This window comes from Hibiscus syriacus, unplaced genomic scaffold (assembly GCF_006381635.1).
Source record: "Hibiscus syriacus cultivar Baekdansim isolate YM2019G1 unplaced genomic scaffold, ASM638163v2 tig00111022_pilon, whole genome shotgun sequence".
Classification (NCBI taxonomy): Eukaryota; Viridiplantae; Streptophyta; class Magnoliopsida; order Malvales; family Malvaceae; genus Hibiscus; species Hibiscus syriacus.
Window position 1 is genome coordinate 2,912,147 of NW_024062956.1, and position 55,108 is coordinate 2,967,254.

The following is a 55,108-nucleotide window of genomic DNA, read 5'->3' on the forward strand; positions in this document are numbered from 1 at the left end:
TTCTACTATTTCTTGTATTAGTTTTCTTCTTCTTCTTTTTTACTGCCGAAAACATGTTTTTCCGAAAATATTATACTATAAAATTATGAAGCAGAAAATATAGAACGGTAGCATCTAGTTATTTGGCTGTGAAGTTTTACCTCACATTTAAATAAAATTTTCAATTCACTTTGATCACATTCTTCTAAAAATCCAATAATTATAACTCTTTGAAAGTAAAATTTAAATTTCATAACCGCATAATTAAAAATCCCGGTTCACTTTTAAATTTAAATCTATAATCCTATCCTCAATAAAAAAAATGTCTTCTCTGTTTATTAGAGTTTCACGTTTTCTGTTCTGAATTTTTCTTTACTAGTCTGATGAATTTCGTTTTAATTTAATATTGACTTTTGAAAATTTAATTCAAATAAAATAAGGATTAGACTACTAAGCAAGTTATATCCAAACAAGACAAGGATCTTATCTATCTTCTTTAATAACGTTTGGGCAAGATTTTTTTTTTTTTGATTGTGGGTCCAGGTGCCCCTCATGCTTAGGATCAGTTGCGGTGACTGCACACTTTGAAAATTGTATATCTTTACATAATTTAAATACTTTCTTATTTTTATTTATCATTCAGTTTTCCGTTTTTTTAAATTTTAATATAAATTCTTAAGTTCATACGTTTAACATAAATTCACGTATCTGTTTTTGTATACAACTAAATAATTCACCATTAACACAGGCGTGCCTTCGTATAGTTCAAATAAACAACCAACCGCACCCAATCTTTAGTTAATAGGTAATTGTCAGAGGTGCAATTATTTTAAAAAAATGAGTTCATCTACAACAACTACTTCCACTTAGTTTCATAAAGCTAGGGTGGGTAATGTTCATACGGAAGAGTACTAAATGTAAATCAACCCTCTAACGACATATCTTATTTCGTTATTTGTGGATTCATGAAATAGTTTCAATGATAAAAAAAATATTATTCTTCTTAAATAATTCAGCTTCAAACAATTTACATTTGTAACGTGTGTGACATCAGTAGATTAAAAAAATTCTAGACATATATTATCATTGTTTTTTCTTTGAAGATTTCTACATTTTGAACCATATATCTAAATTTTACCATTACTCTGAAACTAGGTAATCTTTTTTCCTTGATTTTGGTTTCAGTGTCCAACTCGAAATAAAATAATCATGAATAGAAGTAAAATTTTATGTTAAGGGCGTAAACTTATAAAATTTTAAGGTGAAACATATTTGTAAAATTTTAAGATGAGACGTAATTATAAAATTTCAAGAGGATAAAAATAGATTTCAACAAAAAATACAAATAAAATATCTAAAATATATATGAATTAAAATTTTAAAAGGACGCCTGCTCATATCCTCTCTTTTGGTCCATCCTAATGATAAGCAATATTTTTTCACTCTACTTTTTATATTCCTCTGAGATGCCATTTATTTGAAGGGTCATAAATTCTGGAGGGCTATTGAATATGTTTTGGCACGAAGCTTAAATATGCATAGACAAATCGTGAAACTAACAACACTTGTAGTGAATTACTCCCAAAGTTAATGCATCTTAATAAATGCCCACATTTCCATACATCAATTGTTTAAAATTTCATATTTATTTGATGCATTGTCCACGACCTACAATATTAATGAACAAACTAAAAAAAATATTAGAAGAACTATAAATAGTTATTATTTTCAAAAAATATAATACAGGTTTCATATTCTAACAGCATCTAGAAGGTTTAGTGGTTTACATGACTATTTGAAAAGCGGTACATTTAATGTATATACTCGTTAATCATACCTTCCCTCAAAATTTAAATTAACATATATTTTAAATATATTTTTTTATATTTTCAATTGATAATTTATTTTAATCCCTTTTAAAATTTTAATTCATCATCTCTAACATAAATCTTACGTCCTTTCCTACTCATCAAGAAAATTTTGATTCAAGTAAATGTTTTCATAATTAGATATTATTAACTATTATCTTAAGGATTATTATATATAATAAATTTTCATCTTATACTATATTATAAGAGATTTGTATACAACAACGATGATGATCGAAAGGAAATAAGATAATGCAATGCGGTTAAACAAAGTAAGGTGGCGTTTGGTTCGCTGGAATGTTTCTGAGGGAATTGAAATATGTGAAGGAATTGTAATCTGTCAGGAATTGGAATCCAATTCCATATCCTGTTTGGTTGGCAGGAAATTGAATTAGAATTCAATTCCATATTTGTTTGGTTCGCAAACATGTCAGATGAAATTGATTTCAGTAATGTAAAATGACAGGAGTACCCTTGTTGTTTTTTGCTTAATTTTAGTTTGTTTTATAAATTACATGTAGTAATATATTATAAAAATTTTTAAAAAAATTAAATTTTAATTTTATTGATTGATTATTCATTTCAATAAATTATAAAAAGCATGCTAATAAACATCATAAGTTAAAATCATCCCAATTAGGGATGATAATGGGTCGGGTTTTTGGTCCACCCGACCCGACCCGAGAACAAGGGAACCTCCATCCGAGACCCGACCCGACCAAAATAAAGTTTCACCCGACCCAACCCGAATATATGAATTAGAAACCCGACTCGACCGGAAATAATAAAAAAATTATTTTTATTCAATAAAAATAGTGACTTAATTGAAAATATATATATATATAGGGGTATTATTGTAATTATTCCTAAATATATAAGGTAAAATTATATATTTTTTGGGTTGGGTCGGGTCGGGTATTTTTCACCCTAAACCCGAACCAAATATCACACTTAAAAAAACTGACCCGACCCGACCAAAATAAAGTTTCACCCGACCCGACCCGAATATATGAATTAGAAATCCGACCAGACCTGACCCGAAATAATAAAAAAATTATTTTTATTCAATAAAAATAGTGACTTAATTGAAAAAAAATATATATAGAGGGGTATTATTATAATTATTCCTAAATATATAAGGTAAAATTATATATATTTCTGGGTCAGGTATTTTTCACCCTAAACCCGAACTCGACCCGACCCGACCTGACCAAAAAAAAGTTTCACCCGACCCGAATATATGAATTAGAAACCTGACCCGACCCGAAATAATAAAAAAATATTTTTATTCAATATATGAATAAGTTACCAAAAGATTGATGAGGGTAGTATGGTCAAATTTCAATTCTGTCCAACAAGGGAATTGAATTCCATCATAGAATAGAGGGAATTCACTTTCCCTCATTTGATGGAAATTTGAAACCATGAGGGATTCCAATTCCCTTGGAAAACTTGAACCAAACATGGGAAAGTGGTGGAATTAGATTTCAATTCCCCCTAATTTCAAGGGATTCATGCGAACCAAACGTCACCTAATAGTATGAACGAATTAATGTTTCTTGCAAGGCGGTGCATGTATAGAGCGTAGAGATTGGAAAGATGGAAGAGAAATGATGAATTTTGAGGAGTTAAATACAGAGAATGAACAGAAAGACTGATCAAAATAGATGTCTTGCTGTCAAACGATGTTAGGCCCACGATTAATCGGCCACATCAATTTTTTGTCATCTACAATAACAGCTGTTAACGTTGAGTGATCGATTTGTTATAAATCGAAAATATTAATGATAGAAACGTTAGTTTTGAAACAGCAATAAGAGGAAAAAAACTTACTCAAATATAAATGACAATGTATGTAGTTTACACTTAAATATTACTACCACGTATCAAACATTTGGGTTCGAAGTGTCGGCTTCTCTTACAAAATTTAATGTAATCGATTGCTTATGGGAACCACAGGGTTGGTGAATTCTCTGACAAACAACATTACAAGGATTGGTATATTAATGGGTACTGTAATAAACAAAACCAACAAAAGCATTTGCTGATTTGCCTATTTTCTTTAATATTTATTACTGTTTCTTAAATAGAAGAGCTGTTTAAAACTGGATTAAATGCTCCTAGGTCCCTCCCATTTATTATTTCTGTTGATAGACTATAGATCATAAAGAGACAATTCAGTCCCTAAACTATTAGGAATTAAGCAAATGAAGACGACTGAAGATGGTTATAGTTGCACGAATCAAGTAACCTCAATGGTTAAAGGGATGATTGATGTTTTCAGAAGTCAAGAGTTCGAGCACGACGTCAGCAAGGGTGTTTGAGCATTTATTGTCAAATGATTAAGAGTCTTTCGAACAGATATTACCTTGTAGTAACACAAATAGTTTTCCGGAACAATTCAGTACCATAAGATAATACTGGTCCAAGAAAGTAGTCCCTATTGTAGGGTGGTGGGAAAGTAAAGAAAGAAGCGGAATAATTTGGGGCATTTGAATCAACACATATTCGGTTTGATTGGTGTAATAAAAGAAGCTCACGGGCATTTTCACCTACTCACGGGCCTATTCAAGACCCTCTTCACCACTTAGCCGCTCTCTTTAAAAACCCTTTCAAAAACCTCCTTAATGCACAACCAAATAATTCCTAAAAACAACAACAATGTCTTCCACTATATTTTGCACCATTTTCATCTGTCTCCTCTTGATGTTTTCTTGTTCTATGAATGTCACAACGGCCGCTCGCAACATCCCGTCGAGTGTTCCGAGCACGATGATGCCTATGTCGATCGATTACGTGAAGACGAACCCTCAAGTACTGATCCATAACAAGCACGAGGTTTTCAATAAGAAGGAACTATTCAAGGGTTGCATGCCCAAAGGGGCTAATCATTCATCAGCTCCAAGCCGATATGTTAACTATCAAACACTTGGTTCTTCATGTGCTACTAATAAACCACACACTGAAAAACCTTGAGGATATGCCTTCTCTTTTTCTTCTTTTCTTTGTGTGATTTGAGGTGAATGTGATGTTCATGTTTGTATAATCATAGTTGAACCATATATGTTAATTCTTTTTCTATCTTGACAAGGATCCTTCACCTTCAATGTTATATTATATGATGTTAATTTTTTTAACTTATACTTTGAATTAGAACCTATTGAGTGATCAAGTGGTAAAAAAAATATTATTTTTCTTAAAATATCCAGGTTCGAGCAGTTACGTTTTAAGGTATATATGTATTGTTATATATCAATTTTTTTAAATAAACACTATGATGTAATCCCCTCAAATATTAATAAATGTATGTTTTGGATTGAAAACTTAAGATTCTGTATGTAGGTCAGCAAAATAGAATTGACACTCATTTGAATGTTCTTTAACCATAAATATATTCATAAAATAATATTGATACCTTTAAACATAAATTGACACTAATTTAAAATATTATTCATTTTTATCCACTTTTTTTAAAAAAATCTTTATATAATTTCTAAATTTGACACCTTAAAATATATATACATTTTAAATTTGACACCTAAAATAAATTTCTAGCTCCACCCTTGCATTTAAGTACTTTATTTGATCAATTTTTAAAATCAAATATATTATTCTCTCTAGAGGACTCGAGTTCGAGTAATTACGTTTATGAGCATTCTCAAGTGACTAAAATATTTATAAACTTATACTATTTTATAGTGTTGGTACAAGTGGTTGAGATTTAGAAATTTGAGCTTGTAAGACCAAGTTTGAATCCTATCACCATCATTCTTGATGGACAATCTATAAATCCCAATAGAATTTTAGGTATACGCTGGACCTAGCCACCCCTCACCTAATTTTTTTCTTATATATATATATATATATAACATTACACATACCAAGCCCGAAGCATATATGAATAAACAAAATAAAAATTCAACCCAACTCATTTTCAATCTATTTGTAGTATTTAAAAACGAAACAAACCCTCATAAAATTACAATTAATTAACCGAACATAATTTTTAAATATGTTGATATATATTATTTTAAAATATGGGGTCATATTCAATATTGACTCATATATCATGTGATCCGTGCTATCATTAAAATATGAGTCATAAATCATGTGTCTTTTACGTAAATCTTTTAAATTCAGTGTTATTGTGTATAAATAATGTTTTAATTATCAATATTTAATGCTAATGTGTACATTATATTTTAACCTCATGCTTAAAACCATTAACAATAATATTATTATGAATACTAAATAAAATATATTTAAAAGTAATTATAATCATGTTTATAGCATGTATATTTTAGATTGTATAAACAGGAGACAGGTTCTTTCATGGTGCCATATTTATTGGATTCTGTTCAGGTAACTATGTTTTAAATAATCATAAATGGAATTGATTTTTCCTTTTGCAATTCTCATGTTTTATATCCCAAGTGTTATGTTTTTTTAATCTTCATTTTTGTGGAAGTAATAAGGTCCCAAACATTGTTGTGGAGATCTGACCTCTAAGGATCCTTCAAATACTTGTAAAGACTTTAAAAAAACTAATCATGTCATGTCAGTGCAGGATAAGGGTATATATTCGACACGGATATGGTTAGACTTTTCCTGAAAATTTTCATATATTTGGAGGTCATATCCTCATTCATGTGTTGGACATGAGCGTTGTTATGGACACATTAAGAAAAATAAAGAATTGGAGCAATACACGCCTGAAGAGCCATTGTTCCAGATTTTTCTTGGCTCATATTGTTAACTCTTTTTTTTCTGTCAAAATCAACAATGCAACTGGTCCTGCTTGTGAATATGAAGTATCCCAGTGGGAACTAAAAAAATATTGATAATGCAGTGCCTTCTAATGAGGAACCCGAAATGGATGATAAAACTGTTCCCGATGAATTGATTCCAAAAGGTGGGACGATTACACTTAATTCCGGGAGGAGAGCAGTAAGCCTCAGAGTCACTAACAGTGGAGATAAGCCGGTTCAGGTGTTGCAAACTCTCTTCTTTTATTCATATTTTTTTTCTTGTTTAGAGTTTGATCAATTCCACACCAGTTTCAGTTCAGTCTATATTATTAGGATTTGAGTGCAAGTGTCAGATAGGGATAATGGTTAGGTTTTTCTATATTAATAGGATGTAAGCGTGTGTTAGGTCTTGATATGATTAGATTTTTCTAAGTTTTTCTGGAGAATCCCTGGAGGTCATATTCCGTATCCATATGTTGAAAATGAGCATTTCAAGAAGAATGTTGGGTGCCAACAGCATAGCTTTCGGTACCACTATATCTATGTGTACGTAGCTATGTAACTTGGACACGTGTGTGAGTGTTGGATACGAGTATGTGCATGTTCATATTTTTTTCCAAGAGTTTTCCATTTATTTGGAGGATCTTATCTTCATATCCTTATCCGAAAATGTGTCTGACATGTGTTGGACACGGTCTTAGTAACATAGGGACAGAGAATTGACCTACAATATAACTAACCAATAAACTTCGGTTAATTTTTTCCAAGGAAGAATTGAAAGATCTCTGTGCTAACCCTTTAACATTTTTTTTTCAGGTAGGAAGCCATTATCACTTTATCGAGGTAAACCCTGACTTGGATTTCGATCGAAGTAAAGCATTAGGCATGCGGCTAAATATACCAGCGGGAACAGCTTAAAGATTTGAGGTCGAGCGAGCATTTTAACCTTCATCTGTTGATAAGCTTGTTGTTTGATCATTGATTAAGTCAATTAACTGTTATTCATTGATCATGTTGTGGGTGTTGGTTATGTATATGTGTCGACACAGGTACGTTCAGTATTTACTATGTTTTTCCATATATTTAGAGCTAGTGACCATTGAATATATATATTCACACTGAAGTTGATTTAATCTATGAATGTATATGTTCGAATGCTAGTTGCTAAGTCAATCCGATTACTTGATTACTTCTTTTCTTGCATAATATAATCATTAGCTGCTTGTTATTGCATTTGACAATCCTAGGCTGAGAGTATTTCACTGAACACACACATGAATATTTTCTCTTGTTAGATTCATTCAATCATTTCCCTCAAAATGTAGAGAAGTGAATTTAACTAAACTTGCCCAGGAACGCATTTTTCCATCTTGAATAAAAGCAATAAATATTCATACTGATAAGGCTAGACCATCCAATTGTGTGGCTGTTCTTCCTTTAATATCGCCCTTTGATAATTTGCTTGAAGTCTAGGTTTGGTTAATATTCGATTTTTCTATTTAAACACTCTTGAAAGATGAATAAGGTTGGTCATTTGATTGTTTCTATCAGGATGGTATGATTTTTGATAAATTGGAGGGTGCAGATCCTTCCAGTCTCGCCAAAAAAGTTGCCAAGGTTACTGGGTTTATTAACCCTGGAGAAGCTGCTGCTCCTGCTAGTCTTGGGATGGCTGCCGGCCCCACCATCCTTGAGACGGTCCAAGATTTGGCAAAGGTAAATGGTTCATCCCTGACAGGAAATCAAGTGCAAACTGGTCTCGACGACAAACTTAAAAAATGCTTACATCCTTTTCTTTTCCTTGATTTCTTTTTTTTTTTCTCGAGTGATGATTGCAGAGTTGAAGAAGTCGTTGCACGCTGTGTTCTCACAATTCGGAAAGATACTGGATGTGTTAGCATTGAAGACACGGAAACACAAAGGTCAAGATTGGGTTATTTTCGAGGATGTTAGCTCCGCTACCAATGCTCTTAGGCGAATGCAGGGCTTTCCCTTTTATGACAAGGAGATGGTATATGTATTTTTGCATTTGGTTCCATGTTTCTGTCATTGATGGAGACTGCAACAAGTTTCCAAGCTCCGCTTTTAATTTGTCAAAATTGTTTTTCCTTGTTTCTGTCTATGAATTATTATTAAATTCTATATGTTTTAACATTTGTTGCGGATACTAATCAGATTACGTAAGTATGAATCAAATGACTAAATTTAATATATAAAGAGATAGTATTAATTGTACTTTTTTCAGTTACACAAGCATCAAATATAATGCAATTGTCACTACCAAACAATAACACAACTGGTTGTGAAGCTAGACCCTAGGTTGGATCAATCTCAAAGGAACTATAATCCAAGAGATTAGCATATCATTAATGCTTAATTCTACTCGACTATACTCTCTCCAATTCAGTATTATGTTTAACCAGTTGGTCACTCAAATCCTTTCTCCATCCTTGGATCAGACTCTCCTGATTCTTGATGATCTCGGACTTCATTTTCAATTCTTCCACTGTTGCTATCTCCTGTTAGAACAAGAAACAAGTTAAATTGAGCTGCTTTGGAGTGGCTTAATCATACACCGCAATCATCTACAATAAAAGTTGTTGGGTTTACTTTTCTGAGCATTTCAGCTTTGGTTGGTTGATCCTCACGTTGCAAGCCAAGGAAGTATAACTGAAACTTCTTAGCAGCCTCCATGAAATCTCTAGCATGCCTGTCCACATCAACTATGGCAATTGCAAATAAAAACACCATTTTAGAACACAAGGATTTGATCCAAAAAGCTTATATTAACTAAATTTATCTGAACTTTTTTGGGTACTACGTTAGTAAGTTAATGCATTCATTTAAGTACATCTATCTGATTCTGAACAATGATAAAATATGGAACCAAGCATCAGAATAAGAACAAATATCAAAAGACTACCACAGAAGGAACATGGCATATCATCTTTATATATATATATATATATGAAGAAAAAGAAATGGAAATGCTTTGGAAATTAAGGAGAGGGTGAGAACTACTAACTCTGATGAGAAGGGTGGGGAGAACGGTCAATAGCTTGAAGCTTCCTTGAGGGCAAACATGGCAACAAAGTCGTCTCAAACTCAACCACAATGTAAACATTAATATATTTTTAATATATTTTTATCATAAATTATATAAAATTTAATATTAATTAAAATAAAAATAATACATGATATATTTAAATACTCAAGTAATATATTATCAACATATATAATTTTTATATAAATAATTTTTATTTAAATATTTAAAATTTTACTTGTTAAAAATATAAAAAAAAGACAATTTGGTAAAATATACATTCTAGTAATCTTTTATTCCTTCAACCAAATACGGTAATCTTACATTCCTACCAAACTAACCAAACACAGTAATGTAATATTCTCAGTAATTCTATTCCCTGATAATCTTTTATTCCCGATGCTAATCTTACATTCCGTAAACCAAACACACCCTTAATGATATATCTTAAATAAATAAAAATAAAAATAATTAAATATTATATTTTTAAAATTTAAAATAAAATAATGTATAAAATTTAAACGAAAACGATCAATCACTTAGTTTACCCAAAACTAAATGTAAAAGATGATCGGAAGCGCAACTTATTGTACAGTTTTGGTTTTGGAAGACATCTTAAAGATTCGGATGGTGAAAATCTTTTTATCATTGAAGAATCATATATTAAAAAGTAACCCTATTTAATGGTTAAACACAGACATGTGATATGTGATCATTATGATCGGGAAATGAACGTCGGCGACAGTATAAAATAAAAGCTACGATCGTTTTTTTCCCTTTACTTGCAGGTACACTGTCTTCATTATTTGGGTAAACAATACTGTGGTCCCTTTCATCATCATTTGGCTGTGAATTTTATATTTTTCTCTAACATCTAATGGTTGCGTTTCTTCCACTCTAAGTTGATCGTAATTTAGCGTTTTTATTTTAGATTTTTTGGTAATTTTCAGCACCAACCCTCTTCCATCAGCATCTGGTCAAAACTCTACTCAGAAAACTCAGACAAATCTTAGAACTGAACAGAAGAGAAGCATAATCAGATCAAGAATCAATGAAGACAACTTAGATTCCTTGTTCCACCCAGATTCAAAGCTTTTCAGTTCTAAGTTCCAACACTAAAAGTACCTACTTTCAGACATCCTCGCCTCGCCTCTCCTGTCTTGTCTTTCACAATGAACAAAGGCAGCTACACCACCACTAACAATAGCATCAAAAAGCTAAAGCTAGCCACAAATTCCAGAAACCCCATTTCAGTACACTTTTTACCAATCTTAATAATCCTGGTTTTCACCATCCTTCCCCGTTCTGCCCTCAAAATAGCACCCCCTTTGCCCATTTTACCCATCCCTTCAGCACCTCAGCTCGAATGGCAACTCTCTTCGATGGCACTCTTTCTGCACTTTGGACCCAACACCTTCACTGACTCAGAGTGGGGAACGGGTCATGTCAACCCGTCTGTATTCAACCCTACCCAACTTAACGCTTCTCAGTGGGTACATGTGGCCAAGGAAGCTGGGTTTTCAAGGGTGATTCTCACTGCAAAGCACCATGATGGCTTCTGCTTGTGGCCAACTGAATACACGGATTACTCTGTGAAGGCCAGTCCTTGGAGAAATGGGTATGGCGATGTTGTTGGTGAGTTGGCCTCGGCCGCTAAGGAAGCTACTGTTGCTTTGGGGCTTTATTTGTCTCCATGGGATAGGCATGAGTATTGCTATGGGAAGACTCTGGAATACAATGAATTCTATATCGGGCAGATGACTGAGTTGTTGACTAGGTAACTCATTGAATCTTCTCTTGTTTGCTTATCTTAATCGTGAATTCTATATGGGATGACTTTACCATTATCTTTGCCTTCTTTGGTTCTTCTTTTAAGGTAATTGTTCTCTCTGATTATGTTCATATGAAGTATGTTTGCTTGTGCAACTGATTGGTTTTGTAACTGTTGTACTGCCTTATCTTTCAGCTTTTTTACTTGAACTGAATTCTACTTTTCCTACCAAATATATGCTACATTAGCTGATGGTGTAGATTAAATTTCAATTTAGTTGGACCTTGCTTTTTCTTTCACATTTCAAGATTTCTTGTTGAATTTTGTCATTCTAGTAACTATGGCAGTGCGTGAATCCTTTTTTTCATACTTCTGTTCTGCTATCTTAGGTTTTCTGAATTGAGAAGGGAGTAATATTATATTTCCGGTTTCGAATTTAAGCAGGTATGGAGATATCAAGGAAGTATGGTTGGATGGTGCCAAAGGAGAGGGGGAAAAGGATATGGAATATTACTTCGATACATGGTTTAGTCTCATTCATCAGCTCCAACCAGGGGCTGTCATCTTCTCTGATGCAGGTCCTGACACCAGGTGGATTGGCGATGAGGCTGGTGTTGCCGGTTCTACTTGTTGGTCTATTTTCAATCGAAGCAATGCTGCTATTGGTGGAACTGATCCTCAGTAAGCATATATTTTCGTTTTATAGTTTAGGCCTTTTGTCCCGAAAATGCCTCGTGATTGTGTCATTGCCAACAACAAATTCTCCATGAAATCTATGAAGTCAGGGCCTGCTTGCTTTGGATCATCACAAGCAATTTTCTTTTGGAACCAGACTAGTACCTCTAGACTCTATTGTTATAACATTATATTTTATTTTCTAACAGATACTCCCAAGGAGGAGACCCTCATGGTCACGACTGGGTACCTGCTGAGTGTGATGTCTCAATCAGGCCGGGTTGGTTTTGGCATGCATCTCAAGTGCCAAAGTCGGCATTGAAGCTTCTTGACATATACTACAAATCAGCTGGTCGAAATTGTCTTTTGTTGCTAAATGTGCCCCCAAATTCTTCCGGTCTTATTTCTGATGAAGATATACAAGTACTCCAAGAATTCAAGGAACTTCGGAGGTCTATATTCTCCAATAATCTGGCCGATAATGGTCTCCTAAATGCCAGCAGTATACGAGGGGGCAATGGTAACTCTCAGTTCAGTCCGTATAATGTCCTTGAAGAAGGTATTGGCACTTATTGGGCTCCTGAGGAGGATCAATGTGATTGGGTCTTATATTTGGACCTTCGAGAAACAGTATCTTTTAATGTTTTACAAGTTCAAGAGCCGATTCACATGGGACAACGTATCATAAAGTTCCACCTTGAGATCCTGAGTAGAGGTAGATGGAAGAATGTGATTAATGGCACAACAGTGGGATATAAAAGGTTGCTGCAATTCCCTACAGTTCAATCTCGGTACTTGAAGTTTGTCATTGACAAGTCTCGAGCTAATCCTCTTATTTCTTTTCTGGGGATCCATGTGGATCAATTTTCGATTCTGAGCCATGCATCTAATACAACCTCACAAACATATATCGATGGCAGTCAAGTCCTTCAGCAATATCCATACAACCATTCCCAAACGGTCCCAGTACAGTACATGTAATTTCAAGCTGCAATTGTCGTACGGGTGAGTGTTCAAAACACATTAAAATTTATTGCTGCATAGCTTGGGGCATCTTCAAAATGCCAAATATACAATAAGTTGGTAGTACTGCATTTGTGTATGATTGTTAATATTATTATCTTTATTCATATGGAACATAGTTTCTCCTGCGTTGAGTCTTAACATTTATGCTGAACTGAAACATAGGTGTTGCTGCAAGGGTCTGGTACTATATTTCACAACCTTAATGTCCATCTTTACTTGTTTTTGCTTTTATTCATCCGTCTTATTTCTGTTCAACGAGCCACAATCGAATATTGGGATTTAGAGTTCATTAAGGAGTAATTGCATGATATAGGGCGGAATGAAAAAGAATTGGATCCATTTTATTACACTGTAGTCTTTGGTTTCTTGGATGATTGTATAAGCCACAAAGGGGTGTACTATTGAAACAATGATGAACTTAGAAAATCACAATATATGTTTAGAATGTGCAAAGAGCAAATTGTGGGTTCATTACTTGGGAGCGACTTTATCCGCTGCCTTGGACGAGGTTAGTTTCCCCTGCATCCAGTTCTGCAGCATCTGTAATGAAGCTTTTGGTTGATCCATTGGAACCATGTGACCAGCATTATGTACCTGCATCATTTGTTTGGTTGAAGGTAAAAAACTAAATGACATGAGAACAGTTTATAAGCATTAAAAATGGCAGAAAGAAGCATGCAGATGCAGCCTGGTTGAACCTTGAGGAAACTGAGAGGACCATGGCTTTTCAGTTGTCCAGCTTGAACACCATCAACTACAAATGGAACTGTGGGAGTTGCCCCAAACTCTTTCTGCCCCGACCATGCCATAGCATGAACCCAGTTTGAATTGCCTGCCCCAAGTGAGTTATAGCAGACTGAATATTGTACTATATTTCTTCAAATTTTAGATGAAGAGTCTCACCAATCCAGTTGCATATAAGGTCATACTCTCCTGCATATACAAGCACCATGATACCATCCTCAAGAAGAGCAGGTATGCCAACTTCAAAATTCCTCATCCAGTCCGTAATCATGGCGTCGTATACTGTAGTGCTGCATGACACGAAATCTATGTTTCCGACCCCTAAGGCATCCCGAACCGATTTCAGATTGAGGAACGTCTCTACTGCTGAGAAATCATAGCACAAATCTCCTTCGCACTGCTTTCTAATGTCATAGAACTGTACACCATCATAAATTCCACAACTCAGAATTGTGTTTGAATTACTTCTGCAATCATATAACAAGGGTAGATATGTTATCTTACATTTAAATTACCAACGATACTCATGATCTGATTAAATAAACCAGTGCAAACTTCATAAGAATCCACACAAGCATCTCCACCTTTAGAATCTGCAATGGCAGTTAACACCAATGATATCAAATCACAAAAAGAAGTGCATAGATGTTGATTTCAATCTTTTAGTGGTGAGAGCAAGAAATACCACAGGTTCTGGTTGCCTGCACGCATGAAGGGACCAACTTTTTGATACTGACATAATCAGAATGTGTAATTATGCTTGTGTTCAAAGCATATTCTGGGTATGCTTGATACTGGATTTCAGGATTTGTTAGCCCATTTCCAATGGCAAAACCCTGTTCAAACATTCAAAAATTAATTCTCAATCAAATGGAATGGATGAAGTTAAAGAGATAAGTACCTTCAGATTGACATGAATTCCCTCTTTTGCTTTGTTTCCCTGGTGAACTCGGACAGCGAATGCCGGAACATAGTGCCCAGCATACGATTCTCCGGTTATGTAAAAGTCATTCTCAACATACTCAGGATGCTGCTTGAAAAATTCCTGAAAGTACATACAAGACAGTTTAGCTTCTCTTTGTATGGAAAGGAATGTCAGATGATAAGTAAGAAACAGACCTGCAAGAAGTCATATAAATCGTTGCTGACACCGGTTTCGTTGTGGCGAATGTCGTTTTCGTCTGTCGTATAACTGAAACCAGTTCCGGTGGGCTGATCAACAAACAAAATGTTTGATGCCTTGTCCCAACCATAGTCATTCCATACAAGTGACAAGTTTTTGGAAAGATGGAAAGGACCATTTTCATAGAATAATGCCAATTCACTGCTGCATCCTGGACCTCCGGTCAACCAAATCACCACAGGGTCCTTTTTGCTGTTCCGTGATTCGAAGAAAAAGTAAAACATCCTGTCATAAGGCATTTTTAAAGCAAAGTATGTCAATAAATTCCATGTGTAGGTGCAAGTCATTTTAATAGTTTCACATGCCAAAACATCATTTGAAACCAACATTAGTGCATTCGTCGGCATTAAATATAATGCATGATTGGAACTAGGTTTATGAAGTCAACTGAATCTGGAACTTTAGATCTAAACTTTTTTATAATTGCTTCTTCTTCATTTATCAGAGAAACGTTCACATTTAGGAATATATTGAATATTCACTGCATATACAACCTGTCTCTGAATTTAAATAATATGAAAGAAGTAATCAGATAAAGTTGATATCCTTAGTGTAGATTGAAAATAAAATACCAGAGACGTGGTTTTACACATGACAGACACAATATTTTATGTTAGAGGGAATGGACTTTCAGGGGACGAGTGCCCTCAAGTGAAAGTCCAACTGCCCCTCAGTCATCCCTGGTTTTACATAGCAGATCCAAAACATAGAACCCAGTACTTGTATATATGATTTAGAAGACGTGGGGTTACCTTGCAGCAATAGCATGTGGAAGTTTATAGTAGCCAGTATGGTGACCAAGCTCCTGAACTGAAGGACCAGGATCTCCAACCACAGGGAATCTGAATTGCTTTTCAACAATCCTGGAAGACTCTGCTGTAAGGTCATTGCTGCCACCATTAACAGCCTCTTTTGGGGACAAGTTAAGTCCTTTTATGAGCTTTTCAGCCTGTAACTTTGCCAGGCTTGAACTTGAAGGTTTAGCATAGAATGGTGAAAAGAGCATAAAAAGAGAAAGTAGGAGGAGTTTTTGAGATGAAGTTGATGCCATTTTTTTTGTGGGGGCAGATGAATTCAAGGTGTTGTTTGGTTTAACTTTATATAGAGCTTGGAATGGAAACAAAATCCAAATACGAAAGGAAAAAAATTAAAGAAAATAAACGGTCACCACTCATCACCAGCTTTTCACATTGTGTGAAACTACCGATACACATTGAACCCTCCTCAACGCTTAAATCTCATTAATTATTTGGACTCTAATTTCCTTCCAAATTTTGGTTGCAAATACATTACATTCATGAACAAGGAAAGTGGTGTATCAAGATTTTGTCTTATATCACATTTTGCTTCATGTATTTTAAATAATTCTTGAAATCTTCAGCTTCTAACTCTTAAAATCTTCACAAGAATCTATATAGATTCTTCCATTTATACCTCTTTTGAGTTAACAACTAAAATCTTCCATTAAACTTGTGATTTGTAGAAAATCACATTACTTGTCTTGTAATCCAAGGTTCTCCACTCTTGTTTTTAGGTTAGGTTTATTATATATCATTAGCCATCATAAAATCTGGATTAGTCTATGTTATAAAGAAAGCATGATAACTACGAATGTAAAACAATAGCAAAAAAGGGTAGAAAATCCTTTCAAGAAAAATCATTGTTATGATTATCGGAACGATTAATGATAGACGAAAACGATTGAACAAAAATAAAAGACATCAAGATTTATGTGAAAATCCCTAAAGGAAAAAGCCACATGCATGAGAGAAGAAAATTTCACTATGTCGAAAAATACATGATCTATAACAATTGTTACACTACAAAACCCTAATTCCTACTTTCTATTTGTTGGGATCGAACAAATTATATTGCTCCGTATCTTCATGGGCCAGTCTAAGAAAAAATGGGTCATAACTAGGGGTGTAAATGAACAGAGCGTTCGGTGAACTATTCGTAAATTGTTCGTATACCATTCATTTATGTTTGTTTATTAAGCAAAATAAACGAGTATGAACAAAAAAATTATGTTTATTTAATAAATGAACGAATATGAACTTAGATGTGTTCGTTTGTTTATGTTCACAAACAAGCTCGTTTATGAACTCATTTATCGGATCGTTCATTTATGTTCATGAACAAGCTCGTTTAGAAGTTGTTTACTTTTTATTTTTTACATTTTAAATATTGGTGGATGTATGGAGTAAATTGAACACTAGGTGAAATTCGGAGATTAAATTATGAAGCTTATGGAGTTTAAGCATTAGTAGCGTAATTTTATCATTTTAGCTTGCAAATGAACATGTTCACGAACACGTTTACGAACATAGCTTTGTTCATTCGTTCAAGCTCGATTCATTTACAACCCTAGTCATAACGCTAACAATCACGGATAGAAGAATGGTAATTTTCACTAATATGGAAAAAGGAAGAATGCTTTCTCCAAATGCTCTTGTATTCTTTTTTACTTTCATATTAGTGAAAATTCTCTTCTTTTACTCGTGATTTTTCTTAAAATGATTTTCCACGTGACATAATCTTGGTTGCTATCGTTTTCCATTCGTTATTATCGTGCTTTCATCGTAATATAGACTAATCCAAAATTTATGATGGGTAACTCCCATTTTCTGTTTGCTTGTGTACAAGATTCATGTTTGCTTGTACATCCAAAATTATTCTTTGATGAACATAGTAACAATCATGCTTTGCTTTTGTCATTTGTGTTTGTTCATAATCATATATTTGTTTCCCATTGAAGAATAGGGATAAAGGGGCTTTCAAGGCAAGGTTAGAAAACCAGATGAATGTTGCGTACAAGACATGAAAACATGACAAAACTTGACTCAATGTTTACGAATAGGAGAATGAAGCGAAAGGAACATGGGATCTTCCGAAGCATAATAACTGTGACCTCGGATAATAATGCCCTAACAAAACGTGATACCTGCAAAACTCACATCATTTTTCTCATATGGATCTCAACTTTACTTTTTGAGTTTTTCACTGAACCAACTTTTGGATTTTATGTGTGATAAGTGATTTATTTAGTTACTATTTTACTTTTAAATTGTTCCGTAATTATTGGTTTTTGTGGTTTATGTGTTCGTTTTGATTTATTTTCTGTGCAGGACACTAAATTATGAAAATTGCACTAAAATTACGGAATTATGCAGTTTTTTTTATTTTCGGAATAAAAGTTAGATTAGTGGGCATGACTTTGGACATGGAGCATATGACGTGGCGATGATGTCAGCACCTTCTAGAAGGTCCAATCAGCGCTTCTAGAAGAACGAATAGATTAGTCGCACGTTTCTACAATTCGGATTTGAATTAAACTCAAGTTTTATGATAATATTTTAAATATTATATTATATTTTATCTTATCTTTGTTTTAGGTATTTTAGTTTAAATAGTTTTAAGTATTTTAATTAGAATTTATTTCTTTATTTAAGGAATTATCTTTAGCTTGTTTTTAAGATTTTGAAGGATATAAATACATCTCAGGGTAAGCCTAGAAACATATCTTTTAACAACGAAGAATTTACTCTTCTTCTTATTCTCTCTAGCTTTATAAAATTCCTTCTTTTATTTCCTTTCAAGTTTTTGATTTTATTTTATTTTAAAGTTTTGTTTTCAAATATGTTAAGTATGACTTTGGTCATGCTTAGCTAATTTTCTTTTAAGCCGAAGGCTAAAGAGAAAGCTTAATTCCAAACGTGAGAATTGTAAGACACTTAAATCGTTTTGGATTTTTCTCTCTGTTTTCTGGGTTTATTTTCAAATCAAAACGATTTTCAAAATCAAAAGTCGGCATTGGTCTGGATGTTGTTAAGGTTAACGTGGGAAGAATGATTTACTTATTGAAGCACATTCGACTTCATGTGAACAAACTAGCAAAATTGTTTGCTAAGAGGAAAATGAGATCGGAAACATAATCCGAGTTGTTAGTTTTTTCGAACTTCAACGTTTTAAGATATACAATATTGTTGTTGCTTAGATCAACTCACAAACCGAAATTTAAGAGTGCACTTGGATATTCGATATACAAAACATAGTCACAAGGAATTATCCTTGTAGACAAGTAGCAGATGTGAATCTTGAAGTGAATATCTGTTTCGATGAGCAGAGGAATTTGAGGCAAAGTTGAAGTCTGAGGTTGTTTTTACCATAAGTTTTCTTTATCTCAATTTATTTTATTTATTTAATTGTTTGTTTAATCTTTATCTTTTTATTTCTTTAAACGATTTAAAAACCCCTTTTTTCTTTACCATTATCTTAAAATTATTATTTATTATTTTATAATTATTTTCCCTTTTAAACGAATTATAATTATTTATTTTATTTTATTCTATCCTTTTATCTTTATATAAAATTATATATTCTTCTAAATCAAGAAAAAGTTCACTAAATCAGACACACCACAATCTCTGTGGATCGATCATACTTCTATATACTACTCTGTCTTTTTACTTATTAAGAAGCCGAAATTATTTTGATAGCAAAACAACAGTTATCGATATGCCTCATTTGGTACCATTATGATTGAAATTTGAAACCGTCGTAAAAACAAAATACTTGTTTTATAGGATATCCCCCAATTAACAACCAAGTAAATAAAATCCAGGTAAAGTACACAGATGATCCTTCGATTATATGATATTGTTTTGTTAAGTCCTCCGACTATTAAAACTAACAAAACGATCCTCTCGATATAGAGAGTTGCTCTGTTGAGTCTCTCGACTATTAAAACTTACAAAATGGTCACTCGACTATTCATTATGTTCCAAACTCATCTTTTTCTGTTAAAAAATTGATGGCAGACTGAGTTGGATATTAACTTGCTGACTGAGATATGATAAAATATGTCTCGTAATCTCAAACGACTATCATATCTCAGTTAGTAGCTTAAAGTCTAGCTCAGACAACTATTAATTTTTTTGATGGAAAAAGACAATTTGGAACATAATGAATAGTCGAGTGATAATTTTGTAACTATGAAGGGAAGGGAGATAATATCTAAGGGAAGGGAGATAATCACATTCCTAGTAATATACCCTAAAATATCTACTGTTGGGAATAAAAGATTATCGGGGAATAAGATTACTGGCCAACCAAACGAGGGAATGAGGATTTCATTCCTATTAATTCAAAAAACAAAAGGTTTTAAATATTCTTCCTTAAATGAATGACGTAACCTTAGTTCATATTCTTCCTTTCTCCACTTTAATTTTCTAGGAAAGCAAACAGAAAATCAAAGGGAAAATTTCAAAAATTAGTTTGTTTTTGAGATATCAAATAATCCTTAAGTCCCAAATACTTTGATTTCAGAAACCCATCTATTCTCAACGCATCAATTTTGATCTATAAGTCTTCATTCTCATTTTTTTTACGAAATAAAAAATCAAAGACTAAGAAAATTATCTAAAATATTTCGATTGCGACAATCCATTTATAAGAAAGTGAAATCGAGACCTCAACTCTCAAAAATTAGTTTCAAAATATTTCAATATTATTTATAATGACAAAATGAATTCAAAAATTCAGGATTTGAAGAACTGATCGATAAAAAAAATAACAGTGCGGGCTTCAAGTTGATATCCAAAAGCTTGTCATTTCTCACTCCCTTCTAGCTAGATTAATGAGATGAAATTTTCGGATTAAATTTTGAAGTTTGGTACCATTTGTCATTCCATGTATCAATAGATTCAATATTCCTTACATTTGAGATCTATTAATTAGTCGAGTGGCCAATGATGTTCATATTATCTCATCTTATATAGATTTGAATCCCCACATTTACCTTAAATGTAGTGTAACATCCTCAATACCAGGTTAGTGACCAAATTGTAAAGTTTCAGAATTTGATGACTAAAGTAGAAGAATGAAATAATTCAATGATTATTTGAATATATAATGAATGTTATTTGGTAATTATTAAAGGAAATTAAGGGTATTATGGTTTTTTCCTTTAAAAGATATTCTTCCCCCTTTTATAAGAGTGAAAAACGTGGGAAGAGAGCTATCTGGAAGCTTTCTTCTTATTGCTTTCTCTTCTTCACGTGGGGCTTAGCTACATAGGTAAGTTTAATTTCAGTTGGTTAATTCTTGAGTTTTAAGCTTAGTTTTGATTCTTTGGGTATTAAATAAGCTTAAGGAAAGCTTATATGGGATTTAAGCAATAAGATAAAGGAATTATGAAGGAATTTGCAATATGAGTTTTAAGATGAAATTTTGATATGGTATGGTTGTTGAAGTTTTATGGATAAATTTGACTTGTCATCAATCTAATTAAGAAGTATGAAGTGTTAGAATTGGAATTAGAACACATTGAAAATTTGGTATGATTCTTGAATCTCATATGCAAGATAGGATTTTGAGGTTTAAGATGAAATAAATGAATATAGATTGGTTTAAGTATGTGTACTAGAGTTAAGAATAAAAAGGGGATGATATATGAAGTGTTTGAGAGGAAATGAAGTAATTTTTGGGTTGAAAATATGATTTCTGGGCAAGGGGAATCGGTACCCATTCAAGGGGAACCGATACCCCTTCAAACGAACAAAATTTCCAGAATGTCATGAGGGAATCGATACCCCCTTAGTAGGGAACCGATTCCCCCTAAAGGAAAATTGTAAATATTGGTTTAATAAGTTCGTTTAAGTTGCTAGTATCCAACTACAAGGTGTGAGTATCTAATAATTGCCTCAAAATGTACATTTATGTAGATTCTGCGCATAAAGCAATTCCGGAACATTTGGCAAGTAAGATCGATCAAGGGAAGATAAGAGATTGGAATTGACTAGTGAGGCCAAGGTGAGTGCATACTAGTGATATGTAGTGTTTAATGGAAATAAGACTTACGATGAGTCTATTTCCTAGAGTAATATGCATGAAGTCATGGACATGATTATGTGTGGTTATAATTATATGTGATTATCTGTATTACATTGATTGTATGTATGCATGACTAAAGATAATGATATGCTTTGTATATGCTATATGATGTATGTAAGACTTTATTATGTAATAATGGAAGAACATGGAATAAGTTATATGATATGGTATAAGTGATTATACGAGAAATGTTAGGAGACTCTAAGAGAATAGTATGAATTCGAGGGCATAAATAAGGATACATAAGTTATATAGGGAAGATTGATAAATTAAAGGAAACTATGGTTTATGTATTATAGTGAAGAGCTACAAAGTTTTATTAAAGAGTATTGTGGAAGTCATGAGAAATTGAACTAAATAAATAGATGGTTTATGTGAGTGGAAAAGGAAAATGATATAAAATAAATGGAAATTATTTATAAGATAGCAGGAGACTAATTGAACATGTAATATAAACTTTATAAAGGAGTACTTGGGTAAAATCATTATATGATACAATTATAGAGTATTACTATACAAATCATATTAAAATATGATATATGAGAATATGAGTAAGTTTATAGGATATTGATAGGACATATAAGAATATTTAAATGTATGATGATATGAAAAAGGGAATACAAAGAAATGGAGCATCAGGTAGATAATATGATATCATTTATTATATATCTATATGATATATGCCATCAGGTAATATGATAGGACTCTGAAAATTGATATAAACTATGAGAAAGTGTTATAGGTGTTTCTTGTGTTATATGAAGCATATATGATCATATGTGAACAAGATATGATATGTATGTTTATATGAATATCTGAGAAATGAACTAAGCTATATGATATGTTATATGACATGGATCTATGTAACTACGCGAGAAAGTATATAAGCTATGTGACATGTAAATGTGACTCATATGAAAATGTTCTATGAGTAATTGAACTATGTGTTATGTGAAATGATAAGTATAAAAGAAAATGCCCATGTTATGTGTCTTGGGAGCTAGGGGTATAGTTGGCATGCCAAGAGTCGAGGGTTTACCTATGTTCTACGGAACATATGGACAGTTTTACCTATGTCTTTCGAGACATATGGACAGTATACCTATGTTCTAAGGAACATATGGACAGTTTACCTAGGTTCTTCGGGACCTATGGACAGTTACCGAGGATCTTTATGACCTCTGGATAGTTACCGAGGATCTTTATGACCTCTGGATAGGTCCTTCGGGACATTTATATGAGCTGTGATGACAGCATAGTGGTGCACAACCTCAATAGACTCACATATCTACAGTTCTCACAGGTGTACATGGGCTAATCAAGAGATATAAACAAATATATGTTAGTGATATGATAAATGTATTACAAATGATATGATGTTGCGTGTGTATAGTGTTTGATTGAAAAGGTTAAGCATAAAAGTATGTGATTACATGATAAACTGCTAATGATGATTTATGTGTATGTATGTATTTATTGTTAATTAATCTGATATAATTTTACATGATATGAGGAAGTCATGTAATTTGGTATAGCATGATAGAACAGAACATGCATATATTGATATATGTTATAAAGTGCATTATAAGTTGTTATGCCTCACTAAGTCTTCGACTTAGCGTGTGATTGTTTCACACGTAGGTTTCGAGAAGAGTAAAGAGTAATGCGGAGCAAGACAGGTCAGTTTTCCTTACCAAATGTCAGATAAGAAAATATAGGTACTGTATATAGAGTGTAGTTGGCATGTAGTCTAAAGATATAAATTGTATGAACTCTGATATATTTCGTAAACGTTTTGAATAAGTTAAGTGTTATCAAAGTTTTTAAATTACTCATTATTTTATACGAATAAATGTTTGAAAAGTCAATGTGACACTTCGGACTCGTATCCAGGTCGGATACGGGTTGGGGGTGTTACATGTAGACCCTTCAAAATTCGCGACACAGTGAAAATGTTTTGCAATAGTCTCCAAGCTTGTTTTGCAATGTGTTTTGCCATTCGGAAAGTGTAGGTTGGGATATTTTGCCATAGATTTCATCAGAACTTTTTTTTCTGTTTGAGAAAATAGTCTACACCATCTTTCTCATTAGACGAAATTCCAATCAACGTTACCATAAGCTTTTGCTAGATCTAATTTCGGAGCCATTACTCCATTGTGACCAATTTTCCTTATTTTGATAGCATGAAAGGCTTCATGTGCAATAAGGGTGTTGTCTTGAATATGTCCACCATTCACAAATTTCGATTGAGTAGGACAGACCAAGAGGCTTAAGCCTTGATGCAAGAATTTCGTTAATTATGTTGTAGGAGAAGTTGCAAACACTAATCGGTCCTATACGATCAATAACGATCCTATCGTTGGTTCAGAGCATCCGATTGCCTTATAAAATATGGAATTCTAGGGCAGATTTAATAGAATACCATCAATTTTTTCCACTTGATTGAATCTTCATTAGATCTCTGATTTAATCTCCAATTTTTTTGACTTCATATAAAGTTCAAATTATACCCTTTTTTTCAAAGTGGTGCCTAAACTTTTTTTTTTGGTCAATCTAGGTGCATAACGTAACAAACGTTACCACTTTAGGTGTCTGATCCATAACGGACGTTAAATTGCACCGTTAAGTGACATGTGTTGTGTTCAAATAATTTTGAAAATTTTATTTTAAAAAAACTTAAAATTATATATTTAAAAAACCCAAATTTTTTGGAAATCTTAAACCCCTAAATTTTGTAAACCTTAAATTTAATCCCTATACCTACGTCGACTGCCGACCTTTACCGTTGTTGTTGCCGTCGACTAAACCTACCTCCGACTGTGCCTCCAGCCGACAACCACCCACACGATGAACAACCAACGATGAACCCCAGTTGCGATTTAAATTCGACGAACGAAATGGAAAAATCACAACATTTGCATGACTTCATGAGACCTGACGACAAGAGCGACAACAAGGACAATGTCTATAAAAAGGGAGGTGAATCATGGCTGGCAAGATAGAAACTAGGGTTAGGGTTAGGGATGAACATGGGTCAGGTTGGGTCGGATTTTTGGTCCACCCGACTCGAGAAGAAGGGGACCTCCACCCGTGACCCGATCCGATTAAAATTTTTATTTATTAAAACCCAATATTTTTTTATTTAAAATATAAAAAATAATTAAAATAATTGTTGGAACCAACGCGGCGTGAAAAGTCAAACTGTCCATTAGTGCTTTTCTGAGCTTTCTCGCTTTACTTGTTTACAGGAAGCCAAACTGAGGAATAAATTTTATTATTTTTGTCTCTTTCTTTTGTCCTTATATAGTATATAATTAGCTGTAATATTATTATTATTATTATTATTCAAACACCATTATGGTATAGCTGTGAAAAAAAGGAAGGAAAAAGCCGTGAAAAATGTGTTAAAACAATAGCTAAAATAATTGTTGGAAGTCACGACCTCTGGAACCAAAAATTACCGGAATAGGAAAGTAAAAAAAATTAAAAAAATAATTATTCATTAACTATGCGGGTCGGGTAGGATTATTTTAGCCCCCAACCTGACTCTGACCCTACTCTGAAAATTTTAATATAAAACCCGACCCGACCTGAACCCGAACCCGATTTTTTTATAAAAAAAATCGACCTGATCGGGTCGAGTCGGAACTCGTCGGATTCGGGTTCCATGCCTATTTCTAGTTAGAGTGAGGGATTTGGGGTTTATAGGGACTTTTATGAATTTGGGGTTTTTTTATAATAATTTTAGAAAAATTAGAGTTTTAAATATAATAATATCTTTACTTTTTTAAAAATAAAATTTTTAAAATTATATAAATGCGACGCAAGTCACTTAACAGAATTTATTAATAATTGTTACGATCGAAGCACCTAAAGTGATGATGTTTGTAACATTAGACACAATGTCTATAAAAAGGGAGGTGAATCATGGCTGGCAAGATAGAAACTAGGGTTAGGGTTAGGGATGGACATGGGTCAGGTTGGGTCGGATTTTTGGTCCACCCGACTCGAGAAGAAGGGGACCTCCACCTGTGACCCGATCCGATTAAAATTTTTATTTATTAAAACCCAATATTTTTTATTTAAAATATAAAAAATAATTAAAATAATTGTTGGAACCAACGCGGCGTGAAAAGTCAAACTGTCCATTAGTGCTTTTCTGAGCTTTCTCGCTTTACTTGTTTACATGAAGCCAAATTGAGGAATAAATTTTATTATTTTTGTCTCTTTCTTTTGTCCTTATATAGTATATAATTAGTTGTCATAATATTATTATTATTATTCAAACACCATTATAGTATAGTTGTGAAAAAAAGGAGGGGAATAGCCGTGAAAAAGCATTAAAATGTGTTAAAATAATAGCTAAAATAATTGTTGGAAGTCACGACCTCTGGAACCAAAAATTATCGGAATAGGAAAGTAAAAAAATTTAAAAAATAATTATTCATTAACTATGCGGGTCGGGTAGGATTATTTTAGCCCCCAACCTGACTCTGACCCTACTCTGAAAATTTTAATATAAAACCCGACCCGACCTGAACCCGAACCAATTTTTTTATTAAAATAATCCGACCTGATCGAGTCGAGTCGGAACTCATCAGATTCGGGTTCCATGCCCATCTCTAATTAGAGTGAGGGATTTGGGGTTTATAGGGATTTTTATGGATTTGGGGTTTTTTTATAATAATTTTAGAAAAATTAGGGTTTTAAATATAATAATATCTTTACTTTTTTAAAAATAAAATTTTCAAAATTATATAAATGCGACGCAAGTCACTTAACAGAATTTATTAACAATTGTTACGATCGAAGCACCTAAAGTGATGATGTTTGTAACATTAGACACTTAGATTGACAAAAAAAAAGTTTAGGCACAACTTTAAGAAAAATTATATAGTCTTGACACTTGATTTTATATTAAGCATTTCTTTTTTATTAAGCGGAGATATTCTACATTTCTAAGGAAAATGCCGAAGTTCGAACTTATATAAGGTAAAACAACATAAGCATCCTTAACCATTCGATCAATTAATATATTAATTAATAGATTAATTTTCTATCGGAAGAATAGTGGATAAAGAAAGACTACAAGTCAAACTGAGAAAAAAAATAGGGTGACCAAATTTTCTTACCGAATTATATGAATTTCTTAGATTTTACCTCTCTCTTTTGGGAATTATTTATTTTAGGTCTTCTCTGTTTGGAAATCAATGTGCTTTTTACTATATTAAAAGAATCGTGTTTCCTTCTTGACTGGTTTAAGAACGGGGTTAGCTCCAACCTTATAGGGTATTTAAGAGGATTTAAATAAAAATATTTGGCCTATAAAACATTTGAATGAAAAAAAATTGTGTTTCAATTTCAAAATTTAAAGCCTAGCTTGATCTAACCCAATTTTCAATTTGATTATAGGTTTAGGAGGTAATTTTACCTTGTAATCTATCCAAATAAGTATTGTTATTCTCGTTTTTAATTTAGTCTTTTGTTGACTTAATGTTGTTGATTGATAGTAACGTGTTAGTTTACGGTGTTGATATGTGTAGTTCACTTATAAATGATTTTTACAGTACAATGACATTTACAATTAATTTCTATTTAAGGATGAGAGAATGAAAATTTTGCTGGAATTGAACCCAAACTTAAACTGATTTTTTTTGGGTACAATAATGAAATTAAACTAGGATTACAACTTAGTAAATGTTATCAGCAAGCAGCAAACCACGGACCTCTAACGACGACGGATCAGCAGATTGGAAAAGTTCAAAATTATCAGATGAGATTATTTTAGTCATTTTATCAGCTACCTGATTCCCTTCACGTCGCACAAGCTGGAATTTGATAACCCAGTGATGACGGGAAAGATGATAACGTGCGACAGTTTTAATATATAACTAAAAAAAGATAATATCGGTTTTGTTATTATTTAAAAAATAAAATTGATAAAAAAATTATCAGAAACATTATTATTTATATCGATTTTGTTATTTTTTCTATTGATTTTGTTATTGTTAGACACTTTACCGAAAATATTAAAAAACATTGATATTTTAAATAAAAATAATAATATTTTAAGTAATTTTTTATCGATTTTACTATTTAAATAATAATAAAATCAACAATGTCTTTTTTAAGTGTATATTAAAAGTGTATTACTATATAACTTCCCGTGATAATGAGACCGCCCTCTCGAATATGTAAAAAAAAGAAGAAAAAAAAGTGGGAGTTCCTTACCGAACCGCCGAATCTTGAATCAAACAAATCGCTTCTTTACTATTGAATTCAATCACCAATTTTCTGTAACCAGGTTCCCATGCTACAAGCATACCAACATAAATATCCAAAGTTCCTCCTCTAATTAAAAAAATTTAATCAATTATTCCAAAGATTGTTGATTTACAAAGACTTTTCTTACAAAAGAAGTTAAAAAAAAACATTTATGAGTAGTGTTTTTACTACATATGATAAAAAAATGTCAAGAGTAAATTAAAACTAAATATTAGATGCGAAATTAATTTTTGACCACCCATATTTGGATAAAAGCACCAAACAACCGGCGTGTAAAAAAGACTTTTACCCCTGTAAATTTTATATAACGTGGGCTACCATACTTATCAGCTCCGTTTTGAAAATCGGACCGGATCGGTCGGTTCAACCGGTTTAATCGGGAACCGTTATTTAGTCCAGTTTAATTTAAATCGGTTGAACCGTTATTAGTGAACTGGTTAGAACCGTTGAACCGTTCGAATCGAACCGGCCAAAAACCGGGAAAAACCGGGATTTTTGTTTTTTTAAAAAAAAAAATAAACCAAACAACGTCGTTTGTTAAACGAGCCAAGTCGAACTCGAGTATTGCTGAGCTAGACTCGAACTTGAAAACTTTAAAAGTAAACTCAACCCAACTCAAACTCACAAGCTAAAAATTATCAAGTTCAACTCAAACTCGAAATATAATATTGAAACTTGAACTCAAAAAGGCTTGAACTCAAAAAAAAATTAGAAGCTCGATTGAAGCCTAAAATTCGAACTTGATTGAAGTGAAAGAATAGTTATATAATTATAGTTATATAATTTTGTTATGATTTTTTTAACCCCAAATTTATTTTTTAATTATAGTTATATAATTATATTTATTATTTAATATGTTTTACCTTAAATATTATGTTGTAGTTAATTTGAATCATTTTGTTTCACTTGATCTTATGGTTTTTAACTTATATATATTATGACTTGCTTTGAATATAACTTGTGATATAAAAAATTATTTTTTATTAAATATTTTTAATATTTTTATTTAATTTTTTAAATAATTATGACGTCGTCCGATTCTTTCGACCGATCAGATTGATTCGATCGATTGAACCAATAAATCAATAGCATGACCGATTCACTAACCGGTACGATTATGAAAACCATGCTTTATCAGTCATCCTCAATCGTTGTCCTTATCTACAATACTTTGCTTTTCAACAACTCTTTACTCAAACCCTGCCAAGTCTATTTCAACAGATCCCCTTTTCTTTTCTTTTCTTTTCCTTTTCATTTTTGGATAATTAGATCCCCTTTTCTTCTTCTTTTCCTCTTGGTCGATTCCCTTGATTCCATTTCCACCGACTGTGATGACGATGAGAAGAGGACTCGAAGCCAATGAACTGTTGCCTTTCACAGTACAGTTCCTTCGAGGACGATGGTTTGCACTTTTTGCATCTTTCCTGTTCATGGCTGATGCTGGTGCAACATATCTATTTGGAACCTATTCCAAAGAGATCAAAGCTACTCTGGATTATGATCAGACCACACTCAATCTCTTAGGCTTCTCAAAGGATATGGGTGCCAACGTTGGTGTCATTTCTGGCCTTATTGCTGAGGTAACTCCCACTTGGTTCGTTCTACTCGGCGCTGCATTCAACTTTGGAGGCTATTTCATGATTTGGTTAGCCGTGACCGGCAGAATAGCCAAACCCAAGGTTTGGCAAATGTGCATTTACATATGTATAGGGGGCAATTCCCAGAATTTTGCAAATACTGGTGCTCTGGTCACCAGTGTAAAGAACTTCCCTGAAAGCAGGGGTTCAATGTTGGGTCTGTTGAAGGGCTATACTGGACTCAGTGGAGCTGTAATGACACGGATTTACTTGGCTGTATACGGAAATGATTCCAAATCTCTCATCCTTCTTATCGGATGGCTTCCTGCTGCAATTTCAGTCATCTTTGTGTATACAATTCGTACACTGAAGCCTGTTAGACACCCTAATGAGATTGTAGAAAGTGGTTTTAGTCCCAATAGTTATATTATTATAATTATTACTTTTGTTATTATTATTATTATTATTATTAAATAATTAAATTTTACATTACATGCCCAATTACAGCATCAAACTGGCCCAATCGGTTTGGCCCAATTTAATCACTAAGCCCACTTGGTGGACCCAAATCAGACTCAACAACAAAACCCAATTGGAGCCCAGTTACAAGACCCAAAACCCAGGATCCAACCCGAAACCCAGGATCCGACCCGATCCAATTATATCAAAACCCTAAACATATTGGGATTTCTGGTAACTCTTCCAATACCTCCCAACATTAACCATCAAATCTGAACCCATCCAACGGTCCAGATCACTTGAAGCTAGGATATCATCCAAACCCTTCAGTCGCCAACTTGGTTCAGCCGTTGGATCTATCCAGATCCAACGATCCAGATGACACCTAGTTAGATCTCCCATCACTACCACTGTCACTACTGCCAAAGTCATCTCATCCACCTGCAGTAAATCAGTTAACCATCAAGCTAATCAAGTCAAAAACTCCAATAAAAAATGGAGAACAAGTCTAAAGCAAAATCCCTAGGCAATCACATTCTATCCTTTCAGTAACAGAGGGCTATCACCAAAATCAACACGTCAAGCATGAAACCAGAAGAGAAAATAGAGAAAGACATTCGGTTTAGAAAAAAAAAGAGAGAGAAAAAAGGAAGCTTTTCGGGGCTAAAAAAAATGAGGGAATCTACCAAACAAAAAAGAAACTGATACTTCTGAAAGCAAAATGAGAGGAAAAAGAAAACTTACCACCAAAATCATACTTCTCGTCCCCGGAGAGAAATGAGGAGCCTTTAAAACCGAAGGTATATCTATAGATCTAGGACGTTTTGGGAGTCTTTAGGCATAGGGGTGTTTGGATTCGGGTTTAGGGTAAAAAGGGATTGTTTTGGGTTTGTTTTCTGAACTCCGACCGTCGTGGATGGCGACGGAGGACTCCTGCGAACGGTGGTCAGAGGATGCGGCCTTCTTCTGCGAGAGAAAGAAAAGAGAAGCGAGAGAATTCTCTCTTTTAGAGAGAGGGAGAGAGAGAATAGGAGAATGAGGGTTTAGGGGCCAAATGGCCGGTTTTTTTAGGTATTTATACCCTACGCTAAAATACGTCATTTAGCAAGGGACCTGGGAATATTTTTTCGCGTGGGGGTCAATTCGTCTTAGGTCCCCTAAACTTTGTAACTTCGTGTTTTAATCATTTAATGAATGGATATCTTTGGGTAAAATGAATGATTTCCCCCTAGTTATTGTTTATTTTAACTTGTATTTTAAATTTGTCATGTATTCCATTTTAATCCCTTCTGGCTTGTTATTTAGTTTTTATATTCGAATACCTTATTTTAGAAATTTCCATATTTTTGAAATTGGTTTATTTCTGATTGAAGTGCCTAACATGTAAAATATTTGCATTGTTTTCCTTGATCTCTTGTTAGTTTCGTAGTTTAATCCCTAAAGTTATCTTATTTACTATTTTAATCCTTCATTTACATGTTTGTAATTTTTTTGCTAATTGAAATAATTTTAAATATTATTTTATATGAGGAATTTATGAAAAACCCCTTAACTAACAAGGAGCGTGTTTCTAAAAATTGCTCGAATAAAATAATACCTTTTACGTTTTAAATGATTTTGTTTTTATCTATTTTATGTATTTGTTGTATCTAAAAATTTATGGTAATATTATTTTGTACAAGGAATCTATAAAAATACCTCCTTAACTAAATAGGAAGGTATTCTCGAGGATTGTTTGTACAAAATATTCCCTTTAATTTTTCTAAAAAGGATCACAATTTAAATGTATATTTAAATTTGCCAAGTTCAACTTTTAGATGACGTATTGCTTAAGTACCGATTTCGGGCGTTGTGGGATACTAATTTTTTTTCATATGTAATCGACTCTCGAACCTTTTTCAAAACAAATTTTTGGTTAAACGCGTATCATTTTTATCTTTTAAAATTATTTTTCTTAAAATCATTTTAAAATGTATTTTTAGGTATTCGACCTACCTAACTGTTGAGTTAATCGATCGACGAATCGACCAAGAGGGGGGTGAATTGGCAATACAAATTTTGGTGGAAGCTTTTGCAAAAAATTAAAAATATTTGCACAGCGATTTCGAGTTGTTCGACTTTCTCAACCAAAGTCTACATCAACTACCTTAGCTATCCACAATAAGGATTTTCCAACAAATTCACTAATTTGTTCTTTCTTTTGAGGATAAAGAGTAACCTTACAACTCCCTCAAGAATTATACCCAAAATTCTTGAGAACACTCTCTCCCAAAGAGAAATACACAAATTTGCAAACTTACAGAAAAAACCTCACAAGGTAAGATGTTTGCACAATTCTAGAACAAAGAAAGAAAACTAAAAAATGAATACAATTGAACACAATAAGTGTTCTTGAAAGCAAAATGAATATTGAATGAAAATTTGGCTTGAAATGCTCAAACTTGAGGTTTAATGCTTTCTCTTTGATTCTCTAACTTCTTTTCTTAATTGATGTTGATCAACAGCTCCTAAGCATGTTTAAATACACCTTGGATCACTTCTGAATGTTGGGGATCATTGGTGAAGTCAATAGAGCCATTATTGTGTGAAAACAATTAAATAAAACAGTTGGGAGCGTATATGCATCGATGCATAGCCAAAGTGCATCGGTACACTATGTGTAAAATTCAAATATTTCGACAGTTATAAGACTTAGTGCATCGTTACACTAGGAGTGCATCGTTACACTAGGGGTGCATCGGTACACTAATTACATTCGATGTTTCAAAGAGCCAGGAGTGCATCGATGCATGTTCTGTGTATTGGTACACAAAATGCATTCGATGTTTCAAAATATTCAAGAGTGCATTGATGCATAGCTTATGCATCGGTACACAAAATGCATTCGAAATAGGTGTGCATCGATGCATCATGTAGTGCATCGGTACATCCCTTTGAAAAATTATTTTTTGGCTTGATTTTGGTTCGAAATACTTTGTAAAATTGTTTTAAAAATATTTTAAGTTTAAAACACAATTTTACACTTTAGTAAGGATTAAAATTGATCTTTGAAAAACTTGGAGTAATATTTTGATATTCGAATAATTGAATCGAATATAATTTAAAAAATGATTAGGAAATCTTAAAATTCAATAACCCTTAATTTGTTATATCGAAACATCAAAATGTTTTCAACAATCTCCCCCTTTTTGATATAACAAAACATTTGAGTAATTTTAAGAATTTCTTGGAAAATCATTTTTGAAATTTGTTTTTGTAAAAACAAATTACTCCCCCTTACTATATTCTCCCCCTTTTTGTTAAATCAAAAAGACTCTAAAACGATTTTAAACAAGGTTTTTGTAAACTTATCCAATTGACATTTAGAAATTTAAAACTTAAGCTGCTAAGATCACAATCAAGAGAAAGGTTAGCCATTAGTTTCATAAATCAATATTCACAAATAATGTGAAATGGTAAATTGGTCACATGTGTAATGATGCAAAAATGAATAAGCCAATATAAATTCAACCAAACCAAATACATAAATATAAGTTCAAACATCCATAACAAATTTAAACATCCAGAATAAAACAATCCAAAAACATCAATCCACAATCATCCAAAATGTTTTAACAATAGGTACTAAATCCAAGAAAACTAAAGCAAGATAGGTCTAGTCATCCAAAGGAGGATCAGGAGGAGGAGGATAGTGTGCTTGCATCTCGAGTGTGAGCGCATCTAAACGTTCGTTCATCTTCCGTTGTTAAGCCCCCAAAGCAGTTAGATGAGACTCTATGGATGCAAACCTTAGATCAAATGACTCACAAAATGATCGAAAATATGGAGGCATTTGATCCTCTTGATGTGTCGGCTCGTCCTTGGGTGCTTCATCGTCAATATCGTTGATATCTTGCATAAGTTGTTGAAGCTCCAGATCATCGTCCGCTGCCGGTGCTGGAGGAGGTGGAGCTCGTGAGGAGCTAGCTCCCGGTGTTTTCTCATAGGTTCGAACCCATTGGTCACATTCCTTTTTCCATCCTGATTTTTTAAGGAAGTGAGATTGATTTGGTTTTGGAGAGGGATGGGAATATCAACCGAAACCTTAAGCCCGAGTTTGATAAAAATATTACTGAAGAGACAGCCGTAAACTAAAGTTTCTACACTTTTAGATGGGACAACGTTTACGGTATCTACTAGCTCACCAAAAATAATATGTGGTAAATTTATTTTCTTGTTATGTTAGATACAATGTATCCACCATAAATATTGACCCTAAGAGAGGAGTACCTACCACCAAGAGATCATTAAATGAAGGAATCGCTCGTGATGATAGGGTATAGCCACAATGTCTCTTTCATTATCAATACCGTCATTGTCTAAACTAAAGGTATTATCTATATCGTCATTTTCTAAACCAAAGGCATTAGTTATTGTGTTCGAATTGATATAAATAACTTCACCCAAGAGATAGGATCGAATTCCAACAGTTTCGGTTCGATGCTCATTTTGGACACAGATCGCATTGGAGTAGAAATGCGTACTAATTGGTGATAAATAATGGGCTTAATTTGACACAGTTTATCAAACTTCCAGGAACGGAGGATAGGAAGATATTGGAAGTTCGTATCAACCATTGCTTGAATAGATGGGATACGTTCTTCCCAAATTTTGTACGATTGGAAAGAATTAACGAACCTATTATATAATTCATCTCGACGATGACCAGGTTGGTTGAAGCAAGAATTAAGAATGGTTAATTCGGGTCTGTTTAGATTTAGATTTTGTGGTGGAGGTGGAATAAGAGGTCGATTTTGACTCAAACGGCTCGATGACGACCTAAGGCATTTAGGATTAGACATGGTTTAAGAAATCGGAATAGGATAAATAACCTACAACTTTGAAACACGTATATGTAATATAATCAATCCTGAAACTCAATTGAGTTTGCAATATTCAAGGTTCTCTAAACTGAATCCTAATGGGCAAAGTTTTGAAAACTATTCTGGAAATCAATGTTTAAGAATTATAATATGTATAGTTTTCATAATATAATACAATTCAATCAAAAACAACACTTTTTAAATTAATATTTTTTTAATTTCAAAAATTCAAAGAAAATTTTGAAAAATTGTGTGTTTTGACGAAATTGGTTGTAAAATCTAGTTTAGAATCATTATACAATCAATGCCCGATATATATTTCAACCTAGAACTAATAAAAACTAGTCCTAAGTTCAAAAATCAATAAAACAGAGGTTTTTAGAAAAATTAACTTGAATTTTTGGATTGAGTGGAATGTAGTGATGTTTTGCACGATTTAATGATTGCTAGCAGGTTTGTGAGATGAAAGCTTGTTGAAATCCAACTTAAAACGTTGGATTTGAGCAATTTTTTAGAGAGGGTGAGAGAGAAGGGAGACGGCGTGAGTGTGTTATGGTTAGAGGTTTTGAAATAAAGAAGAAATTAGGTATTTAAACCCAAAAACCCGATGGGTGTATCGATGCACAGCAGAGTGCATCGATGCACATTCAAGGAATGCATCGATGCACCTTCATGGTGTATCGATGCACATTCAATGATACATCGATACACTGTCTAGTTTATCGATGCGTAACACCCCTAACCTGTATCCAACCCGGATCCAAGTCCGAGGTGTCACATCAACTTTTAAAACTTTTACTTATTTAAGAGTAATGAGAAATTTCTCGTAAAAAAATTCATATTATCTTATCATAAAAGTTTACAAACTTATAAGAGCATATATTATTCAAATCATTTATATTACATGTCAACTATATCTAAAAGAATCAAATACATATTAAATATTTCTTTTCTAATCTGAACATTGTAAGGAAGATGCTAACATGTCTTGCTCCTCTTAGATTCTCTTCTCGCTTATGTAACCTACATGTGAAACAATCACACGCTAAGTCTATGACTTAGTGAGGTAATTAAATATATAATGTAAACTATAACTTGTAATCATGCATGAACAATTACTGATATCATATCATACCACTCGTATCTTATTCATACTATCACCTATGTTCATATCCTATATCTTATAACAAATTCTTATATCATCATATACTCATTTATACTTATTCACTTATACATTAACCCATAACACATCTGCAATATATCATTATATATATAAGAACATGAACACATATACTCATCATTAATCATTTCCATCCTTAGCCTTATATCATTATCAATATTATTATCATCTATGTCACTTAAACATATCCTCTTATATCTAACATTTTAACCAACATATGACTCATTTAATCATACAATCCACATATCATCGTATAAATTATTTACTACAATTCATAGCAAAAAAGCATATAAGTCACATGTAATGTTGATTTTTATCTCTTTATTAATCTTATTTTCATTCTTGATCTTTTAACCATTTGTTCTTATATATATTCTTCTTAACCAAGCTACATGCACATCATACAAGATTATTTTATCTTATCTCTTTTATTAGCCCATGTATATATGTGAGAACTTAAGGTATGTAAGTACATAGAGGTTGTGCACATATATGCTGTCACCACAGCTCGTATAAATGCATCGAAATGCCACGTAGAATTACACAGAAGCGCCGCGTAGAAATGCACCGAAGTGTCATATAAAATGTCCATAAGGACCACATAGAAATTCCTTAATAACCATACACATATACCAAGGACCAAATAAGTGTCTCAAAAGACCCCATAAATGTTCTAAAGAATACATATATGTCCCAAAGGACCGCGTAGGCCCTCGACTCTTGGCATGCCAATTATTCCCCTAGCTCTCGTGACACATAACATGGGCATTATCATTTAGGTCATCTCACATATTTATATAATCACATGGTTCCTTTACACATAGCACATTTTCATGTAATTCACCTTCACATGAACATGTAATCATACAACTTATATTCACGTAGTTCATATCACTTTTCATATGATTTCATATTCATATGTCACATGTTCATTTCATTCCTTATGTCTTTATCACATAGCTTATTTCATATTCTTATATAATCACAAATCTCATAGCTCAATCACTTATAAATGTATTCTTATAATTTCTTAACATATCATATAATTTATATCATCATAACATAGCATGTGCTCACATCAATCATATAAACACATATAATCACATAACTTGTCATTTCTTATGAGATCATTGATGTCATGTAACATATATATAGTTTATATCATTTCTCATATTTTCACCTAATTCCTTATGTTTATCATATAAACATATACTCTTATAGATCATTTATATTATATAACCTATATCTTAGTTTCACATAATCACTATATCTCATATATTCATATACCACATGAACCAATCATTTCTTATGTAAATATCATATAACTTATATAATTACTTATATCGGTTTCTATATCTTATCACACTAGCATCTATTCATATCAATCATGTCACACATACCATAACATATAACCCAAACACTCATAACAAACACATGCTCATGTTAATACTTCATGTATAATACTATAGGAAATAAACTTGTCGCAAGTCTTATTTCTCATTAAACATCATATACGAAATAATGTGCATTCACCTGGCCTCACTAGATTATACCGACCCCTTATCTCTACTCGATGTCTAATACTTGACAACTTGTCTGAATATTGCTCTCGATCAAAATCTACACAATCATACGTATAATATACATATCAACATTCCAAATACTATGGTTCGATCCTTAATTTCTTAAGCTAAAAAAATGTCAAATTCACATTTTCTCTTGTAAGGGTATCTGTACACTCTATAGTGTATCGATACACTAATTACATTCGATATTTTCAATTTCAAGGGGGTGTATCGATGCACTAATTGTGCATCGGTACACTCCTGGCATTCGATGTTTTTATTTTAAATGGGTGCATCGATGCACTAACTGTGCATCGGTACACTCAAGGCATTCGATGTTTCTTCTTTAAAGAGTGCATCGGTACACTTTGAATGTGTACCGATACACACTCTTTCGGCTTCAAAACTTCATGATTCATCCTCTTTTATATACTTAACTCCATTATACATACTTAGACCACTTTATACTCATTTATTTCATATTAAACCTCCAAATCCTATCCTCCTTATGAAATTCAAGAATCATACTCAATTTCCAACATGTTCCAACTCAAATTCTATTACTTCATATCTCTTCATTAGATTGATGACAAGTCAAATTTAACTTTCAATTCTAGTTATGAACTATATTCTAGGATTTCATTCAAGAACCTCTAATCTTTAATCCCTTCTAACTCCATCATACTTTGATTTTTTAAGATAACTTAAGCCTTCATTAAGCTTAATTATCATCTAATAATAAAAAACCGAGCTTAAATTTAACCAGAAACTCAATAATCAGAAAACTCACCTTTAGCTCTTGGTTTTCACACGTGAAGGAAGAAAAAAGATGAAGAGAACTCTAGAAACCACTTTGTTTCCTCTTCCCTTCCACGTGTTTAATATATAACCATCTTTAATTATTTTCCTTGCAAATGACCCTTTTGCCCTTCAATTCATCTAATAATTACTAACATCTTTTAAGTAATATTTCTAAATAAATCATTGAACTATTCCATTCTTATACTTTAGTCACCAAATTCTAAAACTTTACGATTTAGTCACTAACCCATAGTTTGGGATGTTACACACATTGCACAAAAATGTCAAAAATATGTTTTAAACACTTAAAATGCTAAATTAATTAGCTCTAGTGGTATTGGCAACTCATATATCGAAAATTAACAATGTTCAATCAATCTAATTTATCCTTAAACATTATTTGAACATATAATTAATTTCAACTAAGAATCATAAACTCCCCCTAACTAATAGCAAAGAATGCAATCAAAAATATTATTTTTATAAGCATTTTTCATTTCTAATTAAAAGTGCTAAAAATTATTTTAAACACTGAGTGAAGATAGGTCAGTTAAACCTAATTCTCTCTTAAGTGTATAAAATCTTTCTTTATCTAAATGTTTTGTAAAAATATCCGCTAATTGATGCAAATTATCAACAAATTCTAGAACTATATCTTATTTAGCGACATGATCTCTAATGAAATGATGTATAATTTCAATGTGCTTAGTTCTAGAGTATTGGATGGGATTTTTAGTGAGACAAATAGCACTAGTATTATCATACTTGATAGGTATGGTACCTACTTCAATTCCATAATCTAAAAGTTATTTTCATCCATAAAACTTGTGCACAATAGCTACCGGTTGAAATGTATTCTGCTTCAGTGGTAGATAATGCAACACAATTTTGTTTCTTTGAAAACCATGAAATCAACATATATCCTAGGAATTGACAAGTACTAGAGGTAGGGATGGCAAAAAAACAGAACCCGATGGGGAAAATCGAAAACTGAATTAAACGGGTCGGGTTCGAGGATGATAAACGGGGACGGGGACGGGGAAAACCGTTTATACTAAACGAGGATGGGGACGGGGAGAGTAATCTCCACCCCAATTACCCTGCCCGATACCTAGCCCGATAAATATTAAAAATAATTATATATATATATATATATATATAATATTAATAAATTTAATTTAAATTAATATATATATATATAATATTTATATATTTAATTTAAATATATATACACGGCCCGATACCCGTTTAAATAACTGTTTATGCTAAAAGGGGATACCCGTTTTCCCACGGTTTTCCTCGATTACCCGATGGGGATCCCCATTTAAATCCCCACAGTTTTTTAAGTGGGGACGGGTATGTTTTTTTTAAATGAGGACAGGGATGAGGACAGGGGGACCAATACCCAGCTCAAACCCGGCCCGTTGTCATCCCTAACCAGAGGTGCTTTTCCTATCTATTTTGCATCCTCCATAATCCGCATCAGAGAAAGCATGCAAGCTAAAGCTAGAGTCTCTAGGATACCAAAGTCCTAAACTAGAAGTATCCTTAAAGTATCTAAAGATCCTCATAGCAGCTAGTAAATGTGATTCCTTAGGGCATGATTGAAATCTAGCACATAAGCAAACACTAAACATAATGTTCGATCTACTTGCGGTTAGATAAAGCAAAGAGCCAATCATTGACCTATATAATTTAACATCCACACATTTACCTCCTTCATCTTTGTCAAGCTTTGTAGATGAGCTCATTGGAGTGGTATGAGGTTTCCCATTTTCCAATCCAAACTTCTTGAGCATATCCTTGACGTATTTTGCTTGATTGATGAAGATGTCATCTTTTCTTTGCTTGATTTGGAGTCCCAAGAAAAATGAGAGCCCCCCCATCATGCTCATCTCGAATTTACTCTGCATTAGCTTAGAAAATTCTTGGCAAAGAACATCATTAGTAGAACCAAATATTATATCATCAACATAAATTTGAACTACTAATAAATCTTTACCTTTATGCTCTAAAAACAATGTAGTGTCAACCTTCCATTTTGAAAACTTTTTTCTATTAAAAATTTTGACAATCTTTCATACCAAGCTCTAGGAGCTTGTTTTAAACCATAAAGTGATTTTGTCAATTTAAAAACATGATCTGGAAATTTTGAATCTTTAAAACCATGAGGTTGTTCCACATACACTTCTTCTTTTATAAAACCATTTAAAAATGCACTTTTAATATCTATTTGATATAACTTAAAATAATTGAAAAATACAAATGCTAATATCATTCTAATTGCTTTCATCCTAGCTGCGGGAGCGTATGTTTCATAATAGTCTATGCCCTCTTCTTGAGTATAGCCTGAGCAACAAGTCTAGCATTGTTTCTCACTATATTACCACTTTCATAGAGCTTATTCCTAAATACCCATCTAGTACCTACAGTAGATTTATTACTATGCCTTTCAACTAATGTTCATACTTTACTTCTCTCAATTTGGTTTAACTCTTCTTGCATAACCATAATTCAATGTTCATCATTTAATGCTTCTTTAATATTCTTAGGCCCTATGCATGAGATAAATGCAACATAATTACATATATTTCTAAGAGAATATCGAGTTGGTACTCCTTTTGATGGATCACCTATTATCTCACCATCCTTGACATAGTTGTATTCTCTTGGGTAAGAGACTTCCCTTTCTTCAATGGTTGGATTCTCGAGAACATCATGAGTTTCCTCATCTTTCGTTTCTTCCTTTGATGATGGTTCTTCAACGTCATGTCTAACGTCATTTGTGTTTACAATACCTATATTATCTTTCACACAAGAATCCTTCCTCGGAAGGGGATTATCATCGAAAAAAACTTGTATAGACTCTTCTACAACTAAAGTTCTTTTATTGAATACCCGATAAGCTTTAGAATTTAAGGAATAACCCATAAAAATTCCTTCATCACTTTTAGCATCAAATTTGTCAAGATTTTCTTTACCGTTGTTTAAAACAAAACATTTACATCCAAAAGGATGAAAATATCTAATGTTAGGCTTTTTATTTTTGAAAAGTTCATATGGATTTTTCTTTAAAATAGGCCTAATCATTACTCGATTAATAACATAACAAGCGGTATTTGTGGCTTCAGCCCAAAAATATTTTGGCAAATTATTTTCACAAAGCATGGTTTTAACCATTTATTCTAAAGTTCTATTTTTTCTCTCAACAACTCCATTTTATTGAGGAGTTCTCGAAGCTGAAAAATTATGGCTAATACCATTATAATTACAAAAATCAGTAAATCCAAGATTTTCAAATTCAGTATCATGATCACTCCTAACACTAGTTATGGAAAAACCTTTTTCGTTTTGGATTACTTTTGAAAACATGATGAATTTTTCTAATGATTCATCTTTAGTACTTAAAAATAGAACACAATTATATCTAGAATAGTCATCTACCAATACAAAGCAATATTATTTTCCACCCAAGCTAATAGTTCTAATTGGCCCAAAAAGATCTATATGGATCAATTGTAATATTCTACTAGTTGATACATCATTAATGGACTTAAAGGAAGCTCTTTGATGTTTTCCTTTAGCACAAGCATCACATATTTTATCTTTATCAAATTTTAGCTTTGGTAACCCTCTTACTAAATCTCCTTGAATTAGTCCTTGTAAAACACTCATGCTTGTATGTCCTAGTCTCCTATGCCATAACCAACTATCATGCTCATCCTTAGCAACTAGGCATAAATTAGTCATATTAATAGAATCTAAATGCACCATGTAAATGTTTCCTATTCTATGACCAACAAGCATAATCCGATTAGATGCAATGTCAATGACTTTGCAACCATTTGTTTCAAATAAGACATTGTATCCTTTATCACAAAATTGACTAATACTCAATAGATTATGCTTTAAACCATTCACATATAAAACATCTTTAATTTGTATGGAAGAGGTATACATATAGTACCTATACCTTCAATGTGACCTTTTGAATTATCACCAAAAGTCACATCTCCTCCATTTTTGTCATTAAGCTCGATGAACCGGCTCTTGTCTCCGGTCATGTGTCTTGAACATCCACTATTAAGGTACCATGAGTTTGAATTTGTTTCTCGTGCCTTGTAGCAATGCTCATTCCCCTACAAACATAGATTAATTTTTGATTTTTGGTACCCAATTTCTTTTGGGTCCATATTCATTAGTCTCCAAAATTCTAGTCCCCTTAGGTATCCATTTATGTAGGATATCATTATCTTTAGTAGTAATGAGTTCTTTAGGAACCCATATACTTCTAACGATTTTCCATTAGAGGTTCTTCGGGGACCTCTATGATTGTAGTTTTAAAAAAAATTATAACAAAGTTGGATTTTGAACTTTCTCTATTTTCAAAACTTTTTGTTTCAACTTTATCAAAAGAAGTTTTAAGATCATCAATTTCTTTTTGATGATCATCGTTGACATTTGAAAGTAAATTAAGCAAATCAGAATTTTTCTTTTCAAACTCATCTAGTTTGATTTGCAAATCTTTAATTTTACTTTCAAGATCATTATTGGTCTTGGATATGTGATTATTTTCATTTTTCAATTTTGAAATATCTTTTTTGCATTTTAAAAATAATTTCTCATAATCCGAAGCCAACCAAGTATATTCCTCTAACAGCTCATCAAAAGAATAATCTTCGAAATTAAATGAGCTAGAGGTTACCTGAGAGCTTTCCCCTATGGCCATCAAGCACAAGTTTGCTACTTCTTGTTCCTTTTCATCGGAACCTTCATCATCGCTCCATGTAGCCACATGAGCTTTGTGTTTTTTCTTCGATTGACCCTTCTTCTTCAATTGTGGGCAATCATATTTGACATGACCTGACTTTTTGCATTTGTAGCAAATGATCGGGTCTTTCTCCTTCGAATTAGTTTTGAAGCCTTCATTTCGTTTGAATTTTCTTCCTTGGTTGGGCTTCATCAATTTTCTGAACCGTTTGGCAAATAATGTTATTTCCTCGCCATCGTCATCTGAATCACTCTCATCTTTTATGGATTTGAGAGCAACTCTCACGTTCTTCTTTTTCTCATTCTCCTTCTTTGTCTCATCAATCTTCTCGAGGTCTACCTCATCTTGAAGCACATTTCATGAGTGAGGAGAGAACCAATTAACTCTTCGAGAGTTAAAGACTTTAAGTTTTTAGCCTCGATGATTGTCGTCTTCTTTGATTGCCAAGATTTTGGAAGAGAGTAAACTAACTTCCTCACAAGTTTTTCGTTTGGAATGATCTCTCCATATGATTTGAGACCATTAACAATCGTGTCAAATCTATCCGTCATAGATTTGATATCTTCATCCGGTTTCATCTGGAAATTTTCATAGCTATGAGTTAGAAGACTAATTTTATATTCTTTTACCTCGTCTGTGCCTTCATGAGTGACTTGTAGTTTATCCCATATCTCCTTGGCGGTTGTACAAGATGAAACTCTCTCGTATTCATTTGGTCCAAGAGCACAAAATATAATATGGATAGCCTTTGAGTTGAATTGGAACATTCTTATCTATGCTTCACTCCACAATCTTGAATGAGTGGAAGGAATGAAGTATATGTCTTTTATGATATTACATGCTCCCATGTCACTTGCTTGAATGAAATACCTCATTCTATTTTTCCAATAAGCATAATTAGCTCAATTGAAGAAAGAATGCTTGTTGACGGGCATAGAATCAAGACCGAAGTCGGAGTTTGAAGTGGAGGCCATTGATGACTTGAATATCGATATAACTATTCCCGAATCGACTCAAGAGGCGATTAAACCTTCAAATAAGTGAGGCTCTGATACTAATTGTTGAGTTAATCGATCGACGAATCGGCCAAGAGGGGGTGAATTGGCAATAAAAATTTTGGTGGAAGTTTTTGCAGAAAATTGAAAATATTTGCACAACGATTTAGAGTGGTTCGACTTTCTCAACCAAAGTCTACGTCCACTACCTTAGCTATCCACACTAAGGATTTTCTAACAAATTCACTAATTTGTTATTTCTTTTGAGGATAAAGAGTAACCTTACAACTCCCTCAATAATTATACCACAAATTCTTGAGAACACTATCTCCCAAAGAGAAATACACAAATTTGAAAACTTACAGAAAAAACCTCACAATGTAAGATGTTTGCAAAATTCTAGAACAAAGAAAGAACACTAAAAAATGAATACAATTGAGCACAATAAGTGTTCTTGAAAGCAAAATGAATATTGAATGAAAATTTGGCTTGAAATGCTCAAACTTGAGGTTTGATGCTTTCTCTTTGATTCTCTAGCGTCTTTTCTTAATTGTTGTTGATCAATAGCTCCTAAGCTTGTTTAAATACACCTTGGATCACTTCTGAACGTTGGGGATTATTGGTGAAGTCAATAGAGTTGTTATTGTGTGAAAACAATTAAATAAAACAGTTGGGAGCATATGTGCATCGATCATAACCAAAGTGCATCGGTACACTATGTGTAAAATTCAAATATTTCGACCGTTATAAGAGTTAGTGCATCGGTACACTAGGGGTGCATCGATACACTAATTACATTCGATGTTTCAAAGAGCCAAGAGTGCATCGATGCATGTTCTGTGCATCGATACACAAAATGCATTCGATGTTTCAAAATAATCAAGAGTGCATCGATGCATAGCTAGTGCATCGATGCATAACTTGTGTATCGGTACACAAAATGCATTCGAAATGGGTGTGCATCGATGCATCATGTAGTACATCGGTACATCCCTTTGAAAAATTATTTTTTGGCTCGATTTTGGTTCGAAATACTTTGTAAAATTGTTTTAAAAATATTTTAAGTTTAAAACACAATTTTACACTTTAGTAAGGATTAAAATTGATCTTTGAAAAACTTGAAGTAATATTTTGATATTCGAATAATTGAATCAAATATACTTTAAAATGATTGTGAAATCTTAAAATTCAATAACTCGTTTGGAATATCCAGAAACGACCAATGGATCCTCCAGGCGAGACAACAGTAGAGAAACCAACTGCTGAAGTGGTTGAATCAAAGCCAAAACAAGGTGATGAAAAGGTAGAAAAGTCTTGTTTTTTAACCATTTTGGATAATCCCGAGAGAGGAGCAGACTACACAATTTTGCAAGCACTGACGAGGGTTGACATGTTAGTATTGTTTCTTTCAACATTCTGTGGACTCGGATCGAGCTTAACCGCGGTCGATAACTTGGGGCAAATCGGTGAGTCACTCGGCTATCCGAACAAAACAGTCACTTCCTTCGTTTCACTTGTTAGCATCTGGAATTTCTTCAGAAGGGTATTTTCTGTATTTGTGTCCGAGACACTGATTGTTAAGTACAAGCTCCCGAGACCATTGATGATGACGATGGTCCTTGTATTTGCATGCATTGGCTACCTACTGGTTGCATTTCCAGTCCCGGGATCACTCTATGTAGCATCCATCATTATTGGATTCTCATTTGGGGCACAATGACCCTTGATTTTCGCCATCATTTCCGAGCTTTTCGGCCTAAAGTACTTCTCTACATTGTTCAATTGTGGACAGTTGGCTAGTCCTCTCGGCTCATACATATTCAATGTGAAACTTACTGGATTCTTATACGACAGAGAGGCAATGAAGGATCTTGCAAAAAAAGGGTCTAACACGATCCTCTGTGAAAGAATTGATTTGTATTGACACTCATTGTTACAGGTTGTCGTTTATAATTCTGGCTTTTGTTACCTTCTTTGGAGCATTGAGTTCTCTCATTTTAGTGGCCAAAACCAGGAAGTACTACAAAAGCGATATATACAAGAAGTTTAGAGAAAATGCAGAGAGTTTATGATTATTTGGGGTTGGCATTGATAAGGAGATTGTTGTAGTACTTGAAAAACTCTCGATCAACATTTAAACACTCCTATCTACATCATGTTCAAATTCGAGACCTCATAATTTAAGTTTGCTTTTCTTTTCTTTTCTGGTTCAATTTTAAATGTAATTTTAGAACTTTCATAATTGGCAATGGCTTCGGAAACCATATGAAAGTGGTGAATTGGTAGCGATATTAATGGCTTTGTCCATATGCTCACCCTATTTTTGTTGGATTGCCAGCCCCTGATTTTGATATTTTTTTCGTTTTTGTGCAAGATTCAGTGATTCACGGGTGAGTTGACCAGTGACAGCTCGTGATTTCTACGTCATTTGTTTGTGAAATTGAACCAGCACTAATTGGAGGACAGAATTCCTTGATTTTGGCCAATGTTGTAGGACACTTCACGTGGGGGAATTCTGCTGCATTGTTTAAATTATAATATATTTTTAATATTCTTTTTATATTTTTTTATTAATAATCTATTTTTATCCTCTATAAATTTATAAATTTATCTATTAAAAATTTAAAAAATTGTCACTCTTAATATAAAATACTACCTTTATTCCTGCCTTTAATCTCATTCCATTTCATTACCCGGAAATGTTTCAAGGTTGAGGTTTTTAAGCAATACGATGTTGTTTGGATGTTAATAGTGTTGCGTTATTCTTACCTTATTAATGCATCGTATGTTTGTAATGGGGACAAACCCAACAAGAAATTGCTAAAATCCAAATCAAATTGCAAATAACTTGAATTTTTTAATTATTATTATATTAGTTTTTAAATTCGAGTAGAGTCTCTTAACTTTATATGATATATGTATATTATATATAAAAATATGAAAAATATATATGTATATCGTATATGGTTATAAAAATTATTTAAATTTGAATCAATTACTATTGTAATATTAAAAATATTTATAATTAAATTTAAATATAAACTCGACCAACTTGACTCGACTAAAAAAATTCAAATGAAGTTTGAGTTATATAATAAAACTCATCAGCTTGAATAACCTCAAAAAATTTAACTCGACTCGAATTAAATAAATATTCACCCCTAACTACTGGTTTCGGGACCCGACCTGGGGTATCCGTTCGTTACAAGTTTAGAGTTGAATACTTTGTTGGGGCTAATTAGGGGAGTGTTCTTGAGAATCAGAAATTTAGGACATGGGCCATTGTTGATTCAGTCCATAAACTTTCATTCAGTTGAAGTGGTACAAAGTAATTCGAAATTTAAATATGGTTCAGAGGTTGCCTAGTGATCCAGTTTAGGGGATGAATTAATTTCCAACCGGTTCAAGGACTGCATTTTAAACTGGTTCGAGATAGACGTGGTAATCTGGTTCATGACAAGCCTTATGTTCGATTAGTGGCTTCGGGTACTAATAAAAATTCGATAGGCACATTGCATCGAGTGAAATAGGCTAACTGGATGATAGAATTTATACGTTCAAAATAGGAAATTGTACTTGTAACTTAAAATGCCTGGGGTTTGATGGCACCAACTTTAGGAATGGGTGGTATAAACTTCATACTTTTTAAGGATGAATCAATTCTTCAACATACCAAAGTTCGACTAGTGACGTTATACTAAGAGGGTAGTTAAAGAATTGACAGATCGACTTTGAAGTTAATGAGAGATCAATTTATACCTCAAGTCCGAAGGGTTTGAAGATCCTATGATAGAACTAATGGCCCTTAACTAATTTGATTCGGTTAAATAATACTATGAGGAGTTTGTAAGTAACTTGAGCCAGATCTAGTTGTTAGGTGAATATGCCCTTTGTAAGTATTTTCATTAACACTATATTTTTTAAGCAATGTGAAATGTTTGAATCATAATGATTGCATATAGAGTAAAATGAATTTCTGGAAAAATCCGATCTAAATTAATTAATTAATTAATTGAATATTTGTAGTTAATTCAAAAAAAATCTGGTAATTTCGGCCCAACCAACACAGAAGTTGCTACTTAGTCAATGGCCCGACTTGTCAATTTAACCCAGTAAATTATTAAGGCTACGTTCGTAATTTCACTTTCACAATTAGGGTTTCAACTTACACCCTCAAATATGTATATATATACTCATAAGTTGTTTCGACCTCTCAAACTATAAAACTTGTATCCAACCCACTCCTCTTGTAAATCTATTTATTTCGATTTGTGTGTTTTTTATTAATTCCAGTAAGTCTTAGTGTTTATTAAAGGTAGAAGCTTCGCTATCTGGTCAGTGTGGATTCAATCAGTTCCCATATGACTCGTTCCCTTGAAGCGATAATCATTGTGTTGCTCTCGTCTTTATCTCTTTCTTAATTTTTTTCTTTGTAGATTTTGGGAGATCACTTGGGCAACTATATATTATTTTGGTGATTGTTTTAATGGTTAAAGAACGGTGATGAGATGTAACAGACCTGTAATGAATTGCGAAAATGATCGCAGTTTTTTGAACATCTAAGGGACTGAGTTCATTCACCATTAATCACCCCCTCAATTCCTCTTTCTTTTTTAATATTCGATTTGTTTGGTGGCTTCTATTTATTTTTAGATCCAGAAATTTGAACAAAAATAGAATGTGAGTTTCTGTGATGGGAAGAAGCCTAAACAGAAATGTTCCCCTCACTATCCACTGCTTCAATTCGATGATCCATTTTGGACGTCGGGGAACTACATCCTCTTTATTCTTCAAAGTCAAATTTATGTTTTGCATCTGTCGATTTCGATTGTGTTTTTGTTGTAGATGAAAAATTCCAACAGGATGATGAAAAGATAATTGCAAGGATATTTCAGTGGAGAGTAGATTTGAAAAGATATCGGGTCGCTGAAAGTGCAGTATTTTTTATTCAACTGCTTTCTCTATTTTAGGCGCCGAAGTAAAGAGCCACCCACAATTAGGGTTTCGGTTTTTGACTCGTTACGAGTTAGAGCCAAGCCTCAAATAATTAGTGAACCCAATGTTTGAGCTCCAATGATAAGGCAATCTTACCCAAAATTTATCTTAAAAATAATTAAATATCAAAACAGACCCACCTGTCAATATCCATCTAGTATTCTTTCATACTATGTGATTAAAGTTGTAAAAAAATGCCATTTGTTTAAAGTGTGTTTTGTAAGAAGTATCTTATATTATGTGACAAAGGTGTTCTCTACAAGAACGTGTTTTTATTGGGTTTCCAGCTCATCCCGCCTTTTGTTTCCTACCTCTTACCCTCCATTTTTGCTTGCCTCTTCTCCTATTTCAACCCTCATATAAACACTCATCTCGTTACAAATTACACAAAAAAACTCAAATATACTTATCTTTCTCGTTTATTTCTTTATTCTACAAATGTTTAAGAGCCCCTAAATTGTGATTTGAGGTGTAAGTGTGTTTTTTGTTATATTTACTAAATTTATTTAAAATTTATATTAATTATTTTTAGTTACTAATAATTTTTAAAAGTGTATTTAAAAAAATGATTTTGGAGTCAAATTATATTTTGACTCATCAATCGAAAATGGTAAGAATATTTTATAAATATTTAATTATTATGTAATTGTTGTTATATTCTATTTTTTTTTACTTTAATTTGTTTGATATATTTAATTTTTATTAATAAGAATAATTATCATAAATTTGAATTGTTTATCAATAACACTAAGTTATCCACACTCCTATTGTATTTGGAATTACTTAAGAGATGTTGGATATGGATATGTATTCTAATTAATGGAAGGTTGTAGACTTCAATGTATCCTCACTTTTGAACTAATAGAGAGATGGAGATGACATATTTAATCTTCTATGCGAGGTGTGCATCATAACTTTGGAAGATGTTTCAATGTAGCTAGGACTCCCGTTAGTTGTGTGTGTTCTCATTTGGGACCTTTCCTTGATAGTGGTGGCGCAAAGCATCATAATTATTGGGAGTCCTTATTATATTGAAACATCCTTCAAAATAACGGTACATTTCACACTCGGAAAATGGATTGTGTTTGTAACCTCTATTTGGGGTATATACCCAAATTCTAAATAACGTGCCTTATTGTCACACAATGCGAATGAGTGCTAGATTAGTAAATATTAATAAAATGGTTTTATTTTGGTATTTAATTATTTTTAAGGTATTTTTAGTAAAATCATTCTATAATAATAATTTTCCAAGTGATATAAACATTATGATGATGAGTTGTGAAAGGACAAAAGTAAACCCAACAACATATAAAAAAAACTCGTCGTATTGTGGTTTCAATTAAAGAGAATTATTTATTTTTTATGTTATTCTTTTTAACGATGAATTTTTATATTTTAAAACATAAAATATATTAAGGGTATTGAAGAAAACTGATGAAATGTATAGGTTTTAGTTGTTGGGATCACTAATGAAGACGATGCAAGGAGATGATTTACAAACTAATTTTTTAATGAAAATATTTCTTACTAGGCCTACTCAAAGACAATGAACAAAGGATGTTTTTTTATATAAATTGCTAAGTAATTCAACTCTCATAGCTAAGTTTTTCTTTTTTAACAAAGCCTACTTATTTTATGATCTCGATATGGTTTTTTTTTTATAAATTTAATTAAATAAAATATATATCAGATATACAGTTTACACCAGATATAAAATGAGATATTACACCATTTTAAAACTTTATAAGATTCGGACCAAACAAAGTACAATACCCTAAGATGGACTTTTGATCATCAAGGTCACTGCCCCAAATAGCATTGAGAAAAAAAATATTGAACTTCTTATCTACTGTAAATAAAAATATCATAATCCAATGTATCTTGAAGACAATGTAAGATTCTTTTGATTGCTCCCTAATAATTATCACAAGATTCATACATAAATTGAACCACTTTAATTTTGCTAAACAAGATACTTGGATAAGTGTGACTCAAATATTATTAGAAAAGTTATTTAGGGTCGTCTAGTATTATAAAAATACTAACTTTTCAACAACATCATATATGACATAAATCGAGCAAAAATCTAAATATGCTTAAACACTCTAATCTCATCAAAGCACCACTCTCATGAAAGCCATAACACAACAAAGGATTAGAAATTCACTACCTTTATATTATAATCCCTAAATGAAGCTCATTTCCTCAACCACACTGGTATTTCCTTCTTCTCTTGAACTAAGATGCTCACAACCCACTCTCTCTAGCCAAGACATGAAAATAAGGTTGTTGAATCACAAAAAAAGATTTATGGAAGGCTTAAAGACAAATTTAGAGCTAGATGGAAATAAAAGTTCTTACCACCACCCCTTGGTCCTTGAAACTTGAGGAAGAAAAATGGAAAGAAAGAGATAAGAAGAAGATGATAAAACTTTTCAACTTTCCCCCTTAAATCTCTTGCCCAAAGCTTAAAGAAATCTTAAGAAATCAACATCATTTTTACAAATGGACTAATTACACTTTTGGTTCCTCTTATTTTGCCTTCCATGTAAAAATTCCCTTTTTATGACCAATCGAGCCTAAATGACATTCAATTAAGCCCACATTCATCCCAACGACTTCAAATACGAATTCCACATGATCCAAAACTCTCATGTCAACCCTAACATGTTGACCTTGAAAATTGAGGCGTTACAAATTTGACTCCATAAGCTACTTAGGTGATTAACGTCCATTTTTAGCATCATAAATCATTTCCTTACTCATTCTAAGCTCTTGGTTGTGTCGGTAATTCATTCTACACTTGTTTGATTAGTGCAAGAAGTTGGAGAACCATCTAGCGTAAAAGGGAATCTTTTGACATTCTTAAATGTTTGGGGGTTAAAATGCTCTAAATATAGGAGTCAAAGTGACTATTCAGTCAAACGTGGGGTATCTTTTAGGGTAAACTACATGATTAATCAATTTTGTTTAAGTTTTGTACATTTTTCCTCATTAAACTAAAAAATATAATATTTTGTCACTTTTTCATTTAATTAAGATTTGATTACTTTCATTTTTATTTAATTAATATGTGGTTACTGAAGGTTAACTGTTGTTAGACCTTTAACAGATTGTTGATGTATCACGATGAATTTATAAAATCAAAAAGAGGTAAACTACACAAGTGATTAGTAATGTTTGAGTAAGTTTTTGTTTTTCAACTAAAATTTCAAAATTAACAAATTGATCATTAAAACATCAAATAAATCATTGAACAATAATTTTATATCTAATTTATTCCAAAAGTTTTCTAATCTTTTGTTTATCATTCAAAATATTCAATTGCTTCATGGACAAAAAAGTTAACTTCTAAGTTTTTTTTTTTTTAATTTTAAAAGTATATATATAGGGATAGAATATTGTTACACAATGTAAATCTCTTTTAGTTTTAAATAGATTTAGGATCATTAGATAACTAAAATTAGATGACTGAGATTAACAGTAAAAAAAGAGAAGATATTCAATGAAAAAATAAGGAGTCAATATTAGTCGTATATTTTCATTCATCAAATGGTCTTAAATCTGTATAAAACTAAATAGTTTTACATTATATAAGGGGAAAATAACCCATATATATATATATTGTAAAAATTAGAGTTAAATAATTATTTTTAACGAGCATATATTTTTAGATCTAAATAATTATTATTTTTGGTATATTTTAGAGATTCTATCGATAAAACACGTTAAATATTAAAATGGAAAAATTATATATAAAACGTTAGGAATCAAATGATACATTAAACCATAAAAAATAAAAGAAATGAATAATTGAGTAAAAATAATAATTAATCGGGGAATTGTTGATGTGAATAGTAGAAGTCGATTGATGCAACGGTCGTATAATGGTGATGCGAGTGTCAGTCTGTCGAGGGCAACGGTAAACTTGAAGGAAAGTGGAAGAAATAAGGATAAATTACACATTTAGTACATAATTTATAACTTTATTCCGTTTTTATATCTAAACTTTATTTTTTAATGATTATGAATATTATATTGTGGTGACACATCAACATCATCGTTAAATTTTTAATGACAGAGTACCAGATAGACATCTAAAATAAATGTTAGGTATGGTTATGAAAACAATTAAAGTTTTGATATCAAAACGAACTAAAAACAATAATGTAAGTACTAAATATATAATTTACCCAAGAAAAAAGAGCAGCGGAAAAGGTATAACGATAACTGAGGGGTGGGGCCCCACGTTTATTCGAATCTTATTAGCTAAGAAAATATTTCCTTTAAATATAGTTGAGTTGGAAAACAAAACGAGTCAAACTTAAACACAGTGTTTAAAGCTGTACGTATGGTTACAGCTAATTACGTGTTTGATCTTCTGCATGGTTTCGGTCGGCTACTCGGTTCCATATTGCCCACTCCTTTCTCATCTTCATTTACTCTTTTGCCTACCTTACTTGATCACACCAATTTTCAATTTTCAATCTTCAATAACACATTTAGAATCTTTATTCTCATTTTATCTTTGCTACAAACCTACAATTAATGTTCTCCTAAGAACAAGAAAAATTCAAACCTTTGAATTTCATTTTTATTTTTCTTGCCTATTAAAAAGATTTATGCACGAACCAAGTTATTTCAGTAGATGTCTCAGATTCGAGCACCAGAGACTACCATGGTATTTGAATGTTTATTGTCAAATGGTTGAGAGTCTTTAGAACAGACACACCCACTTATAAGCACCCTAGATTAATAATAAAAGAAAGATGTATATTCAAGATGATTATTTGATATAAGCCACTAATTTTATTGAAAATAGAAAATATCTAAATTACAATGAAGGTTTACAACTAAGTTATAAATTAAACACTTAATAAAGACATTTTCCTAAACACAAGAAAACTAACCACTTAAGATCACACAAATACCATACAAGAAAAATGTTAAAAACCTAACCGAATAAACTCGAACAAAATGTAGATACGAACATATCTTATTGCATAGGTAAATGAACCATAAAAGGGGATGAAACTATTGAAATACCATTGACAAATCGTAAATCAGAATCGAGCGACGTGAAAATACTATCCACGAATGCAAATCACGTTTCCAAATTCAATCAGAGTGTCCAAAGCAGGGAAGATCAATACGATAACAAATAAGCACCAACGTGATCAGTCGTGGAGATGTCAAATCCAGCCCTAAAAAAAGAATAAACGAAAACAACAACCAAACGATAAAAAATGTGCCATAAAGGTAGAAGAATGCATGCCATAAAGGTAAATTATTAAAAATAAAAAATAAGAAAAAATATACATTTTAATAAAGAAATGAAAAAATAATGAATACCGGCGATCGACGACCAGCACCAAGACTAATATAATCATCGATCAAAAAGATAAAAAAGGAAAAAGTCTAACAGTAGCTAAGAAAAAATAGAGAAAAATAGGACAAACCCTTATTTTTTTCATACATCTTAATCGTTTAAATTAAGGGTTAAATGATGAATAATTATAATTTAAAGTTTAAACAGAGAAAAAAACAAATGTATAAAATATGCATGTTTTAGATGAGTTCCAAAAACTTCGGGCATCGTGCTTCAATTATTTTTTTACTCAAATTTTACATTAAATTCATCGTGGTCATCTCTTTAACCCTAAATTATCATTAGATTTTTTTTG

General features: G+C 32.5%; 4 protein-coding genes and 2 non-coding genes across 8 annotated transcripts; 4 read left to right on the top strand and 2 right to left on the bottom strand.

The window, feature by feature from the left end:
• Positions 1–8,982: 8,982 nt before the first annotated feature.
• On the bottom strand, positions 8,983–10,441 carry LOC120150595 (mediator of RNA polymerase II transcription subunit 28-like). The gene is made up of 4 exons (XM_039163246.1): positions 10,421–10,441; positions 9,621–9,699; positions 9,206–9,318; positions 8,983–9,114 (listed from the first exon to the last, which is right to left on the bottom strand). The coding sequence occupies exons 1-4, from the start codon at positions 10,439–10,441 to the stop codon at positions 8,983–8,985; spliced, it is 345 nt and encodes a 114-aa protein (XP_039019177.1).
• A 134-nt stretch (positions 10,442–10,575) lies between these two features.
• On the top strand, positions 10,576–13,697 carry LOC120150447 (alpha-L-fucosidase 1-like). Of its 2 annotated transcripts, XM_039163140.1 has the most exons (4): positions 10,576–11,415; positions 11,854–12,090; positions 12,294–13,089; positions 13,564–13,697. In XM_039163140.1, exons 1-3 carry the CDS (start codon positions 10,811–10,813, stop codon positions 13,063–13,065), a joined length of 1,614 nt encoding a protein of 537 aa, XP_039019071.1. In that variant the 5' UTR covers positions 10,576–10,810; the 3' UTR covers positions 13,066–13,089; positions 13,564–13,697. The 2 variants fall into 2 exon arrangements, with proteins under 2 accessions (XP_039019071.1, XP_039019070.1); XM_039163139.1 differs by lacking the exon at positions 13,564–13,697 and having other exon boundaries at positions 10,577–11,415; positions 12,294–13,346.
• LOC120150449 (serine carboxypeptidase-like 48) lies at positions 13,423–16,107 on the bottom strand. Of its 2 annotated transcripts, none has more exons than XM_039163141.1 (8): positions 15,790–16,107; positions 14,974–15,262; positions 14,756–14,899; positions 14,540–14,690; positions 14,359–14,447; positions 14,014–14,272; positions 13,809–13,966; positions 13,423–13,704 (listed from the first exon to the last, which is right to left on the bottom strand). In XM_039163141.1, exons 1-8 carry the CDS (start codon positions 16,086–16,088, stop codon positions 13,582–13,584), a joined length of 1,512 nt encoding a protein of 503 aa, XP_039019072.1. In that variant the 5' UTR covers positions 16,089–16,107; the 3' UTR covers positions 13,423–13,581. The 2 variants fall into 2 exon arrangements, with proteins under 2 accessions (XP_039019072.1, XP_039019073.1); XM_039163142.1 differs by having other exon boundaries at positions 13,809–13,942; positions 15,790–16,104.
• A 13,440-nt stretch (positions 16,108–29,547) lies between these two features.
• Positions 29,548–46,146, top strand: LOC120150596. Its single transcript, XM_039163248.1, has 2 exons — positions 29,548–30,168; positions 45,640–46,146. Exons 1-2 carry the CDS (start codon positions 29,548–29,550, stop codon positions 46,144–46,146), a joined length of 1,128 nt encoding a protein of 375 aa, XP_039019179.1.
• Positions 46,147–48,920: 2,774 nt separating this feature from the next.
• LOC120150665 lies at positions 48,921–49,003 on the top strand. Its single transcript, XR_005518542.1, has one exon. It is a non-coding gene; the product is annotated as a small nucleolar RNA SNORD25 (small nucleolar RNA).
• A 55-nt stretch (positions 49,004–49,058) lies between these two features.
• On the top strand, positions 49,059–49,206 carry LOC120150667. The gene has a single exon (XR_005518544.1). It is a non-coding gene; the product is annotated as a small nucleolar RNA snoR136 (small nucleolar RNA).
• The last annotated feature ends 5,902 nt before the right edge of the window (positions 49,207–55,108 follow it).

Coding starts and splice junctions, on each gene's coding strand:
- LOC120150449 (XM_039163141.1), bottom strand. CDS start 16,088: ATGGCATCAACTTCATCTCAAAAACTCCTCCTACTTTCTCTTTTTATG. Junction 15,263..15,789: donor CCACATGCTATTGCTGCAAG/GTAACCCCACGT, acceptor GCCTTATGACAG/GATGTTTTACTTTTTCTTCG. Junction 13,967..14,013: donor CCTTATATGCAACTGGATTG/GTGAGACTCTTC, acceptor TACAATATTCAG/TCTGCTATAACTCACTTGGG.
- LOC120150447 (XM_039163140.1), top strand. CDS start 10,811: ATGAACAAAGGCAGCTACACCACCACTAACAATAGCATCAAAAAGCTA. Junction 11,416..11,853: donor ATGACTGAGTTGTTGACTAG/GTAACTCATTGA, acceptor GAATTTAAGCAG/GTATGGAGATATCAAGGAAG. Junction 12,091..12,293: donor ATTGGTGGAACTGATCCTCA/GTAAGCATATAT, acceptor ATTTTCTAACAG/ATACTCCCAAGGAGGAGACC.
- LOC120150595 (XM_039163246.1), bottom strand. CDS start 10,441: ATGAAGACAGTGTACCTGCAA. Junction 9,700..10,420: donor TGAAGACAGTGTACCTGCAA/GTAAAGGGAAAA, acceptor ATTGTGGTTGAG/TTTGAGACGACTTTGTTGCC. Junction 9,115..9,205: donor AAGCTGAAATGCTCAGAAAA/GTAAACCCAACA, acceptor TTGTTCTAACAG/GAGATAGCAACAGTGGAAGA.
- LOC120150596 (XM_039163248.1), top strand. CDS start 29,548: ATGACGATGAGAAGAGGACTCGAAGCCAATGAACTGTTGCCTTTCACA. Junction 30,169..45,639: donor CAATTCGTACACTGAAGCCT/GTTAGACACCCT, acceptor TGGAATATCCAG/AAACGACCAATGGATCCTCC.